Source organism: Helobdella robusta (assembly GCF_000326865.2).
Source record: "Helobdella robusta unplaced genomic scaffold HELROscaffold_12, whole genome shotgun sequence".
NCBI lineage: Eukaryota > Metazoa > Annelida > Clitellata > Rhynchobdellida > Glossiphoniidae > Helobdella > Helobdella robusta.
The window spans coordinates 60,074-125,870 of NW_008703664.1; the positions used below are offsets into that span (position 1 = coordinate 60,074).

Consider the following 65,797-nt stretch of genomic DNA (forward strand, 5'->3'; position numbering starts at 1 on the left):
ACAGACTACCATATTTTTCATCATTATTTATTTAACGTAACTAGTTTAATGAATATAGATTACCGTAATTTCTCTTATAGAATTAATTACAATTGAACTATTTTAGAAACTTGGAAAATTTGTTTTTGAGTTGTATTTGAATATCACAAAATTTGTAAACCTTAGACTAGCAACTGCTAACCTGCATACGAGGAATTGATGTGATGCAATGACTGAACGTACGTACGAGGTACCAATCCGTGAATGCCTTCTTGATTTGAACCATTTTTACCAAGGGTTTCTGCCTGAGATCCATTTATCAATTCCACTTTTAGCCAATTGTTATCTATTATTTTCATAACCCGAACCAAATCTCCCTGTTTGGTGGAAGTTTAAAAAAGTCAACTTTAGTAGAGTCATGTTGAAATTTCAATAAAAATGTGACCTTTTGTACTGAAAGTTCTCCTTTTCTCGAAGCATGAAAACTGAAGGGCACGAAACATATTTCTCCAACTGCAGCTGTTGTTTCATCTAAATAGGAAGAAGGCAAAACCTAATTTATAAAAGTTTATAATTATTTTTAACGTTTTATAATGACGAAAAATATTTAAATATTCTCAATATAGAAATAAAATTTTAGTTTTAAAAAATATCAAAAAATAACTGTAAAGTTCACTTGAACATAGTTGGCAGGAAATATTCCGACGGCGCCGTGGTGTTCACCCTCGTACCAATTGTTATCAATGGCTTTCCAAATGAGAACTATATCGTTCTTACGCAGCGTCAATTCTCTTAATGTGAATAAACATTGGTAGTTTATTAACAAGTTTTTCAAAGTTAACAAAATGTTAAAAATAATTAAAAATATATATTAAATATTATAAAAAATATGACATTCATATCACAAGTCGTACCCGAGCAAAGAAATTGTGAGTCACTGACTTGATATCTTTAGCATAGAAATTGTACAGGACTCTGGCTCTTCTGCTCAATCTGTAGGGCGATGTTGGCGTGCATGTGTTGCTTCTCCAGACTACATCGTCAAAGTTGTATCTATCTAGGATCACAGGAGACTTGCTCTGGTGTCTGATGTCATTCAAAATTAATTTTTTTAACGCCAAACTTTTTATTTTGCTATTAAAACAGCGTTTCAAGAACAAACGATTTGCAGCTTACATAAATATATGACAAATTTACATACAAAATACTTCAAAATGCAAATATATAATGTCAAATTTTGTCGATGAATGTGGATCAAAGATGCTGTAAAGTAAAACTATTGAAGGACAGTTCATCGAGTTTTATTCAATAAAATCTCTACATAAAAATACTTTGGTTATATTTGATCCGTTCAACGGTCTTAAAAGTTGACGGCATTTGTTTGGCGTGATGTTTTTTTTTAATTTGGCCATGATTTTTATTTTTATTTCATAGGAAATTATTATAACAACATATTTTAAAAATATTTTACAAATTATAAAACAGCGTAACTATGAAGACGCAGGCAAGATTGAAGCGAGCGATACCTGTAAAAGTCGGAATGTCGGCGCGCTCTGTTCTCGTCAATCTCCATTAACCGTTTTTTCTCTTTCAAGCTGTTCAGCACATGCTCCTGAAAATTATTTTTTAATCCGTAGTTAAAACACGGTATATCACAAAAGTCATTAATCCAATTTTGAAGAGGTCAAATATACATTTAAAAAGTGACTACATTTTGATGTAATGAACTGTTCATTAACTTTGTCCCTCTCTGGACTAATAGATTTTTGTAAAAATATTGAAATATTTGTTGTGAAGCCATTAAATTGTTTGCATGTTTTTAAAAGTTTTTAATTTTGAAATCTGATCTTTTTTGAATTTGAAACGAACCATTTCTTTTTTTCTGGCCTTGTGTATTTCTTCCCTGGACTTGCGATTCCTCATGTCTTCGTTGGCCGATGAGAGCAACGCTGACAGAGATTGATTTGTGTTAACATTAGAAAAAATTTTATGGACAATATTGCTTCTCGGAGAAGAGCTGGTGTGTCTTGGGTGGAGATCGTTAGGATGGGTTGAAGTTGGATTGTTGGAGTGAGTTCGAGCTGGATTGTTGGGATGAATGGTGGCGTCTGAATGTCGTCTGCCCGTTCCAGAGGCAAGCCGAATATCTGCGGTAAAGGTACGCATAGTAGTTGACCAATTATTATTTGTGTCATTTTAAGTTCATTTTTATTTTTGTAAATAATTAACATTTATGTCATCGGGACAACTTGTGCGGAAATTCTTTTCTATGTATTTATTGACAAATTTGTAAATTATTACAAACAAAAGTTTTATGACTATTTACGAAAAATGTGGTTTTATACGTTGTTCATCTGCTTTTGCAACACCAACTAACTAGAAAACAAAAAGCCATCACCTGGTTTGGCTTCAGGTGGCGAAAAGAGACCATTTATAGGAATCTCTCCACCATGTTGCACCTTCATATAAACGTGGTGAGGTGTTCCAATGCTCTTTGGCTTCTGAATGTTCTTATGCATGCAGTACTTGTTGGGTGTTTTTGTTTCCAAACTGTTTAGTTTATCGTTTTTTTTAATTTAGAAATGCCATCATTGATCATATGTACAATCATTTATATTATTTTCAAGGTTTAAATTACATAACAAATTATAAAAATGAACTTTTCAACAAAACTCTAATCTAACTATTTGCAATGGTCTCCTGGTTTTTCAACGGGAGGATTGTAAGACAACGCCTGCAATTGCCAACAAGTAATAGGTTTTCATTATATTATATGAAACTAATACATGTAAAACTTTGTCTACTCTAAATAATTGATAATTTGGTCATGCCTCAATATAGGTTTCAATTATTATTTGGTTAGGTCTCGAATTCGTCGTAGCTGAAACGTGATGATTAATGCGTTTTCCCGATAAAGTGAAATAGGGAAAGTGGCTGAACGCGTTTGAATAATGTAATTAGAAGTGAATCACATCATTTAATTGAATGATTGGCACATTTCTGGCTTGGTCTGACGACGTCTGATGCAATCTTCCAATAAATTCACGTTATAATTAATTAAATTAGATGCATTTATTTGTTTTTCTCAGGTTGTTAAAAATTCTTCATAAATTATTATTAACACGATGTAATGGGAAAGTTTAAATTTTTTTTTAAAATTTTTTAAATTCAAGTTTAAGTTTATTATGCTATAGCATTTGTTTCTATAAAAAATTTATTTTACAATATTTCAATATAATATGATAATATAGATAGATAGATGATAATTATTCAAAAAATATTTAAATAAATATAAAATAATGTAAAAGAGCGAGAAACAAAATTTAATTTTTTTGGCGATAATGAGACATCAAGTAGACAACTAACTTCAAAAAATACCAAACGAAAGAAGAAAATTAAAAACCATAGGAAATGTTTAAACAGATGACAAACAAATTTTTAGAAACATCATGTACGAAATGCTACTTGAATGACACTTGAGTTTAAAATTTCGCGTTAATGAGTATGATTGAAAAGAAATATCTTATCAATAGTGTTGAAGAATGAAAGTTTCTTGAAACAAGATCTGGTTTAAGGATTTTGTATCACAGCAATGAACAGCGCACTTAAAGCAAATGCTTCAATGGATTTTTAAAGCATTCAAATAATACTGGTGTTAAATGTTAAATTGCTATATATATCAACTGATAATAACTCATCAAGCAACTAACAATAAGTTGTTAACGATTGTAAGTCTCTTTACTAACATTATTTGCAGATAATCTGGTAAAAATTGAAATAGTCAGAAAAGTAAGGAAAATATTTATGACATTCAAATGGCAGTGACAAGTGATCGAATGATAAAAAAAACTCTTCGGAGTTTAAACAATCATTTTGAAGAATGAACAAACCAGACTTTAAAAATAATGTTTGCTAACAGGTTCACCTCTATAACAAATTTCTGGCACCGAATCTGATTAATAAATCCAGATCGAACAATCTAAAATAAATTGATTTTCAAAGAAATTATATTTTTTCTCAACGAAGCACTTTGAAGTAGCACACAAAGCAACACAGCACGATGCAAACGACACCACGTACCGCGAATGGGTCAAGTCGAAGAACTGAAGAGGTTCCAGGTTCGTAGTTGTCCAACTTGTTGGGCTCGTTGCAGTATTTCTTGTAGCTGTAAGTTGCATTCGGTGGATTCCAAGGTCTGTCAACGAAAAACAAGAAATCATTTTCAACTTTCTTACATCAATCTCTCATATAATTTTTGTTTCATTTAAAAATAATTGAAAAAAGTGAAACTGTAAATAAATAACTAAGTGAAACATTTTATTAATTTGAAAAAAAAGATTACGTTTCCAACATGGCAATCCGACAAACGATAGATGAATAGTTCGAAAAAAATTAGTTGCACCACATTATTGTTGCATTTTCATCGTTTAAAATCTGTTATGAAACATTCAACAGTCAAAAGTATCCTTTCATTCATCTACTTAACATCCTAATTGTAAACAGACCACTGCACGCGATACGACTAGCATTTAACAAGTGACAAAATATGAACCACAAAAAACATGGTAGTTGTTTACAAATTTTCAACGTTTAAACCATATATTACATTATTTTATAATGTATATATATATATATATATATAGAGAGAGAGAGAGAGAGAGAGAGAGAGAGAAAAGAGTGAGAAAAAAGTTTCGTATATAAAGAATATATATATAATATATGTATGTATATATCTATAAAAAGAGATGATATATACTTAGAGTTTTTTATTAACTCGCTTGATCTTCAAGCCAAGTTTTTGTTAATAAAATATTTCATTTATTTTTTAGCGTGATATATGGAATATGCATCTATGTTATATATAATTATATATATATAGTCAAAGTTCATCTTGACAAAGTCAATATTTCCCTATATATACAGCAAGGAGCACTGATGATGATTCATTCGGAATCGAAATATGGCCTTATTTGCAGCATGAATTCTAAAAATAAGTTTATTTTGAATTTTAATAAACTAAACGTTCACCAAAAAACTTTAGTGAGAAAAATCGAAAAAACGAACTACAAACATATTGACGCCAAACATTCGGTAGAATTTATAGAATATTGTAAAAATTATGGTCTATTACCAACAATTATATATATATATATATATATATATATATATATATATTGTTTTGTTTGTTTGTTAGTTTGTGTGTTTGTGTTTAGAATATCACACAGAAGGTACAATGTTGCAAAGACGATACACGCATTACATAAACATTTTATAGAAACATCAATCTGGTTTCCAATTAAAATTTTATAATGAAGACCAGCATTTTGTTGCACTGTATACTCCAGCACATCTATACATATTCATGCATTTGATAGAGTCGAACATTTTTCTAATTATGTTTTAATTAAGTTTATATGAAAAAAATTTTCAGTTTGTCCCAAAACAATATAATTTTAACGACTAATATGCTCGCTATATTAGATGTTGAAACATTTCAAAAACATTAACTTAAGCTCATCTCTGTACAGTTTTTATATTGCACAGCAGTGTCAGTCAGCGTCATTCGATACACCTCCAACATTGATCTTTTACATTTACAATACAGTGCAACTACTTACACAACTCAGAAATGCAAATTCAAATAGGTTCTGAATGTTTAAAATAAATGTTATTGATCACCCCGAGCCTTGAACACATTTCAATATTGCTCGTATCTAACTTTTTCAACTTTTGTCATTCAACATAAAAACTTGCAATTCTATCATTTTCCATATAATGGCTGAATTTTACATTATTTGAATTAATTGAAAATATTTAAATTTGACATTGAAATTTAATTGTATTGTGTTTTAACTTGCTGTAAAAGTTAAAATTGCCTGGTTGTGATAGACTCACAAATATGAATCTTGATATACTTTTTTTACAAAGAAGCTAAAAAGTTATTTAGAAATTTATCAACGGTGGTTTGGTGGTGAAGATTGACATTTTTGCACAAACCAATTATAAAAAGTACACCATAGAAAGTGTAAAGTGTTGGGTTTGTGTTGATGATATTTGTTGGTGAATTCTCTTACTTTCGCCTAGACTCTGTTCTTGGTTTCTGTTCAAGGTTCTCTTTGATAACATCCATGACGACTTTTGAACGAGGAAGAGGCTGAGATGGAACGTGTTGTTTTTGTTGTTGCTTTCGTTGATGTGGTTGATGTGAATGTTGTTGTGGTTGATGATGGGGTTGTTGTGGGTGTTGTTGCTGCTGCTTCTGCCAATGAAGTTGTTGCTCATGCTCTAGGTTGTTTGCGTCAATTATATTTTCTGCAATTTAAAATTGTTTTGTAAACATTATATATATTAATCAGTTATGTATCTACCTCGTTATCTGTTGGTAGGTTGTTGAAAGATTGTTCACTTAATAAGCAAATTAAATCATTAAGTATTTAGTTTGTTAAATGTATGAATTAAACCTGCAAGCTTTGCTGGCTTTTCAATCTTTCCCTGTTAATTACAATTTATACTTATAATTTATTTTTTATTTTTACTGACAATGTGGGATTAATTTAACTTTAAAATGCCCGTTTCTAAATTTAATAAATTTTTTTATTATCTTAAAACTTGTATATAACCCCCTCCTGCTGAATGTAATTTCCTGCTGTGATGTTGTTATGTTGTGCGTGGTTGCCAGCTTCTTGTGTGCTCACGTCATGATAGATCTTCGCGCCATTTGTAGCTTCGATTGTTATGTCAACAATATTATCTGCTACTGGAGTTTTATTGGAAGATCCTGTGGATAATCACCATTTTCTCAATTTCATCTCAACACATGTATATATAACAATTTCATCATACAGTCATTTCAACATCAACAATCTCATCGTACAATCCTTTCGACATCAACAATCTTATCAAAAAGTCATTTCAACATTACCTATGTTATCATATAACGAAAGAACACTAGCGTTCTCAACAGCTGTTAAAAGCATTAACGAAATAATAAATTCTGTTGTTAATTTAACATTCGAGGTCTTTTACACACACCTCGCTTCTTCTTCAATAGAGTGACAATGGGGCTTGTTGTCCTGGGCATGCCACATATGTTGTTAGTGTTTGTGTCGCTGCTGTAGGTAGTGGAGTTATTGTTGGCCAATTTTGTCGTTGTTGTTGTTGTTGTTGCTGCTGCTGCTGCTGCTGCTGCTGACATGTTATCAGACTTGGAAGGTCCGTTGTCAAAGTTGGTTAGCATTTTGTTGAAATGTGTGAAGGGTGACATCACAACATATTAATAAATCTGCGTGCGTTATGAGAAGGAAATTAATTTTAACATCAATTGGGTGGATGTTGATGCTCCACAAATCAGTTTTTAAATTATCTCTAAATAAAAAATTATCTACAATTTTTAATTAGAAAATTTACTTAAATTTAAAATATTTTTGTAAAAAATAATTATAAAATATTGCCGTGTACTTCATGCGGGAACAAAAAATATTAACCAACAAAATCAAAATATGAAAGAAGAATGCCGATAACGTTGTGATTATTGCTGTGCCTAAATACGCTGTAATTAAACAAGCAGTAACAAAATTTAGCAAATAAGAAGAGACGATTAGCAAAGAGTAAGTGGAGAGAGGGAGAGAGAGAGAGAGAGAGAGAGAAAGAGAAAGAGAGCAGTGCAAGCAGCACGTTACTCGTCCGAAACTTATTCCGAGCACAATTCAGTCAAACTACTTCCGGCGCCCACTTCCGGCATGGGAATGATGCTGAAGATGTTGTTGGCATCATAATTAGTTTGTTCGTTGGTTGATAATGCTGCTGATGCTGTCTAATAAGGACGTATTGATTGGAAGAACATTACATGTTTGTGTGTGTGTGTGTGTGTGTGTGTGTGTGTGTGTGTGTGTGTGTGTGTGTGTGTGTGTGTGTGTGCAGCGTAGTGCAACAACATCATAAATCACTCAGTACATATATAATTATGTTAAAATGATTGAGCTGACGTAGAACAATGGAGCAATGACAGGTTCATTATTTCCTTGTACGAACATTACTACATCTAATGGACACAACGATCCCAGTGACAGAAATTGAACCTTTCATGCTTCTTTTTTTCAACATTATTAGCTAAAGTAACAAAAATTATTCACATCACTTGCCGGCAAATTAACTTTGTGTTTCCTTCATTTTTTCATTCAAAATTTTTTTAAAGTATAAAATTAAAATGTTTACATGGTTTTTAAATCATTATAGCTTTAAGTCCAACTTTTTACTAAAGATTTTTTGAATGTAAGAAATTATTTTAGATGATAATTTAACAAATTGTTCACAAACAAAATTGCACCCCAGCAAGGAAACATGTACGTACATGACATGAGATAAACATTTCACAGAACAACTAAAAAAGAAATGAGATAGATATCAATCAAGGTATCAAGTGCTCCAACGTCTTGTGAGGCTTCCTACCTGCTATCTATCTGCTGGCTGCTCGTTTCGTACATATCTGCTTAACTTTATTTATCTATTCTTCAGGTGATTTGATGCTCATTGCCTTACAACAAATCGTCATTAAATTATGATGAATATTCAAACTTTTAGAAATCACAAATAGATTTACAATTGAAATAACAAAATTGAATTAAATTTTTACATAATTTAAATTTTGTAAAAATCGCCTACAAAATTTTCTGACCATTTTTGATCAGTTGATCAACATTTTTCCCAAAAAAACACACTTTAGAAAACATACACAACCACACAAGCGCGCACGTTGGTCAATACGCAGTCCAAATTGGCACATACACAGGCTTCAAATGAAAATAATACACACGCACACACGCATTGACATGTAACTTACACATGTGCTCAATTTGCATAGTTTAAATTTAAAAGGTTCAGCGAATAATTCAGAAGTTTGTTTACGTAACAAAATACGGAAGATTAGTGAAGAATAAATTGTTGTATGTTGTGTGTGCATTGTTGGATGTTTGGTATGGTTTGTATGTTTCTATGAGTTGTACGTTGTTGTATGCTTGTACGTTGTTGTATGTGGTTGTACATTGTTGTATGTTGGCTTGTGTTGATATGTGTGTGCGGTTATATGTGTACTGCCGATACCTAATTTATTCAATCACAGTTTACGTTAATTAATCCGTTACTATTTCTGATGCGGTTTAATATGGCTGGATATGATTGTTACTGTAAATTGCCATGAAAGTGCTTATTGTGTGTGTGTTTTTGTGTGTGTGTGTGCATGAATGTGTAAAAATAATAGATTTTTCATATTAGCATGTGTATGTGTTCGCACATGTTAGTATATTCATAAATGAATTGGGTTGTGCATATGCATGCATAAAATGTATAGGTTGTAAATTTTTGATAATTTTTTTCAAAAGCTATTAGCATAGTAATGAACTATTAATAAAAGTGCATATAACCTGACAAATATACAAACTTTTGCATACACAAACAGGCAAACACACAGACAGACACAAACAGACAAACATTTGGTCTTGTGTTCACGCAAACACGCGAACAATATAGCTAATTATTTGTAAGGTTTTTGCATCGCAGTACAATACTGGTTGTGTTTTTTGTCATTTGGAGATAAAAATATACGTACAACTAAGCAGATACACGTACCTGCTTCGAGATTTTTTATCGTTCTCATCACATCGTCTGCTCCTGCTTCTCTTATTACAACAACATTAATATTCAATTACCACTTTTAATGCTACTATTTTTTATGAGGATTATTATTTCAACGTTATTCTTATTATCAAATTATTATATTATTATTGCCTTGAGTGATGGCTGAGATCGGCAATAAAAGAATGAATGCATCAAATCAAACAACCGAATGATAAAATGAGGGTTGTTACGAGAGAGTATTTGTTAAAAACAAGGCAAGGCAAAGACAATGAGGACTCAAGACAAGACCGAGACAAGATTTTCAAGGAGCAGGTCTCGAGACATCAGAGGATAAAAACCAGAAGTTTGAGACAAAAACGAGACCAAGACCGAGACGTCAAAATTTGAAAAAATCATTAAGAATTTTTAATGAAATCAGATTTGAGTTGGATTTTTATTACCTAAGTTTGAATATACATTTATTTATTTATCGGTGTCGGTAGTTACAAGTGTCAAAGTGTTACAACAATATATTTAATCATGTATGCTTATAGAAGAGTTTATCAAAAAGGATTTTAAAAAATTGTATGTGAACAAAATAATTTCCTATCTGCGTCTTATTTCAAGAATTATCAAGAAAGTAGAAAAAACGAGAACAAAACTGACATTATTTTAAAATGAGACAAGTCGAGTCTAAAAGTTTGAGGTCTTGAAACAAGGTCATGACAGTATAGTGATCGTCTCGAGGCGTCACAACCCTGGATATAATAAACAAATATTTTATTGCTATTAAGCGTTATGTTGAAATGTGTGTGTGCATGTGTGTGTGTGTGTGTGTGGTGTGTGTGTGTGTGAATCGTTACATAAATCTGGTTGTTTACACAATAGTACATACACACAACAGTGCAGTACAGCACAGTAAACATGCAAACATGCATATGCGCACATGTTGTGCTGTCCAAGAGCTTAGTCATGGAGGGCTTTGAGACTAAAGCAAATCTCTCCTAACGATTACTTATACTAGGGTCGTCACAAAAGTAACATTTGACAAATTTTTACAAAAATACCAGTTTTGAAATAAATATTAAAAATTGTAAAAAAAAAAAACAAAAAATCTTTTCAGCTTTTAAATGATATCAAGCTTACCGTTGAAAATTTTGACAGCAGTTATTTCGTTGTCATCTACGTAATGTTGAACAATGCACCTACCTCATTACGCCGATGGCCTTCCTTACTGCTTTTAATTATTTCCGAAACGCATGGGAAGCTTATTTATAAATAAAATAACGTTGCCCAATCAAAATTATTAATCACAATAAAATCAGATTAAAATATTATCTTGAATTATCTTGCCATAAAACATTTCATTAATAATTTTTCATTGTTATCTATCATAATTTTTTTTATAAACATGAACATATCGACTTCAAAGAAGCCGCAGAAACAATCTTCATCCCAAACTATATCATTATAAAAAACATCGTTATCTGCAATGTCATCATACATTACAAGACTTATTTATATTTTGGAAGGTTGTGAACCGACACCAACAACATCCGTCATAATGAACTTTTCCAGAAACTGGTAGATAGTTCTCAAAGAGTTGCACGCATAAACATTCTTCATCTCAGGCGTTTCATTCAAGGCCAGGTGAGCCATCATCAGGTAATGTTTGCTTCGAACAAACAACAACAAAAACAAACCTCCTCACTCGCGTTCATTCAATGCTAAATTGTTATCAATGCAAACAAGCAGGCAATGCATTTATATTTACCTTTCTAGACTGTTATTAATCGTGAACTATTTAATTAGTATATGAATTTACAAGTGCTGAGCCGACTGCAAACAACGTCATCGTACAATAGAGTAGGAGTTATTGGGCAAAAAAGTTTAGTCCAAATGTGTAGACAAAACGACATGTGAACAGTTCTGCCTTTAATAAGAGCTACATTATAAAAAATAACAAACCTAAACATAAAAAAACAATAGAAAACACTGATTTTTCCAGACTTCAAATTATCTTTAAAAGTAGTAATAATACCATTTTCAGGGTGGTTCACTTCACTCACAAAACTTCGCAAGAAAGCCTTTTTATGCATCTGAACCCTCCTGAAGATCATCAGCATGCACACTTGAGTTTCTCGTACCATCCTATCGACGAGTAGCAATTAAAAGCGGCTAATCAAGCAACTATCATTCATTATCATTCTTATTTTTATTAGTATAATAATACTAATAACAGCATTATTATTGTTATTATTATCGTAACGTAACCATCCACGACAAACATGAAGAAACTGAAGAAATAGCAACAACCACATAAAAATTAAGAACGTAAAAAATCTCCAACAGAAACAATGATAATAACATTAAAACAGCAATAATAGCAGTGGCTTGCAAACAGAGCAGTATGGAAGATAAAAATAATCATATGAGGATTGACTGATAAACAAACATAAATATATATATATATATATATATATATATATATATTTGTATTATGTATAAATATATACCTGTAGGTACATGTACATACCAAGAAACAAAGAAGTTCAAGATATGACTACATACGAATGCGTGTACTCATAAGTACTCGTGTACCTACATTAAAAACGCATGCACGTACGCACGGTACACGCAGACGAAGAAGCAATGTCTAGATGCAGCGGCAAGTAAATTGATTAAACTAGTGAAATAATAAGTAATAGCAAAATGTGGATCTGTGATTGAGTGGATGAAAAGGCGATAAATGGATTGATGAAAGGATAGATGGCCGGATAGGAAGATGGGTGAATAAATTAAGAAAGGATAATAATGGATAGATAATTGATTGAAAAAGTGGATCGATTGATGGAAAAATAAATTTATGAATGAAAGAATGAATGAATGAATGAACGAACGAACGAACGAATGAAAAAATGAAAGAAACTGTTAAGGAATAGTCTACATATAATCCACATAGGATCTGTATAATTAACAGATAATTGAGAATATAGATACATGAAAGATAAAGAGATGGTTGCATGGATGGGTAAACTGGTAAATGAATGGTTAAATGAATGAGTGAGTGAGTGAATGATTGAGTAATTGATTAAATGAATAAATGACTGATTGAGCGAATGAACAAATTCTGATATAGTTCATTTTATAACAATCAATGTTTATGGGATATAATGCGTGTATTGTTTAGTCTGAACAACTTTTAAACAAAAACAAACAATTCTTTTGGCTGTTTCAGAGTATGGAAGCTGAAGACGATGAAGACGATGAAGAAGATGATGATGATGACGATGATGATGACTACGGTGATGAAGTTTTTTGTAATGATGGTGCTAATAAAAACGAGGAAGATGCTGATGCGATGTGAGGATGATAATTATTTTAACGATGGTATAAATAACAAAAATAGATAGATGCCAGCCAACGCAAACTATAATAACCTTTATTATGCTTAGTATTATTATTCCTATTATGGTTTAGAAATAATCACAAATAACAGATAACTATTTTACAAATGAAATAATTGAAGACCATGATGATGATGATGATGATGATGATAATGATGGCTGGAGGGTTGGTGATAATGATGATGATGATGATACCATCTTCAATGATGAAGAGTTGTTGTTGATGATGATTGTGTTAATGTGACGATGATGACGATGACGAGATAAAGATGACATTAATCATTTGCACATGTTGAACTTCGAATCTGTCTAACTTTTTTCAAAATCTTCTTCAAATTGCACGAAGTTCGTTTAAGTCGCTTCTACACTTTAAGAACGAAATGTAAACCGAATTTCAAAAGCTTACTTGTTAAAAGGAAAATTCGTTAATTAATGTCATTTAACGAAAAAATAAAAAGCCTCGATAAAAATTGACGGTGAAGATGAAGAAGAGAGATGTCAAACTTTAAACCACAATAGCATCAGTACTAATAACATTTATAACATTAATAACATTAACAACAGCAATTTAACTAACAACATCAATAAAATTTTATAACAATATTATTTACCTACTTAAACAAAAAACAATTCAAAGTTGTTCTTCTCTTGCCATTGCACGAAACTTCAATGATTCTCTGCATAAACTCTCACTCGAATGCATGTAATGAATGAAAAAATTTATGCATGCATATTAAACAGATGTGCACATGTTTATGTGTTCATAGGATTTTTAAAATGTATTCACTAACTTTGTTTATATAAGTATGTATGTTTATGTATGTGTCTAAGCAGTCTTTGTGGTTGTGTGTCTGTATATATAAGTTTGGAAGTATGAAGTATAGAGTAAATTCTTGTGTATGTAGTATGGAAGTGTAAGAGTATGTATGTATGTATGTTTAATGCATGCGCGTGTTTGTATAAGGTGCATACTTGAGCAATGCGCATCTATCTAATTTCATACTTCCAATTAATGAAAATGTGAATCTGTTTAATTAACTTAACTTATATATATATTTATATATATATAATATATATATATATATATATATATTATATATATATGAGAGAGAAAGAGAAATTGATGTTTATCTAATATATATAATATTGTCTGAATTGGCATCGTCATGTCATTTTTAAAAGAACAACTTTAACTAAATCGGAGTGGGTAAATTTGCGTACATTTCTTAAAAAGGTATAAACATGTAGGTGTATATTACATTGTCGGTTTGAAAATCCTAACGACTAAAAGTAACAATCTTCAATAATAATAAATTAAACACTACAAAATCTAACGAAGTGATTCGTGGGAGCTATATAAAAGAAAAATGCTGCATCTTTCTTTTAATATTACTGATTCTTGTCTATCTTGGTTTTCTTCTTATCTCTGTAATCGTTTTTCTTCTGTTGTTCTCAATAATTCTACTTCTAACTCCTCTACTCTTACTTTCGGGGTACCTCAGGGTTCTATCCTTGGCCCTCTTCTATTTATACTCTATACTTCTGAACTACCTCGTATTATTAATAACTTTTCTTTCTCTAGTCAACTATATGCTGATGATTCTTATATTTATACTTCTTTTCCTCCATCTAATCTCAATAGTGTTCTTCATAATTTATCTCTATGTCTTTCTTCGATTATCGCTTGGTCTGATTCTATGTGTCTTAAACTTAATCCTTCTAAGTTTGAATTAATTTGTTTTAATAAATCTAAACACTCAATTACTATTCCTCCTATTATCTTACCTGATTCTAAAACTCTTGATGTCTCTCATAAGTTTCGTAGTCTAGGTTTTATCTTTGATTCTACTATGTCTCTCTCTTCTCAGATTAATAGTGTTGCTAGAAGTTCTTACTTTCATCTACGTAGAATAAAAAAACTTTTGCCTTTTCTTGATGATCCTACTCTTCTCCTTCTTGTTACTTCGTTAGTCTTATCTAGGATTGATTATTGTAACTCGCTCTACTATGGTCTTCCTGACTCTATACTCTATCCTTTAAGTAAAGCTTTTAACTCTGCTGCTCGTCTAGTTGCTCGTGCCCCTTTCTTTTCTCATATATCTCCATATCTTGTTCTCTTGCACTGGCTACCTATAAAATATAGAATAATTTTTAAAATTTGCACGTTCATGTATAAGTCTCAATCTAAATTATTTCCTAAGTACTTATCAGATATATTAATTGAACCTAAACGCCCCGGTTTACGATCGTCTTCTTCTTCTCGCTTTTTCTTAACTCGTGTTAAACACTCTTTTGCCAAATCTGCTTTTGCTTTTTCTGGTCCTTTTCTCTGGAACTCTCTACCTACTTCTCTAACTATTTCTCCATCACTTGCGAAGTTCAGAGCGGATCTCAAGACCCATCTGTTTTCAAAATTCATTGAGGAGCGCTGTTGAACATCGCGGAAATAGCGCTTTATAAGCTAATTGATTGATTGATTGATTGATTGAAAAAAACAGCGATACTATTCTGATAGGTATTCGGGCTGCTGATGAGTCCCCGGTAGGGACGAGACACGTGCGTGTCCAGCCTATCCAAACGAATTCTTTTCTTCTTTTCACTCCCGCTTACTCACTGCTCTTCCTGGTTCAGTGTTTCCATACATTAGCGCAACCGCAACAACCTCATGACGTACATGATATATATATATATATATATATATATATATATATATATATATATATATATATATATATATATTATACATACATAAACGTATATTATATATATATATATATATACATTTATTGATACTATGTGTACAAGGAATATAATGCGTATGTGTGATTGATTAATTTTAACTAGATATTGGTTCATTCGTAGGTTTATCAGCCTTCACATGCACCTTGGATCTTAAAATGAAGTGAAGAACGCTAGGATAGATAACACAAGCTTTACTAAAGTGCTTCATGATCGAGAAGTCATTGAAAGAAATAATTGACTTTATTTTAAAAAGTATTATCTCCAAAAGCACCACCAAATAATTAATTCAAAATTGAAATTACTCTCAACAATTTTTATGGCCAATTAAGCGCTATTCACTATTTCTGTGCGATAACTAATAATAAAATGACTACTGCACACTGCTCTGCAGTCGCCCAGCACAACTCAGTCTGTTATATTTCAAATGTTACGAAATGTTAAACTATGACGTCATTCATGAAATTCCTAATTTTTAATTTGATTTTTTAAATTTATATTAAATGAGCAAAATAAAAAAAAATTTGCGTGCATCCAGTTGTGTTGTCGCTATGAATACATCATCATTCATTTCCAGATATAAAGAAACACGACAGCAAATGTATGAGTGGCGGGTGTAACCAAAAATCAGGATGAACAATTGGACAAAAACATAATTGATGCACCGAATCAATTTTTGCAATACGGCAAGGAATACTATGACAAAGATTTTTATGTTATTAATAAGGGATGATTGTTTTCTGTCTGCCAATACATAATTATCTCGTGAATGTGTGCGTGTGTGTGTGGGTGTTTGTGCATTTGTATGTTCGTGTGCGTGTGTGTAAGAGTGTAAGAGTGTGTTCCAATTCAATATTATTTTACGTCTGTGTCTGTGTCCTCACTTATGTACAAGTGTGTGCGTGCATGTGTGTGTGTGTATGTACGTGTGTATGTGTGTGTGTGTAAATATTTTATGTGTTTTGTGTTTGCACGTAATGAACACGTGTGTAAGTTTGTGTGTGTGTGTGTGTGTGTGTGTGTGTGTGTGTGTGTGTGTGTGTGTGTGTGTGTGTGTGTGTGTGTGTGTGTGTGTGTGAATTGGGTATGGGAATAGGTAGAAGTGATATGGTGAATGTTTAAGGATTTGAAAAGAAAAAGTGTTTAGGCGTGTGCTGTGATAAATGTGTTCGAACTTGTACGGTTGGTAGAAGAAATTGATGACTGGACGATCAAACGAACGAACGAACGAACGAACGAACAATTAAATGAATGAATTAATGAATGGCAGGATGGAGTATTAGTTTCTATGTTTGGAGTGTTTACTCGTGCAAACATATTCATTCATAATACTGGAAAGTGAGATGTGCTCCATTGAATGTTCGACTGTTAGAAAAGCAAAATGATTCATGTTACCGTGAAAAAATATTTTTGTAATTATTTAATCAGGATTTGCTTATTAAAATTTTATGAAAAAATGTACGAGTTAACTCAGTCGATAGAAGTGCCATGTTCCATGTTTCGAGCAGAAACGCTATGGCCTGGTTCGAATACTGTACTCAAAAACTATACACTATGCGCGTATGATGTTAATATGTATGTACGTCGCCAGTTTATAAAACCTATTTCTCTCCAGTAAAACGTTTCCATGCGAAACAGTGGCCGGTCATGATATAATGGAACATATTTGGTGGGAAAATGGCATACTAATTGTTTAAATTAATGAACGCAACATCAGCTCTTCAACACAACAATATGATATAATACTATAATGACGAATAAATTAACTCGCGTAATTAAATACACATGAGTATGCGTATATACTCGCGCACACGAAATGGTTTGTAATAAATCTTTCTTTCAATTAATTTTCACAGCTCAATTAAATGTAAACGTGCATCGGGGATATTGTTTCAATAAGATGTTTGTATATTTATTTCATTCATTTAAAAACTGCCGGATCATCGTTAGCATATGCATTATTTTTCGATTGTTTTTATTCAACCATCTGTCGAATTATCAAATGAATTATTTTTCTCATTCTTGAGCTGAAATTGTTGAAATGAGTGGGCAGGCAGCAGATATCATGGAGCTTGCTGAATGTGAATAGTTAAATCATGTTCATACGGTTCGAAACAAGGAGTAGGTTGAGGTACATCGTGTAATGTGTAGCGTGCGAGCGTGCGAACGTGCGAATCAACTCGAAAATTTCGCAATAGTTCGTTTAATTGAGAATCGATGATTGCAACTACACTGTGAAAATGTGTAGGAGCATAACGTACAAATACGCATCTGGTTTCAAGTTTCAATTCACACGCAAAAAATTGTAAAATGCTGAGTGGATGAATGTAATGATCAATCATGTGAAGCACAAATTTTTAAACGTAGATGTGTTATTATCAATATTGGCAGCGTGTATGTGAGTAGAGAAGATTGTTCCTGTTATAATTAGCAGTTTCTTATTTATCGAAGGATGAACATTTCTCAGCTTATATATATAACCACAGCCCCAACACAACACAGATTTTTATTGAAACATTATCCCAAGTCTTTCCATACACCACTCTCTCTTCTTCTTTTTATTTTCTCTTTAATTTTTTTTATCCAGTTTAATTTCATCGTTCGTTGGTTGTTTACAAAAAATATTATCAAAAGATGTTATGTAAATAAGCTTACATTATGCGATTGATGTAAGCACTCAAGTTATTAAATCCAATCTACGTCTGAAATATCATTTTAATTCCGCTCTCTTTCTCTCCTTCTCATCCTCTATCAGCATTTCATCTTTGAGAAGACGGGAGAAATGTAACCTCCTCAACGAGTTTTTATTTATTTTCATCTTAACAATCCTTAAGCGTCATTCTACGAACGATCGGTGCATGTTAAATGTTATTCAACATTTATTTCAACGACGTAAGTTATGGGCATGGCATCTCAGATGAAAAAAAGAGAATATCACGAAAAGTTGGTTGGAAGTAGAGGTGAACAAGGAAAGGGAATTGTGAGAATCCCATTGTTCCTATGGAAATTGGTAAAACCTAATTTTCTGGAATAGAGAATCACTGCTCGGGAATCGGAAATGATGGACTGGAATGAGAAAAACAATATATCCATGCCAAAATTTGAAAAATTAATTTCAACCAAAATGTCAGTTATCTATGCAATTCCTGAAGTGCCCGTGTGAGTTAACAAAGAAGATAACCACGTGCAAGCATTGGAGTCATAAAGAAATGTCATGTTATATATATATATATATATATATATTATGTTATATATGTTATTATATATATATATATATAACATGAAAGTTTATAATAAACATGACGAAGAATACGACGAAAAAGATGATGGCGTGTGCAAGTTACCGCGAGAACAACCAAACTACGTATTTGTGATAACTTTTGCCTGATAACAAGAATTAACGTCTTTTCAAAGTTTAATCGAATCAATTTTACAGTCGAATTGTTATAATATTCCTTTTGCTTCATCAAAGATGACCAAATTGAACACAAGACAGGATAGCAGGTTAGAGTGCAAGTGACCGAAGGACACCAAAACTTTGCATCTATATCCACGTGACGATATACTGATAGGCAATATACGAAAATACCCAAAATTAATTGATATTATTAAAAAAAGATATTATTACAAAATTCATTTAATAAAAATCTTGAAATATTACAAAATCGTATAAGAACATAACAGATTATCAGCAACATTGTAGCGAGCTTTATTTATTAATCATAAATGTGCTTGTAAAAAAACAAATCAAATACTTAATAAGAAAAGATGAAATTAAATTGGGTGTGAAAAATACACGAATAAGCATAACAGACAGTGGATAGGCACTGAAAATAATGTTAACGTAAATGTTCTTCAAAGAAGTCAAATTTAAAATTAATTCAAATACTTAAAAATATTGGAAACATTTTTACAAGCATAGATTGGAAATTTTAATCAATACAATGTTGCATATATATATATATATATATATATATATATATATATATATATATATATATATATATATATAATATATATATATATATATATTTACAATATTCTATAAATTCTACCGAATGTTTGGCGTTAATATGTTTGTAGTTCGTTTTTTCGATTATTCGACAAGTCTTGAACTACCTTCTTTTTAACTTCTAATTCTCGAGAGAGATGGAGCAGTCGCTGCTCGCGATCTTGTTCGATTGTTAGATTACGTCGGTTGGTCGCAGAACTTCGAGTAAATGTTGGTAATAGACCATAATTTTTACAATATTGGAATTTACAATATATATATATATATATATATATATATATATATATAATTGTTAAAATGTAGTAACCAAAACGTGTAGTAACCAAAACGTACGTAAAACATTGAAACTTCAGCACATTTTAATTCAATCACAAAGAACGGAACATTATCATTACTTACAAACAGTTAAAAAATAACTTAATCATCACAATTGACAAGCAGATTTAAGCAACGAAATTAACGATAACAATAATACCACCAACACATCTATTGCTTTTGGACATGATAATTTTTGGAAAACCAGTGAATAAGTTTCCAGGGAATTGTAACGATGAATGATACAATGGAAAAAATTGCCACATTGGTGTTATGTTCATTTCATTTTGTATCTTCCGGGCTCTGATACTCGTTCACTGAAACAAACCGGTGAACCAGAAACATACTAAATAAGATTAGAAAACATCGAGGTCTGGTTCTACAATTTGTTCCATTGGTAATTAATTAAGAGTTGATGATACTGTGCATTGCGTAGTGAATTGGGAGTTGATGATACTGTGCATGGTGTATTGAATTAGGAGTTGATGATACCGTGCATGGTGTAGTGAATTAGGAGCTGATGATACTGTGCATGGCGGTGAGGCGTGTTTGCCGTTATAAGTTAGAACGTGACTGAGCATGTAGATATAAATTAATTAAATTGACAAATATCAACTGAATATAAAAGGCACTAAAAATGTAAACGAATAAGAAATTAAATTCAAACTTCGTATTAAGATGTGTCATCGAAGGGAGAGCGAATTGAAATAAATTTTATAAAAACACGAAGAATCAACATAACAGATGAGCCGACCAACTACATAATGAGAAAAATTAACATCATCAAAATCTGTGTTATCTTACAAATGACGCTAACTTGATAAGATACAATCGATAATTAACATAATAATGAACAATGAGTGATTGTGATGATTAGTCAATGGTTATTCAAGTGAGCTTGGGAAACATTACATAGAATTCAAATAAAAAATATCGAAAACATATTAAGATTAAAAATGGGTTCATCCCAAACAAAATATTTGAAAATAATAAAAATAAATTAAAATTTGAACATTGTAAACAAAATCGAAATGAAATTTAGCTAAGTAGAAATAATAAATATTAAATTTGTTTAAGCATTAACATTTGATGAATCTATTAGATTCTTAATTTGTCAATAATATTGCATATAATCAAATTCCCTTTAGAACTTTTGACGAACTGTTCATAATATATTCCTAGTTAAGACGTGTATTAATATCTTCATTAGAAGACACAAAGTTCACGATCCTCACTGCATTTTGAGCGAATATTAAAGCAATATAATAAATTACTATCAGTGCGACAATTTAGCAAAGTAACATTTTAATTTTTTATTGATTGGAAATTAGGAAAAATAATCAAAAACTAACAAAACCCCAAAAAATCTACATAAATAGTTCATTGAAATTTTAATATAAGAACCAACTTTCCAATAAAAAACTTTCCAAACAAGAAGTGGAGACAAGAAAGAGGAAAAGAGGGGCATACATGCATACAGGCAAATAATCATGAATCAATCAAATGAAAAGTTTCTCGTAGCATTGATGGCAGTACGGTTTGTCGTTTTCCTCCTTGAACGTGCCCTTGTTCAAGATCTTCTGGCAGTAGGTGCAGACGAAATGGTCGGGGTGGAACTTGCGAAACATGGCAGTGATGCACCTGCCTGTGATTGGTTGATTGCAGTGGGCACAGAGCGATCCTCGTTTCGCATGGAAGTGAGCTTCACAGTATGGAAGTCCTTCGTGCTCAAAAAAACTTGAGGCACCAAATGGTCTTCTGCATTCCTGATTGTGAATTTATATTAAGTTAGCAAAGACGTTGTAATGTTGTGACAGATTGTATTGAGTTAGTATAAGGTGTTGTAATGTTGAGTTAGCATCAAATGACGCGATATTTTGTGATTGTACAATGTCATTTCAACCAAAAGTTTTAAAATAACAATTATTTTCATATTTTGAGACAAGTTTAAGTTGTTGCCATAAAAATTAAAAAAAAAAGAATTGTTCAAAATGGAGCCAATAAATGATGATAAAGTGGGGATTGCACAGTCCTATCTTATTTGAAGACGAACTCGAACTTGAGACCACAAACTCAATAAAATAATTTAATTACCTTTCTTAACTAACAAAATGAATATTTAAATGGACAATATTTTGAATTGAATTAATATTTCGTTAAGAAAATATTAGAAAAAAAAAGATGCTATAAAGCTGAAAGAGTTAATGGTTGTCAACGTGGCTGGAAATAAATTGAACCGGCACTACAAGTTGAAACCAGGCCCTGAGGATTCGACTCAGTTGATGGAGCTAGCAAGGGCAGCTTGCAGTGCACGGCATCATGACAATATCTACCTTTCGATAGTTATACAAACGTAGAAAAAAATTACAAATTAAAAAATCACTAACAAAACAAGCGAAACAGTTTGGATGCCACTGTTGATCGAGTGCTGTGATGAAGTTTTCAACAATTGCCTGACCACACGCGCCACACTTTGGTGCAAAGTGGTTGAAGTAATCTGACCTTTTCATTTATTTATCAATTTAATAAGACGACACACAATAAAATATAACTGAAAATAACAAATCAAAAAAGACAAAGACTATTGGAATGGATTTTTACAAAGCCAGCAAAACAAAAATGCCTCCATAAACTTTGCAACAAACACTGAAATGAATGCATCAACTGTATGAAAAACGAATAAACGTGAACAAACGGGCAGAATATGAGTCCATCTCTCTCGTGAAAGCCCTCATCCCCCAGGGGCTTGCCACACGAGTAACATGTGAAGTGTTCAGGGTGCCAGGTCTGGTCCAGGGCAGTTACACATTTCTTCAGGAGGTGATGGAAAATATATTGTAACACGATATTTTTAAATATTTCAGTCCAATTTTATTTATTAAACTATCGTAATCAGCTTGCTGCTTGGGTTATTAAATCAAAATTAAGTTAATTTAAATCAACAAAAACATTTTATAAACAAGAAACAGCAAAAGCTGCTGTGAAAAGATAATTATGTACGTTGAGGATTGGTTCGTTGCAGTGCGCACATTTAGGCGAGAAGAGGTAGTGGTAGTCCTCTTCGCAGTAGGGCAGGGAATCTCGTTCGAAGAAATTTTTTGTGCCCAACTCCTGTTTGCAATGGGCACACACAAAATGTTCAGGATGCCAGAGTTGGCGTAGCGCCGTTATCACCTGGATGGTCGCATTACACGAAATCATATAACAAATATATTTTATACATGCATACCAGTGATTTGAAGTTATCAAAAGAGATTTCTAAAAAATAACTGCAAACCTGGCCAACAATAAGTTTGGAGCATGCAGCACAGTTGCCATGAGGAGCGGTTTGAATACCTTGCATGGACATGTTCTTGTTCAAATCTTCCATCATAGAGTTCAGGTGGCCAGTGTCAGCAACATCCTCTGCATCTGTCCCCAGTTTCTCATTGCAGTATATCGATGATGACTGGAAATCTGATCCATACCCTGTATCATAATTTGGAGCAAACTGTCCAGCTTTGCTGTAGATTTGATTGCTGTTGTTAATATTGTTGATGTTGGAAGATTTCTTGGTAGGTTTCTGTGGTTCTGGATCATGAATGATGCTACTGTTCATCATGTGTACTTTGTCCTTGGCGGGCATCGCATAACTTGGTTCTTCCTGATGTCATGTAAATATTAACTAAATTTAAACGCATCACAACAATAAAAAAGTTGACAACAATCTGATGACAACATACCAAAGTCTGCATGCCAGAGAGCGAAGCCATCAGCTCATCCAATTCATTTGTTGCTGTTGATGATCTACAGTTGACGATGAAGGTGGTGACAATGATGGTGGTGACGACGATGATGATGATATTACATGAACATGAGGAACAGACAGTATTTTATAAATAATAGGCACTCAAAATACCAAGTACATATAAATAAAATGATTGAATATTAATCTGCTATTAATTTAACAGAAAACCATATAAATGTCTTCAAAGTGCAATTTAAAAAAAAAAGCTGTCATCAATACTTTTAACTCACAGAAGACAACATCTTATTTCTCAATGCAAATAGTGTAGTTATAAAAGTCTCACATTAGAACAGAGGAAGAATACAGCATACGCTCTATTTCATTGAAATGAAATTGAAACTTCTAGCATTCTATCTGTCAACAAGCAGGTCAATGGTCTGACCACTTTACAAAAATTCTACTAAAATCATTAAAAACGTTACTAGCTTACTTTTTATGATTAGGTTCACAGGTGATAGAAGATGTGTTGCACGATGTTGAAGCATTTGATGAATGTCCTATAATTATAATTTATATAATTATAATTTATATAATATAATTAATTTAAAATAATCATCTCCCCTAAAAAATGGAATTCTCAACTGCCAGCATAGTTCTATGACATTCAAATGCAAAATTTTATGTTTAATTTTAATAATTAATTTAAGTTATTGAATTGAAGAATATTTGGGTGCAGACTTTAATTAGATCGGTTATATAATGAATATATACCTCAGAAGCAGTAAGAACATTTAGAACAAAATAAAACAAAAACCTGAACTCCTCTTGTCGACATCTATGTAGAACTGAGCTGAGCAGAGTTCTTGCAACAAGCTGTCCAATTCAAAAAGATTACTGGACAGAGCTGATGCATGTTGTGCAGGCTGTTGGTTTTGCTGCCCTGATAAATTCTTCACTGCATTCAGTTTGCCTTCCTTTTCATCAATATCATGCTGTAGAGATTAATTTTCAGATTTATTAATATTAATATTAACAGATTTAAAATTTCATGTTTTATAAATACAGTTCAGAAACTTTCCATCATATTTCAATCACTTCATCATTTGGAAAAAAATTGGCCCTGATGAATTGAATGAATTGGAAAGAAAGAAGACTAATGTGCACTAAAATGATAAAAACGGTTTCTTACTAAACTAATGAATATCCTCAAAAAATACATTGACAGAAAAATATATTAATCATTATTAACAAATTAATAAAGAACATACATTAATCATTTTTAGAAAATTAACTTATAACATATGCTAACCATAATTAGTATATTAATGTAGGAAAGAAAAAAATCAACTGATGCCAAGATAATGCTTTGCTAAAGAAAAACTGAGTATTTCAGAAGGAAATTATAAAATATTAGGGATTTATGACAGCAAAGGCATGATAGTGGACAGAACAAATGACATTTATTGACAGCGGAATTTACGATGGAGTAAATAAATTATTCATTCAGCTCCACTTATTGGCATGAACAGAAAGTTTTGGAACAGTCATTAATAGTTTAAGTTATGACAAAATAAAAAAAAATAAGTTATATTATTTATTAAAAGTAATATTTGAAACCTGTTTTCTCTGCTGATTAGCATTATTCATGTTGATGTCAGATGGTTGATCTTTGTATGGAGATGTGATGTGTGGCGAGGAGTTGTTGTTGCAGTTGTCATTTGAGTTCGGTGCACTAGATAAGTTCTTGGCGTTGAAACATTTAGAATTTTGAAGATCTGCTAATAGAGCATCTGTAAATTATTATGTTCCAGGTAACAATAAAAGTTAAAACTGTATCCATCAAAAAAATAAAATCTAACTCAACTAATAAATAAATAAAACCAAAGAAGCTACAAACAAGATATTTTAAGAACAGATAAAATGCTTTAATAATTATCTACATCCTATTTGATCACATGTTAATTACTATCTTAGTTTAACTTTGTTGGGTTAGGCAGACAATTATATTTTTAACTGCATAAGAAGCTGTTACTATGACAAATGACAACAACAAGAGAAAATGATGAAACAAAAAATGATAATAATGTCCCATTGCTAGGTGCTTCATTTAGTTTTTCATAGCTTATAGTTTATACATAACTGAAATTGGCTTTATTGTGAATTAAATACAAAATATTTATTTGAGATTAAAAATGAATAATTAACATTTAATTAATAAAAATACACATGTATGTTATAATGTATTACATTTTACATGAAAAAAAACTTGAAGAAAGTAATGTTGGAATTCAAAGTTGATAATTTAAATGAATAAGAAGCTTAAGATCACTGAAGCTACATAAAAATACATATGTGTGAGTATGTGTATATATGTGCATGAGTGTGTTGTATCATCTAAATAGATAACAACATAACCACATAAATAAAATTAGCGGGCTTAGTTGAAATAGTTAATTGTAAAAATGTCAAAATGAAGAGTGTTTTGTCTTGCAGTTATTGCTGTCTGTCTGTTTTAATAATGTTTATTTTACTTCTTCATATCATTTGTGCCTTTAAGTAAGGAGTAACTAACAGTAACTATATAATATAAAATACCAATGCCAATTCATTTTTACTTCTCAAAAAAACAAAAAACGTCTAATTTGTAATATGTTGTTATTATACCATGAAAGTTGAAGTTAAAACAAAAATATTATATAAACTATAAAATTAGTGTATATATATATATATATATATATATATATATATATATATATATATATAATTTTACTTATATAGCTTTTAAGTCCTAATATTAAAAGCAAATACAAAAATATGAAAACTGAAGACAAAAAAGAGGCGAAATTTCAATTTCGTGTGTTTTGTTTCATGTCTCACTTCCTATTTGAATTCAATATTTCAATACAATAGAAATACAAATACACAACCACATCACTTGATCATGACAAACAAGTCAAGCTCAGTGTGCTCAGGAAAGTGAAACCTTGCCAAAAAAAAAGCTATTATAAAATTAAACAAAGTATAACCAAGATCATCCATTTTTTGAAATAAAAAAATGAAAACTATGTCTTATAAAATGAAATTTTCAACAGTTCATCCGAATACAGTTTATGATGTATTAAAACGGGAAATCAGATCGACGACGACAATTAAATCAGATCTAAAGCGGAAAGTTAAATGAGTATCGATCATTCAACATACTATGGAAAGTTATTTATGCTAATAAACTGATGTCCCGTTCTTATCAACAAAATTTATCCATATCTTACATACATTGTTGTTCTAATCCAGTGCTTTTCAAACTTGTTGGTTCTACGGACCGGCAACAAATTTAACAGGAAAGTTGCGGACCGCCACCCAGCTTGTTAATATATATTTTTTTCAATTTATTTTGAGCAATTGTTATCATTGGTTAAAACCTGCTTAAAAACACAAAAAGGTTAACCTGGTACAATGCACAGTCATTATAAAATCATTATTCTTTTTCGTTTTCGTTGACCTGAAATTTATTTTGCAGCAACCATGTGTCATCTAAACCAACTTATGCAAAGATAGACAGTTTGCTTTGAAGGTTTGTAGATGAATGTCAAGTAGTACTTACCTATATTATTTTTTACTAGAATTTCATGTTTAATCATTAATTAATTGAATTATTACTAAAACAATTTTTGGTCTTATTTTTAAAACATTTAAAAATGTTTTCACTGAAATATTATACCTTATATCTCTTATTTTAAATACTGTTATATTATACATTATCATTCTTTTTAAGTCAATTAATCATTCAAAAAATTCAATCAAGGCTTATAGGCAATAAATAATTTTAAGCCGTTTTTTGAACAATATTTTCGAAATCTTTAGGGTGGGAACAAGCAGCTGTATAGTGGGTTGGAAGAAACAAAATAATTTACTTACCTTGAACGTTCTGACTTCTGACTAGATGAAGATTATTGTAGAAAAATTAGATTCCTTCATTATGTTAGTGGTGCGCTAATATCAATTATATTTCTTTCTACATTGCATATTTTATTCCACCGGGCAGCTGAATTTTTGAAAATATTATCACAATAATACAATAGAAAGAATTTTTTTGAAAATACAATTATCTTACAATTGAACCTAGAAACAAACGATCTACTTGGCATATTGTAAAAGGGAAGTAAAAGAGAATAAAGTTTTTTAATATCCATGTTCATAACAGATAAAATGTAAGAAATTTCCGAATATTTGGATTAAAATTTACAGTAGTTGGTTGTTAGACAAATCTCTATTATTATAAAAACGTAAAAATGATAGGGAAATATAAAAAATATCAGACGAATTAAGCATCAACATATATCGTTTACTCAATATAAAAATTAATCGTGTTTGAAAAAATTATACATGTAATTTGTTCATTAGTTGTTGCACAAAAGATGCAAACGTTTATCATATTAAAATATTTTATAAGAAATTTTTAATGTTCTTTTTATGCTGATAAAGCTTAAAAAGAGGTAAGCAATTAGATTGGAATGTTTTTCATTTGACGCTTTATATGCCTGTAAAATTTTAACATTTTGAATTATTTACAGAGTCCGCCAAAATTTTCTTCTTTTTTAAGCTTTTCAATTACATCGGAGCCATGTTTTTCCGTTTCGGTTTTAGAGGAATTTTTTTTGCCAAATATAAGTTTCCAGTCATCTGGATGGCTTTTGTTCATTTTGTCAGAAATTTCTTGTATTTCGTCCTTTGTTTCACCGATTATGACTGATGCTGATTGCTTTTTGTTGATCGTTGACTTGATCCTGGAATTTAAAAACAGATGTATTTTATTATTTGATAATTTCAATGATGTTTTTAATTATTTAAAAAATTTTTAATGAACAATTAAAATGTTCCACCTATAAATTCTGAAAAGAATTTCTCTAGATTTAATGTTTTTGAGCATCCATTCATAACGGTTGCTTAACTGGTCCAACTTTTCAACATTTATTTGATGAGGAGGGATAAACAAAAACAAATATTCAACGTGTGAAATTCTCATTGGAACGTTATAATCCACCCAGCTTGCGAGAACTTCTAAAACATTGTCAGTGTCACATATGATATCTTTGTGCTTCAAAATATTTTCAAGTTGTTCAGGGGAGAGTAGAACAAAATAGGGATGTTTTTTGGTTTGCTCAAAATTTTTTGCTATGAAGTCAGTGCACATTGTTATTGCCTTTTCTAATTTGTTATTATATGCAAGACAGTAATGCAAAATTATATTCTCTTCATTTAAAGAAGTAGTTAAAAAGTCACTGCAGACAACTTTCACAACTTCTAAATCCAATTCATCCGCGCAGAAAACTACATCATCGATAATTCGACAACTTAACTGAATATCAGCCGTGTACAAAAAGTTTAAAACATCAGCAACAATTTCTCTAGAAATTGTACTCAAATTTATGGTTGCTATTCTCTGAGTAGTTTTTTGACAAAAAAGTTTAGAAAGAGAAGGGCTGAACGCTGATATGAGGACTTGATGTGTTAAGATGTCTCCACCTTTCGTTATTATATTCAAATCGCACATGACTTGATGCAACCACATTTTGTACATGTTTTGTAGAATTTTACGAGAGCCATAATTAAAGACAAAATCGTCTTCTGCGACCGTTTTTTGTTGCTGGTAAGTTCTCATCAGCAGTTCTACAGTCGACAGATCATCATTTTTATTCGTAAAATTTTTGTAGAAAGAGTAGCGGCATCTAGATTTATCGTTGTCAAAATGTTTAAAACAAACTTCATCGTTAACGTCTCTCTCGTATATGTTAGTGATAGGGGGGGATAAACCGTTGGGATCCGGATCGGTTCGATTATATCGAAAATTGTTTTCAACGTGAAGGCAATCAGTGTGATTGCAGTTTTTATTCTGACAAGCTGAAAGATTTTTCTTCATGTTTCTTATCTCATCTGATGATATTTCTCTACTATTATGACTTGACATTTTCAAGTTTCAAATAATGTTTCTAAGAAAAAAAGCAAATTTGAAAAAGAATGTTTATTATTTATCTACTGACGCGCAAAAACACTGCATTTTTTGTACAAATTAATTCTTAACATGTGCAAAATCAAATGAATCTAAAGATGAACTAAATTAAAAAAAAACAAATGAAGATTGCAATCAGGAAATTACCAGTGGCGTAAAAATAGCCAGATAACGTGCTGAAACGCTGTTAAATATGAAATTAATCAAACATTAACATATTTTGTGTGAAAATTATCGCCGTATTAAAATTATGCTTATTATATACTGTGTACGTGCGTCGTGTGGTGTGGATAGTGTACATTCCTTGTGGCGCAAAAGTTTAGCAACTTCGCGTTTGACAGAGCTGCATCCAGTTGTTCATCGTTCTCCCTCAACCTTTATCCTTCTCGTTTACAGATTTACGTACTATGGCATACAGTTGTTCTGTGGTTTCAACCTTTATCTTTCTTTTTAGCTATTACTAATCGAAAAGTTCCTGGGCCAACTTCTTAGTAAATGAAAACAACAGCACAACAGCCGAAAATAAAATCAAAGTAGAACATAGAACTCATTCTTATGAAAATATAGTGTTGTGTCTTTGTTTATGATTGTAAAATTATATTATCGACGATTTAGATTCGCTCCGTCCGCTACCTAGCAAATTTCTAACACTCGGCTCACGGAATCGAATATTGGTATTAAATAAGATGCGTTAATTGTATTTAATTTTAAAAATCATATCAGTTAGGACAGTTGTTGTTATAATAATAAATTTATTAATGTGAAAAAATGGATGCTCCCAAACAATGTTTGATTGACAGATGGGTTTTAGAATATGAGGTCTACGAACTCTGGAAAAAGTTTTCTGATAATCTCAGGATTACACAGACGTGGCAAATGATGTACTATTCAAATTTCATGCAGAATGAAAATAAATTAAAAACAGTTTACGAATCTCTTGGTCTAGAAGACCAACAGGATGACACAGAAATTATTAATTTGCTTTTGCTGAAAATTATGACATCCATATCATCTGCATCCAAACTACCAGCAGACAGCAGCAAGGATGTAATAACTCCATTGGAAGAAGCATTAATGCATGTTGATCAGTTATTCGAATGCAAATTAAAGGAAGTCGTCAAAAATGCTCTTTTAAGATTGAGAAAAGCCATAAAACAGGAGAGTGTCATAATTTGTTTAAGATGTCACAAATTAAATTTGGGTAAATCAGTCTATGAAAGAGTTTGGAACAAAAATTCTAGCATCAAAGATTTTAACATTAAAGTGAATATGGAAGCTTTGTTCAAAGATGATATTAATTTGTCATCAGCTTTAAATCAATTCAGTGTTTCTGAGTTGTCTGATAATTGTAAACATTTTTTTTCTAAATATTTCAACACATTTTCTTTGCCCTTTTTAAATAGGGTTGGAGAAAAGTTTGTTGATAGCTATCCTTCCAAATTTGGACTTGTCAACAAAAAGAAAAAACTTTCATCAGAAGTTACAAAGTACAAGCATTTTCTTATTCAGTGCTGGCTTGCAGAGTATATTAGTTACTTAGCTTGGAAAAATGTAGATGAATTGTTAGATGAAAAGTTTGAATGGATGATGAAATTTGTCTCAGAGAACAACGATTTTGAAAGCAAAAATTGTTTGTTGATACGTTTTATGTTCAAATACAATGAAAGAAATAAAAATGATGAGACTATTGCTTCTTTCTCTTCTCCTTCTGAATTGTGTCTTGAACTTCTTGAAAAGATGAACATTTCTTTTCCTGATGCATTTGATGGGTCAGATCAGCTAATTGGTACATTAAAATCCGAACTGAAAAGGTATGCTGTTCTGATCTGGTGCAGTAGAAACATGTATTCTAAAGCAAAAACAGTTTTTGAAAAATTATTTGCTGATTCACCTGATGAACAAGTTCTAACATCAGAACTTAATAATATCCTCAATGGGTCATTAATATTACAAGATTTTTCAGATAAGCAACTTGATCAAGCCTTAAAGAACTACTTGGAAAAAGTTTTTTCTGCTATTTCTCTACCCTATTTGCTGACTATGGCTGAGAATGTGATAAATAAGAGTAAAAGCTTTATGGAAAGTTTAGATCTGACTGTTAAAAAATCAACTGATTCTAATAAAAGACATCGAACGTCCAAAAAACTTCCAAATGATTTTGTGTCCTCAGATTTTCTCGAAGATTTCAGAGGACAAAAAGGAAGAAAATTGCAAGAATTTAAAAAGAATGGAATTTACGAACCATCAGAGGAGGAAGATTTTTATGAATCTTTTCAGAAGACATACTCTCCACAATTTGATTATAAAGAGAAACAAGTTGATAAAATTAAAGTTAGTGATTTAGCGAAAATGAGCGAATCAATAAAAACAAACGAGTCAAAAATAGAAGGTTTAGATGCTGGAACATGGCAGGAAGATGAAGAAGAGTTAATATACCGAGGTTCCATAATGTTTGGAGTCGGAAAATGGGATTCAGTTGCTCAGAGACTTTTGATCGGTCGATCGGGTGATGATGTTAAAAAGAAGTGGACTTCAATGATAAAAACTGGTAAACTTAAAACATTTATTGATCTCTATGGTCCAATACCATGTTTTAAACTGGAAGAAAATTACTGATTTAATAATTATTTTTTTAAATTATATTGTTATAATTATTAGTAATTTGTTGTATTTTTATTTTCTTGTTTAGATATATACCTGTTTAGTACGAAAAATCATTCATTTTTGCCTCAGTTATTAATTCCTTCTGTAAAAGTTGCGTTGCTAACGTTAAGACATGACTTTCAAATGGAAAAAAATTTGCGTTCAAATTATCATAGAATAAAAGAAATCTAGAGAGGCGTTGGCTTTGTTCTAAATACTTTATTTCAATTCTTAAATTAGTTTTTCGACGATTATGTTCTTCTAGTTTTATGATTGACGCTACCAGAGTCAAGTTGAGATCGAAAGGCTTCTGATGGTCTATACCTGTAAAGTGCGCAGCATTGAAATTATACGCTTTTAAAAATAGCCAATCGTGAATTAAACCTAAAAATAAGCGTTTTTCTGTAACGCTTGCAGCGATAGAATAGCTATGTCCGTATATTATAAGCACTTAACATTTCGGTGATTCTATGAAATAAGATCAACGTACAAATCAAATGACAGTCGATCGATCCATTCAGTTGACAATTCGCCGTATTTAGTAGCGGGGGTAGTCAGCACTTGATCGTACTTTCTTTTCGGTTGTTGCACTACGGTTCCAAACTTCAAACGCTGTCGAACGAACACGCATCATGCGTGTGATATCGTGAAATACAGAAGCTTACTTGAAAGCTATGTAAAGAATGGTTCACAAACAACTCTGCGTTTATCTGAACTCAAAAATAAAAGCGAAGATGATTAGTGTGTGAAGCGCTACTTTCGCGATGTTCAACGGCGCTCCTCTGTGGATATTGCAAATATTGCAGTGAATATCTCAAGATGGGTCTTGAGAACCACTCTGAACTTCGTAAGTGATGGAGAAATAGTCAGGGAATGTGGTAAAGTGTTCCAGAGCAAAGGGCCAAAAATAGTAAACGCAGATTTGCCATAAAAGTGTTTAACACGAGTTAAGAAGTTAGAACAAGAAGACGATCGTAAACCTGGGCGTTAGGTTTAATTAATAAATCATTAAAGTACTTAGGAAAGAGACATGCTAGAATCCAAGATAAAGCCTAGACTACGAAACATGTGAAACATCAAGAGTTTTAGGATCAAGTAAGGTAATAGAAGGAATATCAATATAAAGTTTAGACTTGTTAAAACATAGAGTTTTACTTACCAGAGTTTTTCAATGACTCGGTAAATGGGTTTAGAGACCCTTTTAAAAGTTTTTTGATTGAGGTGAATGTAATGACGCTATAGAATTCCATTGAAAGAGCAGAAAAGCAAATTTTAAATGATAACGTAACGTCATGATAAATTGAGAATGTTATGAAATTCGTCGCAAATTTAAAGTCAGGGAAATGCGTTTAAGAAATGCAAAGTGAAACTTTAATATTGGTCCACAATGATTAGAATTCACAATCGGAGACTGTTTTCCATTGACTATAAGATCATTTCAATCGCAACTAGATCTGCATTCTGTGAGCTACAACGTTTATTTAAATTGGTCACAATTTAACATCGTCACTTCGTTTTTTATTTTGTGCATGAATGACTCTCATTCATTTGTTGGTTAGAATCGTTTGAGCAATATAAGACGGCTTAATAGTTAATTTAATGAAGTTTATTAAGGTTTTCAAAAATTTAAGTCGAAGAAAATGTGATTTTCCGCAATAAAATCTGAAAAATTTGCGAACGAAACGTTGATGCAAACGCAAATTTTAATGAAAATGCTTAGTAATAGTTTAAAGATTTAAATATTAATCTAAATACACTGATAATAAGGTTTGTGCTAGCTTCAAACTTCCTGCAACGACATTAAACATAAAACAAACTTTTCATGAAACGAACAATGAATTTTATATCGCATGATCAAAGATCAAATAATAAGTTGATGTGAACAACACCAAATTCAAAAAATTTTTATATTATGGTTCCAAATTACAAAGTCAATCGTTTTCAGTCAAGTTTTCTCACGTCACAAAGTCTTCTCGGCAAATGATTTAAATACAGCCAAAATTTAACTATTTGTGTCGCCCTTTAGAATAATTTTGAAACGCTTCAAAGATATTTTGGTTCGCCGTCTTTAGCTAGCAACATGGATATGTCCGACCCAGATTTCTACTGCTCCTGTGCTCCTGTTTAGTTAGCTCATCGTAGCTGGCTGCTGGATCACTTGCTATTCAGCAAGCAGAAGATCTTCTTTTATTTAACATGCTTCAATTCAATGTTCAATAGTTTCAGTCATGTCACTGCAGATTGGTGTTGTTAAGAAGGGAAAGAGGAAAAGTTGCATGATGTTATTAAGCTTGGGTGTGATAGTTACGATGATGCCTGCCAACATTTGTTCTGTTCATTTTAATAATTTGAATGAAGACAAATAACACAAACAATTTTTATTCTTGGAAAGAGGTTAGCTTATCATTTTAAGCTGTAGTTTTTTTTTAAACTTTGATTTCCGTCAGAATTCATCTTATCTGTTGCAAATTTCTATTTTTCATAATTGTTAAACAGATTCCTACCTAATCATATAAAATATTTCACACACAAAATAATTAATAAAAGTTTTAACAAAAACTCTAATCTGTAACATACATGTATATTAACCATTTTATATAAGAAATAACAAATTAATAAAACATGCTAAAGTTTCAAATGCTTTGATCAAAAAATATTAATTTGGTTAAATGAAATAATATTCTAGGTAAGAAAATAACATGGAGAGGAGATGTGATACATGCTAATGGAAGTTTTGGGATGATTTTTAAGCTTCGAGCGGCACCTCCAGTCATCTGCGTTTATAGAAGATTGTAGAAAATTAATTATGCATCTATTCGACCTCCCAGCTTGATGACATCATTTGCTGACATGACCTACTGACATAGTTATAATGGGTTTTCTCCTGAAAATTTGCTTATAAACTATGCTTGAAACTTTGGATTCAATAAATTTGAATTTTTGTTTTACTTCCGAGTTAAAAGCAATTGATATTATTTTATTAAAATTATGTATAAACAAAAAACACAAAAAAAGCATCTGAAATTATTCATTGCATTAATTATTAATTCACGAAACTCCAGCGTGAATTTGGATTTCGGCCACACTACCGAAAATTTGGTTAATTTTTTGGCCCCACGTTGAATTTATAGATTTTGTTACGCTTCCATTAAAACTTCCCACAACTTTGTTGATATTCAATAGATATAGCACCTCAGATCTGGATTGATTCACTAGTCATGACTTGAAATGGAGATGGTTTATAATGACGGTGTTGGTGATTAGGCATGGGAAGGATGATGATGACATTGGTGATAAAATATTAAGATAAGAAATTACTGATTATCTGATACCCAATATGTTTTCACTTTTTTTAAGGACAGCACCATGCTGATAATGATGATAATACATAAATGAATGAACGAATAGTGAATTAACCAATGAATGAAACGAATGAATGTTAATTGAATGAATAAATAAAATGAATAAATATGTTGTATGGGAGATGGCTAGTGACAAGCCAATTTGAATCTTTATAAACAACAAAAATGTAAAGAACTACGACGATGATGATAGCAACGATGAAGGTAGGGATGACGACAATCAGATATAAATGGTAAAATCTAAACAACTGATATGATAACTACTAAAGAACTGATGTTCCTACTGAAGCTTTGTATTGTATTGCGGCTGCGGTAGAATGAATGGCCTTGTAATAACTATTAAACACTCCAAAAGGTAATATTATTCTAACGAAATTACATAGCATCGTTATACGGTGTAATGTTGCCAGGAGTCTATTACGAATACTATGAACATAGTTCTGGGGTTAGGGGATTGTGTTTGTTGATAAAATTCCAAAACGATCGCCAGTTGAACTAATATATTTTTTCAACGGTGAGCTTTATGACGGTAGATTGAATAAGTGACAATCAACGGCCGCACTCTGGGTGTTTGTCAGTGCGTTTGTTTGTGTCTGTATTCGTGTGTGTTTTTGTATGTTTAAGCATGCTCGTATGTTTAACAGGTCTGTGATGTGTGTTTGTATTGTAATTGTACGTATTTGAATGTATTTTTTTTAAATTGTTTTGCCATCAATAACTTTTGTAATTTCAATTTTTATTTACATCTCCTTTTTTCACTTTTGAGAAAATTTAATTTAAATTTTGTGGCAAACTATCTTACGACTTAACATTTGCTGCACAATTTGTTACAAACTCACAGTCTTGGTATCAACTGAAAAATTGATTTTCTATGGCTGGCCTGCTTCTACGTGATGTTGTTACTGATTCCAACAAAGATTTCAAAATAATTGATGTCATTGTTGATATACTTGCTGATGTCATTGATGTTCATGTAACTGTTGATGCTGTTGTTGATGTAGCTGATGATTTATTGCTGAAGCAGCGTTTGAGGTTATTGTTAATGGCAGGCATTTTTGCTGATGTTTTTTTTTAATAATAGTGTTGATGTTTGTGCTGATGCCGTGTTAATGAACCAACAATTAGGATATTGTTTATTGTTATTGTTTATTGTTAATGTTTATTGATGTTGTTTTTTAATGTCAAATTGTCATATTGCTGTTGTAGAATTGTTGTTGTAGATTGTTATTGTTGGGTATTTGTTGTTGTGGAATTGTGGCTTTGGTATTGTTGTTGTGGAATTGTTGTTGTAAAATTGTTGTTGTTGGGGCATTGTTGTCGCATTCAAATGATAAAATTTGTGATAGAGGAGAATTGTCGGTTGAAACTTGTTGCAGCTTTGATTTATGACTTCAATTTTTTTCCAATGCGGTTATGTTATTGTTGCTACGATATGAAGTATGTCGCATACTCCCGCAGCTTCCATGATTAATAACCTTTTCGCGAAATGTATCAGACGATTAATTATTCTATTTTTTTCATTTGTTTATGAATGATTAAATTATGTTTTTGTTGATACCAAAAATGTTAATAATATATTAATCAATTTAGAACCGAAATTTTGGCAGGTTACCAATATAAGTAAAATGATTCAAAACACCAAACCGTTCTTTAAATGAAATAAATTTTAAAAAATTCAATATCATTGATTGTTTTCTATTTTAAGTTCATGAGAATGCGGGTGTCAAAGACGAAATATTAAAAAAATTAAAAATGAACTGATGAACTTGAGTGGAAGAGGTGCATATGGAAATGTACCCACATCATTTTCTTCCGGGTTCATCACCATCCATCCATCCCTCGCCACATCACGTGATTTCCATCTTTCAACTACTCACAACATCAACTTTTATCATTTTTGTGATATATTATCATTTATATACTCTGAAAATTGATAAATTCAAAACAATGATATGATATGATACTATATCATTTAAGTTACAGCCAGTTATGTACGTATATGTTGATTTGTCGTTACATACAAACGTATTGACCGCACGCAGGCTAAAAGAATTAGTATTGATTTCTTCATGTCATAAATCATCAAGGCATTATTTCAAGTAAAAATAGTTACTATGAGTTTTATTGATGTGACATTTTGATTGAATGAACGTGTGTCGGGCCGAGCGATAAATGGAACAATGAAACAAACAAGCAAACGAACGAACGAACGAACGAACGAACGAACAAACAAACAAACATTTATCTATACTATGAACATGATGCTTCTAAACACGATTCTCTGTTTTTTCCAGATGCCGTTGTCATTCTCTAGAGTTGAGTTGAGATCCAGTGTGTGATTTCTATTCTACTATATTTTCTTGCAGAAATTGATCATTAGAATCATTCAATGAGAGAAATGAAATAATGATTGTTTCCGAAATTTAAAAATATACAAATGAATGAACAAGTTTTCAGCAATTCGCTCAAAAAACAATTAATGAATTGTAATAACTTAATACGCCGAAAAGTAAGCTTACAAATTTATGTAAAAAAAAGCTGTTTTGTAAAATTATATTTATATTTAGTTTTTGTAATTACGACCGCGACAAAATTTTAAAAAAGTCATCTAAAAATTTTAGTGCCATGAATGAAAATGCAATTTCACCACGGGATGTGTTTTCAAAAAAATGTTTTTTGTGCATTGTACAAAAGTAATCAAATTTAATGTCTCAATATTTGTCTTTATTGCAATTATTTCACGCATGCAGTCTCTCGCATTATCGGATTTTTAATAAATTTTTATTATCAAAAGAATGTTTTGAATGCGGTTGGATCTAAAAAATGAAACGAGGCTTAATAAAAAAATGAAATTGAACGGAAGGAATTGATAATAAAAATTGAAACAATTTCACAAAATTATGTCCAGATTGAAACAAAACAACAACTTGCTTATATAAACATTGTGTAAAAACTCACCACAACATTTTTTAATCACGAAAGATGACGAAAATATCATTCAACTTGAAAAGGAAAATAATAAAAAATAATTTGGACCAACAATGAACATCGTTTTAAAAATTATTCATCAACAAATTTGAGGTCAATCTGTGACAATAATAACCAATTTATCGTCAAATGCAAACTATTTTAGAAACTTCTAGATAGGAAACAAATTTGAGATGCACAATAATAATATATTTTATCTGCTAACATATTTTACTATTATTATTAAATATATTAACAGATGACCTTACCACAAGTCTTAAATAACATCTGCACCGAGCTGAGGGTGATTCGAGAAAGAATAAACATCACTTAGCGCCTGATAAATTTATTTCCATCTTTAGTAGAAATTTGAAATAAACTTTTCAAAGAATCATCGACCGACCGACTCATTTATTCAATGATTAAATTTTAATTAAAGTATATACAAAACAGACCTAACATAATAATGAAATATTTTCCAATGGTATTTTCCCAACTTAGATTGGAGTAGTAAACGAGGAATAATTAATAAACAAGTTTTATTACATACTCCAGTGCACAACTGGATGGTTAAAACGTACACACACACAACACACACTCACACACACACACACACTCACACACACACACACAAACACACACACTTGCCTAGAGTTGGATAAAACACGTATACAAGCGATAGTTTGTTTCTATAACAACGAGTAAACGATATAATAAATTAGGTGAACTGGTTTATGTGACCCATTTTAGAGCGCAAATCAGAGTGTACGATGTTTGTACAGACTGTTACGTAGACGCACAACAGTGCACAACTCAACACAGCACAACACAGCACAACTCAACACAACACAGCACAACTCAACGTATATTGCATTGTACAACACATCACACATCTTACAGTGTGTATAAAATCGCGAGAATTGATGCACTTGCAAATAAATAATATTTCAAAGTTAAGTTACCTTGGAAGGAATGTGATGGCTGCGAAGTTACTTTTTTCTATAATGAAACTTTCTTCAATTAATATATGGTTTCCTCCCGCTACACTCCTGGCAGCTACATAAAGTTTTTTTGGCAGACATGTGGAATATTTTTATAGGTTATGTGGCAACTAATTACATTATGTTTTAATCTAATTATTATACACTGTTGCTTTATTACTTAACTACACTCTTCTCTAAGAACTTGAAACTTTCAAAACAATTTGTGACAAAAAAGTTATTTAACAAATAAAAAATAGCAGTGGTAAACAATTAAAATTGAATCAGCGTTCAAATTACATTACACACTACCCATTGTTGATTTTTAGAGCCAACCAGAAATGAATTATTCAAGCTATTGACAATATCAGTCATTTTTATTTTTAAATACTCAGCAAGTTGTTTAAACATGCATTGCCAGCACAGAAATCTCATCTTGATATTGTTAATAAAATTAACGTATGTGAGTGGAATGTGTCTCATGTTCAGATGATGTTGTTGATGACCAAACCTTTACAAATATTAGGATCTTAATGTGTCTCCAGGTCATATCAATTGTGTTCTGTCCGCTTTTTTTTTTATACCAAACTGAAAAAATTAACATTCGCATAATTTCTGTTTATAAACAAAGTATGGACTTGTATACACTCACATGTACTTACTGGTATGTGTGTGTGTATGTGTTTTTGTCACATGTGTAGTCAAATTTATATGTTTTTATACTTGTGTGCGTGTAATGTGTGTGTGTGTGGGTGTGTGTGTGTGTGTGTGTGTGTGTGTGTGTGTGTGTGTGTCATCGGCTAAGTAGTGCACACATTCACGTACTTCTCTTAAAAAATGAATCATAACTCGTTCAAGTACATTGCTGTTTGCTGTTGTGTGTGTATCTGTGTGTATGTTGTGTGCGCGAGGTATATGTTATTTTTGTTGTGTGTGTGTGTATCTGTGTGTATGTTGTGTGTGCGAGGTGTGTGTGTTATTTTGTTGTGTGTGTTTTTATGTTGTGTGTGTGTAGTTTGCAGTTGTTTGTGTGGTTGTTTGTCGCTGTATGTGTGGTTGTCTGGAGTTGTGCTGTTTCTTTGCCGTGAATACGTTAGTCGTGTATGTTTATTTAGCATATATGTTTCCCACATTTGGTTATTAAGTATGTGATTGATGAGCTTATTACATTATAATTTGTATTAGTGTGATGTGTTTTGGCGGTGTTTGTTTGATTGTTTGTTGAAATATTCTTGTTGTGTGTTGTCGGTTTTGTTGTAGTTTTTTTTCAGTTGTTGTTGTTTAGATTGTTTGTTGTACGTTCAGTTGTTTATGCTGCTGCTATAATGTGTCGGGACATTTTTATTTACACGTACGTATTTGTATATATAATATATGAGAATTTTTTTTTCTTTTAGCTTTGGTCTCCTAATCAAAACCTAATTATTATTATTATTAATTTGGATTATTATTATATGCAGTTGTATGTATTTAGTTGTATTTTGTTGTGTTGTACTTTTTGTATTGTGTGTTTGTATTTGCCGTGTTTTGTTGTTAGATTGTATTTTGAGGTTAGACGATCAGGCTAGGTTAATATCTTTTGAGTTCGCATGCGTTTTTTATCCAATAGCTAATGGTGGGTTTACTACTGCTGCTTTTTTTTACTACTACCACTACTACTACTACTAAAACAACAACAACAACTACTACTACTACTACTACTTTAACTGCTTCTACTACTACTACTACTACAATTACTACTTAGTAGTACTACTACTACCACTACTACAACTACAACAGCTACAACAGCTACTACTACTACTATTATATAATTGGTGGCGATGGTTGACTTCGAGAAGTTATAATTTTCATTCGTGAGATGTTTTTGTTTTATTCCCTTCGTAGTATGTGACTTTCACCGATGTCACTCCAGCATTTTTTTATTATTCATTAAAAAATCAGCATCAGGCGAACGCAGAACTTGTTACAGCATGCAAGGCAGTAAGTATAAAATGGCAACAAAAAAATTAAATGAATGAATAAATAGATAAATAAAAAATTGAGAAAAAAAATGCTTAAACGTGAAAAATACTGAAAAGTTATGTTTGCGAAGTTCTTATTAATGAAAAATGTTTTTCACACGGAAAATAGAAGCTGTTTGATGGTGTTCCGTGCTGTTGTTTTTTCTTTCATTTGAAGTCGCAGTCGAATTTACTTCGTGTTCTTTTTTGCTACTGACGTAACCCTGTTTAATGTTCTTTGATGTCGCAAGATCGCTGAACGTGAGATGAGAGTCTGTATGTTTTTTAATTGAAATGTCATGTGATGTTGTGCTGTGTGTGTGACTGTATGCGGGCTTGCAAACATCAAGAGAGCTATTAAAAACTGTAAAAACGTTGAACGTTCATCCTTTTAATTGGTTCTTTACTGGTTGGCCCACTGCTCTTGGTTCATCATCACGCTCGTCATCTTCATCATCGTCACCATCATCATTATCATCATCATCGTCATCATCATCACCATCATCATTATCATCATCATCGTCATCATCATCACCATCATCATTATCATCATCATCGTCATCATCATCGTCGTCGTCGTCGTCATCATCATCACATACTCCTACTCATCACTCCAGTAAAGTAAGTACTTTGTCATTTTTCTCCGCTGGTTTCAATTTAATTCTAATGGTTTATAACTTTTAATTTTTTGAATTTTCGTGTGTTTGTGTTGGTGCGTGTGAATGTGTATCTGTGTGTGTATGTGTCTTTGTGTGTGTCTATGCGAGTGTGTGTGTCTGTGTGTCTCTGTGAGTGTGCGTGTGTTGGGTTGTGTGAGTGCGTTGCTGTGTGTTGTGTGTGCAGTTATGTTGCGTAGGAGGATGAAATAATTTTCATTCTGTCATGTTGTGATGAGAATTTTCGGGCTTTAATAAATCAGGGTAACAACAACAATAACAACAACAATAACAACAACAACAATAACAAAAACAATAACAACAGCAATAACAACAGCAGCATCAATCACAATAACAGTAATTCTTCATGTTACTACATCTCGTTGCATAAAATGTTTTACTGTCATATACATAAGGTGACTAATTTTTAAAAAATAATCTTATTTTTTTATAAAAATCCATTTAAAAAACCAAATAAATTATCCAAGTTATTTGTAATAATTATCATATTGTTTGTTGAAATAATTAAATTATCATAAAAAATAATGACATTACTACAATAATGATGCTCATTAATAAAAGAATTAATTAAAAACATTGAAACTCACTCAGCCGGACAATGTTTAGCTAGATGTCTGTCTTTCTGTCTGTTTGTCTCTTGACAACAACAATTTTTTAGTTCAGTAGATGTTAAATCATGTCACAACACAATTCCATCGCTAATTGCTACCAACGAGTTTCACTAACATTAACCATAACATGCTTGTAACAGGCAGCAACTGCACCACCAAACACCGACAATTAACCACTACTACCACTACTACCACTACTGCCACTACCACCACCACTACATACTACTTTGTGGCTCATTTACATCTCTTTTTGTATTATTTCTGACTTTTAGTTTGTCATATTTCAAACGAATGACATTTTAAAATTAAATTAATGAATTATAAATTCTTAAATAAAAAAGTATTAGTTTTGTTTATATTTGTTAATTTTTTATTTGCAAAGCTATGGTTGGGTGGAGTGTTGTTGTATTGAATTGTGTGTCGTTGTGAGAATGTTATTAATACCTTTTTTAATCCTTCAAGTTATTGAGATTGTTATTAATGTACACGTATATGTACGTAAGTATATACAAATAATATGTAGAAAGTACGGCACGATGGTGTAACGTTGACGTGTCTGACACTGGTATTGCAGCCACTGGATTCGATTGCACAAAGATATCCGCCTATGATATGCCATGTAAAAATGTGTGATGCTTTGTTCCACGTGTATTTATTTAAATGCCATGCCACGTGTGTTTGTTGTTGATGCTTATAACAAATAATGAAGAATGATCGTAGTAAATGGTACATAGTAGGTCTATATAATCATTTTAACGAAATCACATGTTAACATTGTCGGACGCGGTTTGTATCATTCTACTAAACACATTTTTAATCATATTTTTTGCTAAATCATTAAACAAACAATTAAAAAATGAAGTCAGAACTGAGTTCATCAATAATGGAAACATGAACTCATTTAATTATGACTAAAAATAGGCTTATGGATATACAGTATTATGTGTATTTAATTATGATGTGTTGTTTTGTTTGTGAATTAAGTGAAAGTTCACACATACACGGAAAGAAAGAAACAAACAAACACATCACACACATACACACACACGTACACACAGACTAACACTTATATAAATATAAAATTACGGTGTGATGATAACAAACAAGTACCAAACGCTTTGATGAGACTTTTGTTGACAATTTTCAAATTCATCATTACGATTGATGCACGGTTTTTCATTTTATGTTTGTTACAATAGCTAGTTACAAATACAAATTACACACACCACACACACACGCGCGCACACACACACACACGCGCACACACACACACACGCACACACACGCACACACTACTTACTACAAACATGTTTATTTTTGGGTTTTTTTAACTTTCACTTTGATTTCTATAGAATAGATGTGACTCGGTTATTTTTATGCTATTTTTCATCTAGTCATATAAAAATAATACTAAACTTTAAATATTTTTAAATAATAATAATAATAGTAGTAGTAATATTTTTAATTAATAACTATGATAATTAATGAATATTTTAAATATTAACAAAAATTTTCTGATATAGTCGGCATCAGCATAGGATAAAGATGTAGTGTTGTGTCTCGATGAAGTTTTTTTTTTCTTTTTTTTTTTTTTAAGTAAAGAGCTTCTGCCCATAAAGAATGATTCGCACATTAGCGAAAAAATTTCTCACGATACTTCTTCACTTTTTTGTACGGATGCTAATTTGTCATCAGCATCATTTTCACTCTTGTCGTCATTATATTTTCTCCTCTTCATCATCATCGTCATCATCATCGTCATCATCATCGTCATCATCATCGTCATCATCATCGTCATCATCATCGTCATCATCATCGTCATCATCATCGTCATCATCATCGTCATCATCATCGTCATCATCGACGTCGTCATCATCGTCATCATCGACGTCGTCATCATTTTACACGTACATAATTATTATTTGATTTCATTGCCACACCTCCAGCATCTCTTCCATTCATTTTTTATTCTTTTCATCATATTAAATATAATTTAAATTACGTAGAACTCCATTTGATCTTATTCGTCCGAATAACTTGCCACAGTTTCATCAAACACGTTGTTTATCGGCCATCTCCAAAATTCATACGCAATTATTATTATTAATTAATATTATTATTATTATTAATATTATTTGTTTTAATATTATTATAATATGATAATGCTATTATTGGTGTTGTTATTTATCTACATTGTTATCATTGTTGCTGTACGCCAACCTACTTTATAAAAATTAATTCCATTAAGAAATTAGAGCGAGTTTGAAGTTTGAACTATCAACTCTGGAGTGTTGTTGCAAACGGGTTGTTAATTAAAATGTTTTTCGCACACAAGCCTGTTTCGGCGTTTATGATTTAATTGTTGTTAGGCGTCAAAGTTTAAATTTACTTTTTGAAATTATGATATATATCTTAATATAACATTTTTGAAATGATGATGAAGTGATGATATATATCTTATTTTAAACAGTTTCAATCGTGCCAAAGTCTCAAGGAAAGAATTGAACAAACAACTTGAAATAATTAATTTAGTTTCAAAAAGACGTTCGTGAATAAGATAGCGAGCGGTGTCAACTAGCTAACTAAAAATAATAATTTTTTAATTATTTGTTTTTAAATTTTGAATGTTAAAAATTACCTAGTGAGCATATAAAATAATATTATATTGAGTAGAAAATAAATTGCTATGCTCCATAAAAAATGATAACAAGCCAGTGATTAAAATTCTAATTATTTGTTCCATGTTCAAACATTTTACGCTACCTTCCATTTTGAGAACATTTTCATCAAGGGCATAGATTCATTATCACCAGCCACTTTTCCGGTTCACCTACAAAGCAGACATCCATCCATGTGATCCTGAAGCATTCCACCTCAAATTCCGTGCGAGTGTGAGTGGATGGCGAAGGAATCATTTTGAAAAGCAGGTAGGTGCTGATGGTTTGAAGGATGGTGGCAGGTCAGATCAGTTGTGAGCGACCGTTAAGTCATGAATGATCAGCCTGGCACCCACCGGCTTACTTGATCAAACGAAGTTGTTTGTTTGTCTCAGGTTCAAACTGTCATCTTCACCTATACTCTCCTCCAGTCTTTTGTTGATGTGCCTCCCACGTTCAACTTTTAACAGATCTCTTTCTTGTTGGGTCCTGTTTCGTGGCGTTGACTTTGTACGCAAAGTTTTTTTTTTTTTGCACAGTCATTGCTTTTACTTATTTCATTTTTATCAAAATAAACATTTCAAATAATCTTTTTCACTAGACGTCCTGCATTATTTCTAAACAGGGATGTCATACAGCTGAAAGGAAACTCGCTGCAGTGCCACGTTGTTCTGCTTGCTCCTCATAAGCACAAATTGCTAGAAAAGCATCATTTCTATTTAAAATTCAATAAAATTCACATGTTACAAGAATTATGTACAGAATTTACCAAACTACAACTGCTGCAATTGTTAACTGGAGATAAGTGAAAATGTTAAATTTCAGTATTGCACTATTGAATGTATTTTATGGAACGCACGATTTTCTTATCATGGCTTCCCATGCAGCTGAAATTTTTTTTACTAAATTTTCTGAATTTACTTGAGCGAACAACTACACAACGACACAAAATCTACCCAAGCGCAAAAATATGAACAGAAGTACACATAAAAACACAAACGAGTGTACATAACGAGGTACTGTACTTGTGAAAGTACACAGAACATGTTTAATGCTATAAACATCTTGTTGGAAGGCATAACGCAACAGCACGTTGCAGCCCTCCCAACAAGGATGATTAAATCCAAATATCAGTTTTTAAATTATTTAAAATTCAATTTTTTCATTTATTCGGAAACTTCTAAACCGGAAAAATTTTAAGAAAAAAATTTTTTCCATGTTTTTTCTGTAATGCTCTTTGGGGATTACATCATAAAAGCAGGAACAATTTTTGCATTGAAACATATTTACGAGCGCAACTTTTTTTTCTCCTTCATTTTTCAATTTGCTTTCCTCTGCATTATTAAAATTCTCAAATTGAATTTTTGAAGTTTTTAAAAATATATAATTATAATTTAAAAAATTGAAAACTTAATTTGATGGGATTTTCAGTTCTTCGACAACCACATTTATTTGTGTGAAATATTTTTTGTCTAAGGGTTAGTTTGTTTCATTAACCGCAACGAACGCACACATGTTTTGAAACCGTCTGAACATCACATGTAGAAGACATTCACGCAATGCAAACACATTTAGACATGCACTGCACATGTGCTTGCTTGTGTGTGTGTGTGTGTTCAAATCGCGCGTTAAAACCAGCGTATGCTTCCTTATTTTCATATGGTTTACATGGATATTTTTATTTGTGAATTTTGAAAAATATGAAGTCGAAGGCAACTTTAAAAGATTATTTTTTGCATTTGAGTCAAATGCTTGGAGACATGCGCGTTTATTCCTTTTAAAGAAACATTTTAAAATAAAATCTGAGTGGAGGAAATGCATTATCATGCGCTCACTCACCCTCACTCACTCACTCACTCACTCATAAAAATTCGTAAAAACCCAAAAACACACGTACTTCCGTTTCGTTATACATACTTTGTAATATTTTTTTCCTGAAAGCAATGAACGAATTGCAACAGAAAAAGTATGCAAACAAAAACTTAAAGTTTAATTGCATAGTAAAACGCTATCATGTAAAAAAAAGCGTTAAAAAGAAGCAATATCTATAAATCATGCAATTTCACGAGCCTACATTGCCAAACTGATGAGTCTGTTTGTATGAATGTGTGTCTATGTATGTGTGTGTGTGTGTGTGTATGTGGGAGTGTGCGTGTATTTATTTGTAAATTTATTAATCAGTTCGTTTGATATGAGCAAGATTTTGTATGTTTGGATGTATGCAGCATGTATAAACATCCATCCATCCATCCATCCAGTGGTTATTTAAATAAAAGCAGTGTAAAGATTCAACCAAACGGAGAAATTTCTTTAAAACGTGATGACTCCCTGTTATCTCTAATAAGTAATTCAGTGATATGCGCTTGTAACTATTTTGACACACGAGTCTGAAGGGATGGGAATTACAAATATTTAATTTAACGATGAAATTTTGTCTATGGTTGAAATACAGAGTTGATGCTGTGACATGCCAATTGCTAATTTATGCTACTTACTGGGGCAGAATTTACGTGTGGATGTTATTTAATGTTAATTCTTTTGTGTGACTGACTGTGGAATGGAAACCTACAAAACATTCCTGTAACATAACATTCGCGTAGACGAAGTAAGTTATGATTTAGAAGACTCATAGTCTGCGAGAAAAAAAAAATTCAATCTTTTTTCCCACTATATTTTGCACTATTTAAAAACTAAACCCAAATATTTACACTTCAAATTAAAAATACAAACGTCATAAAATAAACAAATTAGCGTTTTGGTGAAATGCGACACACACCCAAACACACACTCACTAACATACATACAGCAGACAAACATCATACAAACACACACATGTCTACAACACACACACACACACACAGACGTACACACACACATGCACACACATACACACACATAGGCAAACACAGAGAGTAAAACATTAAAACATTCTGGCATGCTAGCACATGAACACCCGTATTTGTTTTCAGCATTTTCAATTGACAAGTTTATTTTTTTAGAAAACAAACCCTGCGTGTAATTTGATGCTGCAAAAAATATTTCACATCCATATAAAAATCTTCATCGTCGTCGTCTTCACCATCGTTGTCAATGTTACTTTCATATTCATCATTGTCGTCATCATCGTCGTCGTCGTCTTCGTCATCATCATCTCCATCATCATCATAATCATCATCACCATCATCATCATCAACACTACCATTTTCATCATCATTCTCAGCGCCCCAAACGTCCTTATGTTACAGCGTCATAAGAAAATAATCATAAAAGAAGTAATGTTGCCAACAGCTACATCAACAACAACAACAACATCACTATCAGCAGCAACAACAGCAACAACATCTTCAACAGTTACATTAACATCACTAACAACATCAGCAGCAGCAACAACGACAACAACAACATTGACAACAGCAACATCATCGTCGACAACGACAACATCATTACCGACCACACGAACCACGGCAGCCACAACTACAAAAAAAGACGACGGCGACCGCTTGGACGGCGTCCACATCCCCCTCATCATCGTTATTTCCGCTAAATCAATTTTCACGCACCATGCGGCCATTGATTCATTTTTTGCATTTCTTCTTCTTTCATTAAAGAGATTCCCGCCCGTATGTTTGCCATGTTGCAACTCTTTGCCGGCTCCTTTTTATCTTGATGCGTCTGGAAGTTGTTGATTGCGCTCTGTTGTTGTTGATGTTGTTGTTGTTGATGATGTTGTTGTTGATGATGTTGTTGTTGATGATGTTGTTGATGATGATGTTGTTGTTGATGATGATTATGTTGTTGACGTTGCTGTTGTTGTTGATGATGTTGTTGTTGTTGATGTTGTTGTCGTCGTTGTTGTTATGTATTTGCCGACGATGTTGTTGTTGATGTTGTTATGTAGTTGTTGACGATGTTGTTGTTATTGTTGCTGATTTTGAGTCGTTCATTTTGTTGTTTTTGCCTGTGTTAAGTTTTGTGTCATCGACCTGTGTGTGGCCTGTTGATTGCAGCTGTTGTTTGTGGTAAATGTTAAAGGATCAAACAAATTAAAGGTTCATCACACTCTTCTAACATGTTTTTGTTAAGTTGTTAATAATGATGACGTTGAACGAAGTTTTAATTAAAATATTAGATTAATTAATTAATTAATCAATTACTTAATTAATTTCTAATTTATTTATTTCGTTATTCAATTAAATTATGAGGATGTGAATGCGTGAGTCAAAAAAGACGATGATGAAGATGATGAGGATGATGATGGTGTCAATTAAGATGATGTGCTGGTTGATGCTGCTGCAGATGATGATGGCGATAAGTTGGATGATGAACTGGATGATGAACTGGATGATGGTACTAATGACGTCACTGAAAGTATTATTAATTGCGACAGACAACAACAGACGGTAATATTGCCAATAAGTTGAACGAGAATTTTAGCGACCGTATATTTATTGATGGTTGGCTGACTGGTTGGTGGGTTACGAGTGCATTCATGGGATTCGCAATTATGGAATCTTTATCAAAAATTATCTCGAACATTTTTATTGTCAGAATATTTTGTAAGAAAAATTTTTGCATCTACGTCATCATCATCGTCGTCGTCGTCATCTTCATCATCGTCATCATCATCGTTATCATCCTCGCCATCATCATCAGCATCTAAATAATCCTCGTGAAGAGATATCTCTCCACATTTGTTATCATCAATCCAATTAACATGAAACTGCTGAATGATATATTTATTGAATTTCAAATGTTTTCAACCGGCTAGCTAATTTGGTCCTACCCGAGATAAAAAGAATATGAACAGTAAATCAATTAAAAAAATTCTTTCATGTAGGTCACTGGATCTCAGGGTTCTACCAAATTGTTGTGTTGTGATAGACAAGCAATGCGGCTCTTAACATCACGCCACGCCACACCACGCCACACCAAACCACACCACATCACGCTACACCACACCAAACCACACTTATCGTCTTTCTTGGGTCCCCACAAACACACAACCACACCGCACACTCATTGCATCTATTGGTTCCTCGTCGTCATTATTTAGACGTTTGTTTCAAGTTTTTTAGCCACTTGTTTGTTTTACTGGCCAAATTCAAAGGTTGATAATGACATTAAAAATTTTGTAGCTTATTGTACAGTTTTTGCATATTTAAATTGAAGTTAGTGTTGAAATTTAAAAAAATCAAATATTTTCAGCTAAATATCAATTGCTGAAAAGTGGATCAACTGTTCTTCTGAACTTAGTCCTTAAACGAGGATAACTATGATATGAAGATAAACAACATTCAACCAACACACACACACACACACACACCACACACAAACGCACGCACGCGCACACACACTACACACACAAGCTGACAAGGACAAGCAAGAAGGAGATGAAGAAGACGAAGAGATGAGCATAGTGACCGTGCTGTAATTTATCCCTGCAATATGATATGTTTTTGTTTACTCTTTATTCTACTCCATTTTTGTTGCTTTTATTCATACTGCTCTTATTTGACGTCTTCATTAACACAATTTTTTTGAAGCGTAATAAATATGAGTGAAGCTCCAAAACTCGCAGAGAGTACAGCACTTAAGTTTGTAATTATAAAGTAATGATAGCATCATCTGTAAACCTGCCAAAATTTGAGAACATAAATAAAACTAGGCTAAATTTCTCGGCCAGTGAGGAGTTTTAAATAAGGGGGTGTAGTGGTTTTAACTCTGCGAAGGTTAAATTAAATGCGTTGAAGGTTGGTGTTGGTGTTCATTCACTCACATCCACATTCATCGTCGTAGATGAATGTGGATGTGAGTGAATGAATACATCTATGGGTGTGAATTAATGCATTTGCGGATGTGAATTAACGCATCTAAAAAAGCGGATGAATGCATATACGAATGCTATCTTCTTTATTATTGCCATTATTATCGCTGTTATCACCCACGTCATCATCATTGTCGTCGTCATCGTCATCGTGATCATTCTGCGGTTGTTAATTAATTTGAAATTTTTCTGTCCAGAACATGAACAACAAACACATTGTTCAAACTACTATATTCATTTTCCAAGAAAGTTAAATACAATTTTTTTCAATTTTTCAAACAAAAAAAAACATCACAACAACAAAAAACCAGAAAACCGTCCAAAAAACAATTAACTCAAAATCATAGACCAGATTACCAAAATATCGGCGTCTCTTAAACGACATTAACATTTTATAACCCAGCCAATAGCTTCTTTTATTTGGACGTGTGTGTTGATAGCAGGTGTGATCATGTAGTTGATAACATTGAAAGATTTGTATGAATTTGCGCAAGCAAGTCAGTATTACGTAACGTAAAGAATAACAACCAATATTAAACGAAAACAACAACCCGATTCATAAAAATTAACAGCAGATACCTTAAAAAGAAGTAACCCAACAAGCAAACATTGAACGAAGCAACATGTTACTTTATTTCAACAGAAGAACACACGTACACCCACACACACACACACAAACACACGCACACACACAAACACACATACATATAGGCATACTTAGAGGTCTGTAGCGGGGAAGAATGAAAAAATGGGTTAATTGAAAAATATTCGCCAGTTTTTTAAATGACCTCGCCATGCCGATAAACAAGTGGAACGTGAGAATGAATGAGTGGAGTAAATAAATGAATGAAAGGTGATGATAATCATACATATATATATATATATATATATATATATATATATATATATATATATATATATATATATATATATATATTACATTTGATATTTTAAGTTACACGGTGCGCTCAACTTTTTTGGCAAAATATTTTAGAGTCATTTAAATCATCAAGTAAAAAACCAGTTGAAGTAAAAAATTTGTTATATCTGCAGTGGCTACATTAGATATGAATGCTAATGTATTATTGTCGAAAAGCCAACCAATCCGCAACGAGTCGGAAGACCCAGGACAAATTTTACCGAGCACCAAAATGTAAAATACACATTAGGTGCTGAGATAGAGATTTGGTGCTTATTAAGTAAGTATTCATTACTATTTACCCTTTTTAAAATAAATATTTTAGATGCAAAAATCAAATGTCAGCTGAATCAAATGATAAAACTACATAAATGTATATTCTTATCTGCACATGTTCGTTCACAGATAACGCACACAATATAAGCAACACACATACAGCACACACACACAACACAGACATGAATATACAACATAATATATATATATATATATATATATATATATATATATATATATCCACATAAATTTTATCAATTTTATCAAATTTTTATATTTGCATATACGCAACAGACGTATCTACACGAGACATGTCACATACTGGTACCTCTGCTGATATTAAATATATTTTTAGATGATATGAACACTGCCTTCATGTATTTTGCGTTTAGATAATATAATGAATCTCTTAAAAGCTCCAACCAAACATGTGATGTGATGTATGTATCATGGCTCATGTGCACGCTGCTGACACACTGCGATTTTATTTTAGGACTTTTGTTGCCCTTCACTCGTGAACTCTCTCATTAATTTTTATTTATCATTAAAAAGCATCTACGTAGTTGAGCTGCTTCGTCCAGCATTATCATCTGTTTGTTCAACGTGAATCATATCAACTTTAGAATTTTTTTTGCATTAGTTAGAAATACAAGTGATGTATAATTAAAATTGATTTTTTTTTTGTAAACCCACAGAAATCAAAAATGTTTTTTAGAAGGCGGTTGATTTGTCACCAGTGCTTGAAATTTTGTTTATGATTGTCTATATATATTCATCGCCGTAGTCGCAACTTATGGAAATTTCCCCATATTTGTAGCAGTTTGAAGTGTTGAATGCTTCAATTCGAATATTAACATCATAAAAAATCTTAACAAATATTTAAAGGAAAATAACATGCTTCGAAGGGTTTCCACATCTCTGAATGTCTTCCCACATTCCCTTTCCACAACCGCTTACACACCAGTGACATTTTTGTCAAAGTTTATCTTTTTTCCATTTTACGGCGCAAATAACGCCTAATAAAAACTTACGTGTGTATTTAACAAATTTGTGGCAAATGAAAAAATATAAAAATTGTATATAGACACAAGAGCACCTCGGATAATATCTGTTATGTTCAATGTAGTGTCATTCATTAAGACACAACATCAACTTGCTGTTAGTGGCTGCTCATCCGCTAATAAATCATCACATTTTTTCAGTTGTACATTGAACATTGGCACACATTTAGCACGTGTTTGTAAAGCTTGTATTTATTTGTATTGCTTGTATTTATTTGTATACATTTTCACACATTTGCACGCATAGAAATTTGTTTACAAGTTTATACTCGCGTGTTTTTGCCTGCATATGTTGTGTTTACATACATGTTTCAAAACCAATTTGTAGAGGAATGGATGCTATCTTTTTTAATATGCAGTGAAGGGTTTCTCAAATGGTTTATTTGGAATAATACTCAGACACTTGTTTTTTCGAAGACGTTGATTAGTTTTTTAATCTTAGATAAATGGAATGTTATGTAGATGGATAAACACTGATGATATAAAAATTTAAAAAAATCACAGTGGAAGAAGATTCACTTTATTTTTTTAAAAATCCTTCTTTGACCAGTTTGGCCTGTGTCCTCTCGTTGAACGAAGCGTCATCAGAAAACTCTAAATGTCGTCTGCCTGGTAGACAAGGAACACAAGGATCTACAAGGAACACAAAAATCAACAAACTCCGTAGAAATCACTGATTAATATCTCATTTTATTTTTTTCCCAGCGCCGAGTTGGAATGAGGTAACCAACCAGCTAAGAACCTTCCAGTGAAGTTTACACATAAGAATATTACCCTTGTAAGCATGAACACTTAAATAATGAATTACTAAATGACAACAAAAAATAATTTTTCAGAGCCATATCACGTTTTGCCTTATCTAACATAAAACATTTTATTACCAATGTTTCTGTAGAGTTATATATATGATAATTACTTTATTACACTACTGTGCAAATGTGCATCTCACAGTTGTTCATCTTATTATTTGGTACTATACATATTTCTACGTATTAATTAGCTAATAATCAGCAATCGATAGCAATAGAGAGGAATACTGAAGAGTCAGCAGAGCAGAGTAGGACATAAAAAGAGACCAACGAACGAAAACAAGTGTGCATGGAATGAATGACTGGAATGAGTCAATAACGAGGCGTCAAATGGTTCCTGTATGATGTTGTTAGTGGCATCACTCATCTTCTCGACACATCACAAATGTCAGTTATTCCGCCTTTTATTTTGCTTTTCCAGTTGTGTTTGCTGTTTGTATTTGCTGTTGTGTTTGTCGTTGTTTTTTATGTTTTTGTATTTGTTGTTGGTTTATATATTCTGTACTTGATTTTTGTTGATTTGTTTGTTATATGTTGTTGCGTTTGTTGAAAGTTTGTTGTTGATGCTTCACGATACTTGCAACTTAGTTTTTTAACGCTGGTGCTTGTTGTGGAATGTAAATGAAATGTTGTTGCAAACATTATTACTAATATTATTTTCATTATTATTACTTTCATGTTGATGTTTCGTTTTTGTGGTTGACTCTTTGAAAGTTGTTGTATGTGGTTGTTTGTGATTTGTTGTTACTGCAGCTGAACTTTTTTTTACAAATCTAATTTTCGTTATCTCTTTATAAGTTAATTACCAACATTAGTTTTGTTATTGCTTGTTACGTTACAAATGTTTTCGCATATGATTTGTTAGTTTCATTCTGCTGTTTGCTCATAATTTGAGGATTTTCATGTCTATGCTTCGTTTCGCTGAATCAATCTAGGCATTTCTGTTGGTTCAGCTTGCTTATTTTATAACTTTGAATTCGTTGTTTTTTATCATTTGTTTGTTTTTATTGATTAATATTATCTTAAAATATTTTTCATTTTCTGCTGATTGTGGTGAACAATTGCTAAAGTAAAAATCTTTCAAATTTTTGAGTTTAAAAATCAATAATGAAAAAACAAGGTTAAAAACAGCGCACACCACAAATTAACATTTTGATTTCTGTGGCGAATGATGGAAAGCTCAACAATTGTCGAGCCGATATATAAATTTTCATGTTGAAACATAACGTAAATAAAAATGTTTACATCTTCTTTAAACACCAATCCTTGCAACGACAAACGACAAACTTTACAAACAAATACAACCGCATCGCAACAATCAACTAAACAACAACAACAACAACAACAATAATCAACAACAACAACAACACAAACAACGAGGCTGATGTAAAATATTTTAACATAAACTGAACAACAAAAAAGGCTTTGTCAAAAAATTGAGAAAAATTAGCGAGCAAAAAATAATTCTCATGCAATTCACGTTTTTCAATGGGATCATTAATAACTATGAAAAAAATTTTAATGGCGCCAAAACTAACCCATAACGCAAACGTGTATGTTGCGTAACGTAATGATTTTCGTTGGGCGATAAAAATACAATCATATAATTTGGAATTGTATGCGTCTAAATGCATTTTTTGTACCTTTATGTATTGTTAATGTGCAGGCAGCCTTCCTCTTACTATCGGCATTAAGTTGGAATGGTTCGTACGTGGAGTGTTGCTGTTGTTGTGCTGGCCTGTTTGCTCTTGTTGATGTAGGAGACGTGTGTATGTGTGCGTGTGTATGTGCGTGTGGTTGTGTATTGTGGGTCACTTGCTTTTGCTTGTTGTTTCATATTTTTCCTCCAGATACATTATGTAACTACATGTGTGTTTTCTTTTACACAATCTTCAGAACTCGTGAAGATTTTGTTGAATTTTTCATCAAATGTTTTGCTAAATTTGAGCATGTTATTTTTGTTTAAAATTGGCTTTAGAATTATTAAATTCTATCTATTAAACAAATTTTTTTAAATGAAATAAAAAAATTGCTTGAACTCAAAAAAACTATTTTTAAACATCAGGTTTTTGTTGATTTTCATCGAATTAAATTGACTCAAAATAAAAACTTGTCAAATGTAATGAGTTTCAACGTCGCCTTGCCTAACCATCACTCAACCTACATTTTTTATTGCAACAAAGAAAGTTTATTGCTGACGAAAACAGAAATTAATTGCGTTTCAAAATAGAAATCAATTTGAAACTCTACCTTTTGTGGTTCATGAAACGGTATCGTCTCAAATCAAAACATTCAGAATTAATTTTTTTTCTTTCAAATTAATATTAAATATATTTTAGATTTGAAATGTTAGATCTTCTGCTGTCTGTAAACAAGAAAGCTGACAACTTTGAAAGGTTGCACTGGACAGGTTATTTATAATTTTTATCGGATATACTTTATATTAATTCTAATATTCTGTTTTTAACAATATTCAAGAATTCATTCAAATCAAATTTAAATTTACATAACACTCAATTCTCATGAAAAATTAAATGCAAACTTCAAATTAGCGAAAGGACTGGCTCATAACACTGTTTTATCTTAACAAACACCTCTAAAAAAATCACAAGTCCTCTATAAATTTTGAAATCTAATCCACATATAATCAAAATCTAACCATAATTTCAAAATCTACAAAGTAAAGTTTTAAAAAACAACAGATGTGTTTAGAATACTTGTGCAAACTTAAACTCTAAAACAAATATTCCAAGGAAATAACCTTTCAATTTTGAAAACATGACGACATGTAGACGTTCATTAATTAACAATTCCTTACTTATGGAGGTTCTAAGAAAGGTTGCATACAGCCTTTTCTAAATAATTGTTGTTTAGTTGACTTTCAGACTAATTAGGTTAAAAATTTTGTCTATGAAACTTTTGTGAGGGTAAACAAAATAAATAACGAACACTTTCAATTATGAATAAACGTTATCTCTTCAAATATTCTGACTCTTGAATACGTTAACTCGCATATTAAGTTGTTTCAAGATTTTAAAAATAATTTCAATATTTTAACTACAATAGAAAACAGAAATAACATTTTCATTTATTGCATTCAATTTAATTTAAAGATTTTATCGTAAATATTACAAGAAAACATTCGATTTTTATTCAAATTTTTTAACGTTCCATGAACAAATCCCGCTTGCTTAATGGTTCACATTTTTTAAAATCTCCGACAAATGGCGTCCAGTCTATGACTAATTGTTTTCATTTGTCATTTTTTTCTTGGAAAAATTTACTAAGATTTATGGTGTTGTTCATATTTGAACGCTTGAAAATGAAAACTTCGGAGCAGAGTTATAAATGTGTTTGTGTTTGAGGGAGGTCCAAGATAGGGCAATCATATTAACCACACCTCAATATTGATTCTTAGTGTTCAATGCCCTCCGAGGAACTTACAAATGAAATCTCACATGACTTTTCAGTAATTCACAGACCAAGTTCAAACTGTAAAATTTGGTTTTTGTTCAATTTGAAAATAAAAAATTACTGAAAAAATATTGATAACTTTTAATTGATTGATATAAATTAATTTTGACGATTATTAAAGATAAACGAGTGAAAGGAAGGAGTTACTTTTATATTTTTTATTATTCCATAACGAAACTATGAATTGTTTCAACAGTTATAGCCATTTAGTAACAAATAGCTGATAAATGAAGCATAATTAAAAAATTAGGGTGGTTCTTAACAAGTTAGCACCCCAATAACGCTCATTTTCTTTAATGTTTCAAATAGAATTCTGCAGACTAATTTATAAAGTTTAAAATTGTTGATGCTACATTGTTTTAACAGACTCGTAAAACAAATGTAATCTTGTACTCTGATGTGACTTTATATAAAGTTGATGTTAATGAATAATATTACCATATAAAAATAATACTATGAATACACTGGATACATTTTTTCACAAAGAACAACATCGACGTCATTTTTAAAAACATCCGCAATGAATTCATTATTTGAAGACGATCAAATTTCACGAGATGAAAATTTTTTTGAAAAATAAATCTCTTCTGGACACGTAGAAGAAAATATTTGAACAGACGGCATGCGTCATCGTCGTGCACCCACTCAGCTTAACCTATTTGCGTCAAAATTATTTCATGAAAAGTTAAGTGATGTGATATAACTGCATTCACCATATTTAAAACGTCGAACTAGACTGCAAAATTATTTTTTTTATTTCTATTTTCTGTTTTTAATTTCCAGCTAATTAATGTGAGACAATTTTTCCACGTTTTTAAGGTTGGTTCAACTTGATTGGAAACATTCTTCTTTCTATTTTAGCAACGAAAGTTCTGAGTATTTTGCGTGCGAATAATTTTCATAATTTGTTGCCGTTAAAATTTTGTTTTATTTAAAATTTTAATAAAATTACTACGGTTAAATACATGTTTTAATTAATACGTTCAGTGTCTTATAAATTTCCATTATCGTATCATCGTCTTCATTATCATCATCTTCCTAATCATCAACATCATCTTCATCATGTACATCATCACCATCATCTTCACCATCATCGTCATCGCCATAGCTAGCTCAACCAGTATCATCAAATCACCATATCATTTTTTAGCTTTCACAAATATTATTCAGGCAAATAACGTAAACATGGCCCAATAATCTAATTGGAGGCATACAACCACCCATCATTCATCATTAATATCTCCCCCAATTTAATTTTAAATTGACGTCAATACACACACTCACACACGCACGCACACACATCACACACACACACGTACACAGACACCCAAACAAACACACAAACAAACAACCAAACACATACACACATATTAATAAAAACTACTTTTTTTATATAGGCAATTGAGCAAAAAAGAAATAGCACAATTTCAGAAGATTATTCTCGTTTGAAAATTTTTTCCAGGTTTTGGTTATTGCAAAAATATTATTTCCACGATATTGCAAATGACTCATATTCTGAAAAAAAACTGGCTTATGCAAGTCACATAACAGTTTCAATTATCAATCATTGTTTCTCACACGTACTCACCGACCAGCAAACACTAGCCCATCATCATTTCATCATATATCTACCTACATCATCATCACCTTATCAGTTTGTATTTGCTGCTTCGTATTTACTCTTTACATCATTTTATTTTCCTTTCATTATATTCCTATCATTATCCTATCATACATTACATTATGACATTACATCACACCATCAACTTGCATCATCATTATTACGTTACAAATTGTCATCACATCACATCATCAATTTACACCACCATCATCACATTATTATCTATCCGGGTGAATATAAAATTTTACACCCCAAACTAAAGCAAATAAGAAACTGTGTAATAATAACTTACACGAAAAAAATTAAAAAAAAGGTTATTTCGACAGACCAAATAGAATTGTTATATCACGTCGTACAAACACAACTTGTTCAACATTTCAACATGGTAAGCACAATTGTGCATATGCAACCGTGTAATTAACAATAATTTTTCATTTGTTAAATGTCTTGTGACAATTTTCTTACTGTTTTGTACTTTTTTTTAAAACAGATTTAGTTTTCTCCCAATGTTTCTTGCTATAACTTTTTTGTTTTTGAGTTTAACGATTAAACTACTAAATGATAAGGAACGTCTTTCAAAAATGTTTATCACTGCAGTTCTTTTTTCTCCAAAAATAACTTTAAAAATTGGGTTGCAGTTGCAGCTCGCTTGAAATTTTATTTTTACTTGTGTTAATTGACAAATATTCTATATATAATATATGGTTACAATTTGTGAATTACAAACTGGTTCAAGTGTTGACCAGGTATTTTTATCTCTATTCAATTGAAAAGATTATACAACCATATGGAGAAAATTTGGTCCATAGTAAAGCAAATTCGGGCAATTTTTTTAATGTCAATATGCAGCATTGTGTTTTTGAGGTAATTATTTTAATACTGTAAAATACTTTGAAGAAGTTAATTAGTACTGTAAAAGAAATAAATTTCATACCGCTGATCCCAAACGATCATTTTGAAAATACTTTTTAAAACAGTCCACAATATTTTTTTGTTCTCTTATTCAAAAAATGTCCGAACCGTATTGCATAAAAATTATAAACAAACAGAATCACCCATATATGGCTATTATTTATTGAGAAAATGCAAGAAAACACGATCGAACCTAGGAGGACAGCTAGCCAGCCAGCCAAAGAACAAAACAACATTGCATGGTTCTGCTACTAAAAGAATTGTGTCACCGATTAACCCGCTTAAAACGATATATTTCAATATTTGTTTGTTCGCACGGGCGTAGATATAACGCACGGAACAATTATTCTCATTTCTAGCATCAGTTAAATATAGCTCGCACACACACACACACACACACACACACACACACACACACGCACACGTGTCGAAGGATTCACGCATATATATATCTGTTGTCAAATATATATATATATATATATATATATTATATATATATATATTGGATATAATTAAAATACCGTATGACATTCATGAAATTTCACAAAAAGTATATTTTTGTTTTTAATTTAGGTTTTAATGGGTTTCGTGGAAAAAATACTTTGTTATTGCAAAGTTGGAAAAATTAATCAACTTTATTTTGTTGTATTGTTGGTCCATTTGTTTGTATTATCTAAATATATATTAACAATAATTGGTTGAAATTGATAAAAAATTTTACATTTAAAATCTCAACGCATAATTTCACCATTTTTATTAAAATATTAAATTTGTTCCAAGTTTTTAAATTTAAAACAGATAAAAAACGTTGTAAAAAATTAAAAGTTAATCAAAAGATAAATATGAAAATAATTAAATTTAATGGTTGAAAAACTAGCTCAAACACACAGAGGAATAATTGATAGAGGGCAACAGATTAAGTTATGCATTTGTTATAACGTGTGTGTGTGAGTGTGTGTGTGTGTGTGTGTGTGTGTGTGTGTGTGTGTGTGTGTGTGTGTATGCTTCTCATGTTGTTGCTTTTTATGTTTTTTATGTTTGCAATGTCTCTATGTATTATGGTTATCACTCACAGTAGGAAAGTTGTTTATGAGTAGGAGTACGAGATGCATATTTTAAATTCATTTCCATCTTTCTCTCCTCCCTCTTTCTCTCTCTCTCTCTCTCTCTCTCTCTCTCTCTCTCTCTCTCTCTCTCTTTCTTCATTACCCATTTGCTATTTCTTGTTTGAAATGTTGGTTGAAATACTAAATAATATTTGAAAAATCAGGAATTATGTATTAATTGTCCATAAAATTTTTTAATTGTTCTTAAAAATGTTTATTTGATGATTTGACATAACCAATGAATGACAAAACAAAAAATGAAATAAAACTGAAATAAAACATGGCAAAAAGTTTTCATAAGTCAGCAGGTTGAAAATCAAGTTAAGTTCTTCTGCACCATACCATGTTCGTATTCTCGCATCAATATTTCAGTTGCAAGATGAAGTAAATTATTTAATTTGGAATTTCTATCATTTTGAAGTTTTACAACCAACCATATAAATGATCAAATCATTCAACTACAAGTTTAGTTTACACTACCTGCGTTACTTAATGAAGCATCTTCATCATCTTCATCGTCCCCATCATCATTTTCATCTTCATCATCATCCTCATCTTCATCATCTTCTTCGTCACTATCAACCTTATCATCATCCTCATCGGTATATGTTAAATACTCGTGAGAAAGTTAAAGTGCGAACAAATTAAAAATTTTAAAAAACTATTTCTAACTCAAAAATAACATGATGAAAGGGAACTTGAAATAAAAAAATGATTAAATAAACGCCTGAATGAAAAAATATGTTGAGATTATTGAGTGCAAAAGCGAAGCACTGAACGTATCAGAGACACGTGTGTGTGCGTGTGTATGTGTGTGTGTTTGTGCGTGTGTGTGCGTGTGTGTGTGCGTGTGTGTGTGCGTGTGTGTGACTCTTCACTAAACTATAATTTTTTAGACATTAACAAAAACATGTTTACCTAGCATCATGTATGCTTACCTTATTAAAATTATCTACAGTTTTTTTTTCGGTATGATCGCATTAACGCATCATCTATAATAATAATAATATAGGAGCAAAGTCTAATCAACATGTTTTTCTAAAATTCTCTCCCTTTCTCCCTCTCTCTCTGGTAACAGGCTGGGTGGGAATTGAAATATCCTGATGCTGTTTGTAATAGATGCCGTTGTCTCTGATATTATCCATAATAAAAATGAATTTAAATTTTAACATTCAAAATAAAATAATAGCAATAATAATTATAACCGGGATAATAGTTATAAAAAAACACGCTAAAAAGATTACACTTGTTTTAATTAATAAGTTGTCGCTTCAATTATTAAAATTTTCGTTGATATTATTTTAAGAATTGAAGTTACAAACAGTAATGAACATTTGAACGAAGTCGACATGGTTGCATAACAATAGAGACAACGAACGAACGAACGAACAAACAAACAAACAAACAAACGAACAACGTAATACGTACAAGCATGCATGTCAGTCACATGGCACTACTAAGTCTGTTGACCTACATACTATCGTACGTAATACTCTTATTATAGCTGCCTATTCAACAAAAACAATTACAAAAAATGACATACTCGTCGGCGCTGTTGCAATCCACAACGCTGTGAGCCTCACGTACACGCATCGGTTAATAATCAGTTAATAATTTTGATCCTATCAAATTTTGTAAAATTTGATAAATCAAAATATCAAAAGTGAAAATGGGGTTTATCGAATAAACCGATGTTATATAACACAAAAATTAGGTGAGCAAAAAATATAACAGATTTTTTTAAAACTATTTTCAGATTCAAGTTTTGGACTTCAACTTTTGCTTCTCTCAAAATTTATTTTTAGCAAAAAATAAGAAACACTGAACGATTGAAGTGAACCTCACGTGCAAATTCAATGTATAAGCTCATGCATGCAACGCCAAGGAAGCATTTCAACACAGACAGAGTCTACAGTGCAAATTTAATAAACACACGTACACACACACTTACATATATATAAGCAGTGCACATACCACAGTGTGCTACGAACGTTATGCACCAAAATTTTTGAAGTACTTTCATTTTTACTTGTTGTAAAAACTTTTTTTCATATTTTACTTTCATACTTTATTAGGGCGCTATGGGAAAAACATGACACTTTTTAAACTAATGACAGTGGAGTGTTGAATGCGCTGGCGATGAAATTGTTGAAGAAATGTTCGGCAATGACTTCTACTGAATAGCGGACTGAGTGGACAGTCCCAATGGCCGCCGGTTAGTGTAAACCTGGCTGAAACATTCAAACACGAGCAAACACCTTATCACAACTTACCACAATATGACCGTACGACGGTATCTCAACATCAATGTTGCTGTACGACGGTCTCTCAACATCGATGTTGCGACATGACGGTCTCTCAACATACTTAACACTTGCAAAATTACTTTTGCATCCGACAATTTTTATTATAATTTTAGACGAGAACGAGTATGTTCAAAGTTAAAAGTTCACAAGTAATAATTTTTGCTAAAATAATAGGCCGCCATGATGAGGCAGGCATGTGCAAAAATGGCGGTTGGTTGTGCGTCTCCAATGTTCAACTCAATGTATTTTTATACATTTTTTTACCTAATTTTTAATAATGTAATGTTCATTGTTTGAACGTAATTTTTCAGAAAAGCACTGGCAAACGTAGTAAAATATACTTGCTTATTTCTCCTGTCAATGTTAAATAGGTATCTATGATAATATGCACACACGTACATGTGGAGTGCAAGATTCCCAGCCTTAAATATTTGAGGTTTTTCACGTATTTTACGTCACATGTCTGTAGATGAAATTTATTAAAAGTTTAAATTGCCCACGATAATGCACAAAATCAGCTGTAAAAATTTGTGGAAACTTTTCTTTATGTACCTATTTGTATTCATTTTATAACCGGTGGTAGTTGTTTCCACTGGGTCTATCAAAAGTATAAATATATGCGTGCTTTATTATGTCAGAAAATATAATTTCTTCATTCCTCGAGATTATTTTCATGCTTAGTGCACGACGGTTTTTTCAGAAGTTGACAATCCTCACTTACTCTTGCAAGTCAACCAACGCGTATGTTTAAATAAACCCTGTAATAACAATACCGATTGAAACGTAAATACAACACCACGTACTCCGAAGCCGAACAACGTCTGATCACATTTTTAAATGTTTTTTTTGCAATCCTGTATTATTTCTGATTCATAAAATGTCACGTCGCACATGAATTTAAATCGATGATTGATGAGTGACCGAATCCAGCGGATTCGCCGAATGTTGGCATCACTCTTGCATGGAGCAGAACTGTAAAAATGGGTAGCATCATAACCGATCGTCAAGTTTGCTTCATACTAGTTGGAATTTATAAAAAAAATAATTAAAATGGAGTTAATTACCATTTTTTAAATCAGCCAGCCATAAAAAATTGTTTAAAGAATTGTTCGGTTGGATGTTACAAAAAAAATAATTCATGCTTTCAATTTGTTCTGAAGTTTTTTTTATTAACATTAAAGTTATTTCTGGTGTCAGCACGTTTTCGCTTCAAAATTTTTTGTCCTGCTAAACATATGAACAAAATATGAACATTTCAAATGCAACAATAACTTCTAATAAGTTACCATGATTTTTCTATTTTTATACATAACTTTTTTGGTAACATTTTCGTTTAACATATGAAATATTAAAATAGTTTAAACACTTAACGAACAAAACATAAATAAATAAATAAATATATAAATATATATATATATATATATATATTTACAATATTTTATAAATTCTACCGAATGTTTGGCGTTAATATGTTTGTAGTTCGTCTTTTCAATTTTTCTCACTAAAGTTTTTTGGAGAACGTTTAGTTTATTAAAACCCAAAATAAACTTATTTCAGAGAAACTAATAGTGAGAAAAATTGAAAAAAGGAACATATTAACATATTAACGCCACACATTCGGTAAAATTTATAGAATAAAAAATTTATAGAATATTGTAAAAATTATGGTCTATTACCAACATATATATATATATATATATATATATATATATATATATATATATATATATATATATATATATATATTATAAATAATACCATAATATGCACATACATGCATATTATTGAAACGTA

At 31.6% G+C, this 65,797-nt stretch overlaps 4 protein-coding genes across 4 annotated transcripts in view; 1 reads left to right on the forward strand and 3 right to left on the reverse strand.

Moving 5' to 3' along the window:
* Window positions 1-7,216, reverse strand: part of HELRODRAFT_167642 (hypothetical protein) — a gene marked incomplete at both ends in the record, with an annotated part of 8,315 nt that extends 1,099 nt beyond the window's left edge. The window contains 13 exons of the mRNA XM_009013398.1: window positions 182-284; window positions 425-510; window positions 656-770; window positions 922-1,065; window positions 1,506-1,591; window positions 1,849-2,126; window positions 2,357-2,529; window positions 2,664-2,713; window positions 4,060-4,174; window positions 6,054-6,163; window positions 6,600-6,757; window positions 7,012-7,091; window positions 7,173-7,216. Coding sequence (XP_009011646.1) covers window positions 182-284; window positions 425-510; window positions 656-770; window positions 922-1,065; window positions 1,506-1,591; window positions 1,849-2,126; window positions 2,357-2,529; window positions 2,664-2,713; window positions 4,060-4,174; window positions 6,054-6,163; window positions 6,600-6,757; window positions 7,012-7,091; window positions 7,173-7,216 — 1,542 coding nt within the window. The remainder of the gene's footprint in view (window positions 1-181; window positions 285-424; window positions 511-655; window positions 771-921; window positions 1,066-1,505; window positions 1,592-1,848; window positions 2,127-2,356; window positions 2,530-2,663; window positions 2,714-4,059; window positions 4,175-6,053; window positions 6,164-6,599; window positions 6,758-7,011; window positions 7,092-7,172) is intronic.
* Window positions 7,217-21,319: 14,103 nt separating this feature from the next.
* HELRODRAFT_97219 (hypothetical protein) lies at window positions 21,320-23,575 on the reverse strand. The gene is made up of 6 exons (XM_009013399.1): window positions 23,342-23,575; window positions 23,065-23,238; window positions 22,760-22,875; window positions 22,452-22,566; window positions 21,386-21,830; window positions 21,320-21,361 (listed from the first exon to the last, which is right to left on the reverse strand). The coding sequence occupies exons 1-5, from the start codon at window positions 23,435-23,437 to the stop codon at window positions 21,564-21,566; spliced, it is 768 nt and encodes a 255-aa protein (XP_009011647.1). The 5' UTR covers window positions 23,438-23,575; the 3' UTR covers window positions 21,320-21,361; window positions 21,386-21,563.
* Window positions 23,576-28,352: 4,777 nt separating this feature from the next.
* On the reverse strand, window positions 28,353-29,756 carry HELRODRAFT_167644 (hypothetical protein; the record flags this gene model as incomplete). Its single annotated transcript, XM_009013400.1, has 2 exons — window positions 28,353-28,575; window positions 28,750-29,756. The coding sequence occupies 2 exons, from the start codon at window positions 29,754-29,756 to the stop codon at window positions 28,353-28,355; spliced, it is 1,230 nt and encodes a 409-aa protein (XP_009011648.1).
* Window positions 29,757-30,566: 810 nt separating this feature from the next.
* Window positions 30,567-32,414, forward strand: HELRODRAFT_167645 (hypothetical protein; the record flags this gene model as incomplete). The annotated part of the gene is made up of 1 exon (XM_009013401.1): window positions 30,567-32,414. The coding sequence occupies one exon, from the start codon at window positions 30,567-30,569 to the stop codon at window positions 32,412-32,414; it is 1,848 nt and encodes a 615-aa protein (XP_009011649.1).
* Between the last annotated feature and the right edge of the window lie 33,383 nt (window positions 32,415-65,797).

What these genes read in the sequence shown, in the direction of transcription:
- HELRODRAFT_97219 (XM_009013399.1), bottom strand. Translation starts at nt 23,437, where the DNA reads ATGATGGAAGATTTGAACAAGAACATGTCCATGCAAGGTATTCAAACC. An exon ending in CCAAACTTATTGTTGGCCAG is followed by an intron (nt 23,239 to 23,341) that starts GTTTGCAGTTAT and finishes GCGACCATCCAG; the next exon opens with GTGATAACGGCGCTACGCCA. An exon ending in CAAACTGTTTCGCTTGTTTT is followed by an intron (nt 21,831 to 22,451) that starts GTTAGTGATTTT and finishes ATTCACAATCAG; the next exon opens with GAATGCAGAAGACCATTTGG.